General features: G+C 39.2%; 6 protein-coding genes and 1 pseudogene across 6 annotated transcripts; 4 read left to right on the top strand and 3 right to left on the bottom strand.

Annotated features, from left to right (window-relative positions):
- Positions 1-15041: 15041 nt before the first annotated feature.
- Positions 15042-15959, bottom strand: LOC120569398 (olfactory receptor 11A1-like). The gene has a single exon (XM_039817271.1). It carries the CDS (start codon positions 15957-15959, stop codon positions 15042-15044), a length of 918 nt encoding a protein of 305 aa, XP_039673205.1.
- A 4164-nt stretch (positions 15960-20123) lies between these two features.
- On the top strand, positions 20124-21047 carry LOC120570369 (olfactory receptor 6N2-like). The gene has a single exon (XM_039818680.1). The coding sequence runs from the start codon at positions 20124-20126 to the stop codon at positions 21045-21047; it is 924 nt and encodes a 307-aa protein (XP_039674614.1).
- A 12644-nt stretch (positions 21048-33691) lies between these two features.
- LOC120570370 (olfactory receptor 4E1-like) lies at positions 33692-34618 on the top strand. The gene has a single exon (XM_039818681.1). The coding sequence runs from the start codon at positions 33692-33694 to the stop codon at positions 34616-34618; it is 927 nt and encodes a 308-aa protein (XP_039674615.1).
- A 13140-nt stretch (positions 34619-47758) lies between these two features.
- On the bottom strand, positions 47759-48700 carry LOC120569396 (olfactory receptor 52A5-like). Its single transcript, XM_039817270.1, has one exon. It carries the CDS (start codon positions 48698-48700, stop codon positions 47759-47761), a length of 942 nt encoding a protein of 313 aa, XP_039673204.1.
- Positions 48701-52933: 4233 nt separating this feature from the next.
- Positions 52934-53854, top strand: LOC120569677 (olfactory receptor 6N2-like). The gene has a single exon (XM_039817681.1). The coding sequence runs from the start codon at positions 52934-52936 to the stop codon at positions 53852-53854; it is 921 nt and encodes a 306-aa protein (XP_039673615.1).
- Positions 53855-60018: 6164 nt separating this feature from the next.
- LOC120569395 lies at positions 60019-61575 on the bottom strand (annotated as a pseudogene).
- Positions 61576-63159: 1584 nt separating this feature from the next.
- On the top strand, positions 63160-64101 carry LOC120569394 (olfactory receptor 51E1-like). The gene has a single exon (XM_039817269.1). It carries the CDS (start codon positions 63160-63162, stop codon positions 64099-64101), a length of 942 nt encoding a protein of 313 aa, XP_039673203.1.
- The last annotated feature ends 7988 nt before the right edge of the window (positions 64102-72089 follow it).

The raw sequence follows: 72089 nt of genomic DNA, 5'->3' as shown, positions 1-72089 counted from the left end.
CTTTTCAAAGAAAGGTGAGCACTAACTACTACTTGACTGAATGATTTGAAGAGTTGCAGGTTGGAGCAAAAAAGAACCTTGGTAAATAGACTTATGCTCCTTTGTTTTTAGGTGCACTGAAGAGTAATGCAATCACTCAAAATGTGAACCGCAAAGAAGTGGAAATGGCGCTGGGGAAGTGGCTTACCGGCGCACGTGACCGTGGAGGGGAGAGGGCTGCAAGAGCCCAAAGAGAAAAAGGAGCGTCCACCACACAGACACCATGAGTGTATTTTGTATTAATGTAGTTTTTGGAGAGATGTTTTTTTTCAGAGATTTATTTTTTTAAATACATTTTTGATTTATTTACCGGTATGTAGTGACATTTAAATTGTTTTTTAAAGATTATGTTTGTTGTTCGATGTAACAATTTTGTATTAATGTATTTTTTGGAGAGATGTTTTTTTTCAGAGATTTTTTTAAAATATATTTTTGATTTGTTTACCGGTATGTTGTGACATTTAAATTGTTTTTTAAAGATCATTTTTGTTGTTCAATTTAACAATATATTTCTTGCTGTTCAAAGCGTCAAGTGTCTTGTATTTATCTTGGACTTCTATTCATGCTTCGTTTTTCTTAGATTGTTTCCTTAAACCATTTGGCATGGTTGGGCTTAGATAGGCCTTGCATGAATTGCCCAGTTAGGACCCACATAAGACCCTTACAGGTCCCACTTAAAGCCCATCTGGGCATCCACGGCTGAATCCTGGTGCAAGCCCACTTTAAACCCCTTTAGGCAGGTGGGGCCCAAATGAGTCTGACATGAATTACCCAGTTAGGACCGACATAAGACCCTTACATGTCCCACTTAAAACCCATCTGGGCATCCACGGCTGGCCCCCGTGTGCAAGCCCATTTTAAACACCCTTTAGGCAGGTGGGGCCCCAATGGGTCTGGCATGAATTGCCCAGTTAGGACCCACATAAGACTCTTACAGAGCCCATTTAAAGCCCATCTGGGTAGCCATGGTTGGATCCCGGGTGCAAGCCCACTTTAGACCCATTTGGGCAGGTGGGGCCCAAATTGGTCTGACATGAATTGCCCAATTAATACCCATGCAGTACCCTTACCGTTCCCATTTTTAGTATGTCTGGGCTTCCACGGCTTGCCCCAGTGTGGATCCCGGGTGCAAGCCCATAATGGGGCCCACATTTGCCGCCCATGAAGCCCTCATCTGGGCCCCACATGTCATTGCTGGCTGGGAAACTACTATTAACAAAGTAATCAAAACAGATATGGAATCAGTGTTATCAGTAGTGTGTGCGTTGTATGTGTGAGTGCAAGATATGTAAGCAAAGGACAACTGCAACAAAAGAAATAAACCAAACCCAAACCAGGAGATGTGGAGCCTAGGAGAAGGAGAATGAAGAGAGAGAACAATCAAACATGATAAATAGTCTTAGTTGAGGCCTACCCAGGTGTCCACCAATCAACTACCGAACCCTCCCCAACTGCCAGCTCAGCCAATAAAGCCAAAGAAGCCAACAGCAGGCAGAAAAGGGAGGGGTCGTAACACCCTCCCATCAACAGAATAAAAAGACATGACCCTCCCCTATTTTCCTCCAGTGGTCCATTCCATAAATACCAAATGGTCCCCTAGATGAGATAGGATCTTCATAAGAGAAACAACACATGGGATAAACTGTGGAAGCTGTAGCCATTTTGAATCTCCTTCTTGCTCAGAGCAGTTTACAACACACTACCATCCCCAGTCAACCTTCCAATGGAGTGTACGTTGTCCTGAGAGAGGAACCATGGCACAGATTTTGACAGTGTGCAAAACTGCTTTGGCCCAGGGGGAGGGGATGCACAGGGATCAGACCAGTGATCTAACTTTGTGGTGCCTTCTTGGTTTGCGACAGCAGTGCTAACCACTGAGCTACTGTTCATGTGTCACAGCTATGGAGTATGGCACATGAAATGAAACTGGCTTTGAAAGGGTTACAGCAGACGGTACTAGAATTGAAGGCATGATGTTTATTCAGGTGTTCATTGTGTGCACTAGGCCTTACACTGGAGTTCATACACTTGAGAAACCTAACCCTAACTTTGTAGAAACCTAACACCTGACCCTGTGGCTAGTGTACATGCAGGTCAATGATGAGGGTAGTGTTAATTTTTGTCACCTATTTTTAATCTTAGTCTTGTGGCTAAAATTTTTATTAGTCAAGTTTAAGTCGACCAAAAGTCTCGTAATTTTAGTCTAGTTTTAGTCAAAAGAGAACTCAAGGTATCTTAGTCAAGTTTTAGTCGACTAAGTCTCGCCATTTTAGTCAAGTTTTAGTCAAAACATTTTAGTCTTTTTTTTAAATAAGTTATTTCTGATAACCATTTCAGTCAAATAGTTATAAAAATAAATAAATGCTATAAAGTTGTATAAATATTGAGCCTCTTCCTTATTTCACTAGTAAACGACAAAAACAACCACTGCATGGGGAAAGGATATTTTACCAGAAAATAAATGCAGCACGAAACTGGCGAGGTGTATTTCAAGTGAACGCAACATGTGTTGTTTTTCAGATAACGGCAGCTGCACACTGTCGTACATCTCGTGTTGGAAATAGAGACAAACCTTTACGCTGTTTAGCTGTCAGCATTTTAACTGTGTTAAATCCAACTGCTAGCTAACGTATGCTAACGTTACCTGCTGCCAAGTGTAGTGTTAACTAGCTAACGGTATGCTAACGTTACCTGCTGCCAAGTGTAGTGTTAACTAGCGTCCCGTGCAGCGATGTTTCGGTTGACTCTAACGTCCGTTTGGGAGCATCAGAGAGAAGCGCAGGCTATTCGGTCCGGTAGATAACGGTCGTTAGGGCACCTGTCGGTGCCGCAGCACCGGGTCTCAGTAACAGCTGAATATTCTATCTCATGATGAAAAAGTAGAGACGATTGTAGACGAAAATGAAGAGAGATTTTATCTTTGTTTTTATTTTATGCAAAACATTTTAGTCTCGTCTTTTTTCGTCAACAATAATGCATGTTAATTTAGTCTTAGTCAGCGTTTTTGGACATAGGCGCCATCGTCTCGTCTTAGTCATGGAAAAAAAGGTCGTTGATGAACATATTTAGTCTCGTCTCGTCTGACAAAATTAACACAAGATGAGGGCCTTGTACCAACCCTGCAATTACTTTAAATGCAAAGTGGTAAAATAGTTAAAATTGTTAAAACCGTTTAAGCAGGTGCAAAAAAAAGGAGGAGGTTGGAGGTTGAAGAAATGTCATAAAAGATGTTGTCTTCACTGTTTACTTTCTGATTTCTGAAGATGAACACACATCAAGTGCAGATTAAGGTTAGGCATCTGTTAATGAATGAGACAATGAATACATGTTCTATATTAATGCAATTAGATTTCTTTCCTTAGGTTATTTACATATGTTTGTTATACAATCTGCCTGTCTTATTCATTGTTTTAATTTGTGACATTCTTTATGGATAATGAATTTACTGCAACATATATGACACTTGGTGGGTATGTTAAAATGGACAAATCCAGGTATTTATATCATAAGGGGTATGACGTGAAATGTAACTTGTGCTACTTTATCTGCGATTTTAGAGGGTTACAGCAGACAGCCCTAGAAATAAAGGAATGGTATTGTTTAGTTCAAAAACATCCAAAACACCGTACAAAAATGCAGTAATGATGGAATTAATTTACTTATTATTTATTTATAGTATCAAATCATAACAAGTTATCTTGAGACACTTTACAGATAGAGTAGGTCTAGACCACACTATAATTTACAAAGCCCAAACAATTACAACAATTACAGTTATTCCCTCAAGAGCAAGCAGTGCGACAGTTGCGAGGAAAAACTCCCTCTTGGGAAGAAACCTCGGACAGACCCAGGCTCTTGGTAGGCGGTGTCTGACGGTGCCGGTTGAGGATATGATGAACAGTGGCGATAATAGTCACATTGAAGTAGTAGTAGTAGTTCATGTCATAACAGTGCGCTGCAGGGTGTTACAGGATGTAGCGTGGCCCAGCAGAGCATGGATGGACGTAGTAGGAAGCAGCAGGGTTCAGCAGGACGCAGCATGACATTGCAGGGCACCAATGAGCTCAGCAGGGAGTGCAGCAGGACCACGGCGACAGCTGTAACCCAGGATCTTGGTGCCAACGTTCTCCAAGGAAATACGCTGGGTGAAAAAACATAAGGACTCCAGGGAGTAAACTCCCCAGAAGCTAGGATTAGTAACAAGCATTTCTGGGACGGGATGCACACAAATGGTAATAGAAAGGGAGAGAGAGCAGCTAAGTGTGTCAAAGGAAGGAAGTCCCCCGGCAGTCTAGAACTATAACAGCGTAACTAAGAGAGACAGGTCATAAGGAGAGGTAGCCTGTTCGGGCTTGGAACTCTCCCCTGCCGGATCGGGCTGTGCTGGCCTGCCTCCCTCTACTTTTTATATAATATTAATCTAACAATTATGAAGAGAAGCAGGTGGGCCAGTTAGGTGGAAACTCTGCATTTCCTCACTCCATAACTATAAGCTTTACCAAATAGGAGAGTTTTAAGTTCATTCTTGAATGAGGTGACAGTTTCTGCCCCCCGAACCCAGATTGGGAGCTGGTTCCATAGGACAGGAGCCTGATAACTAAAGGCTCTGGCTCCCATTCTACTTTTAGAGACTCTAGGTACCACAAGTAACTCTGCATTCTGGGAGCTCTAGTGGGACAATAAGGTATTAGGAGCTCTTCTAGATATGATGGTGCTTGACCATTTAGAGCTTTGTAGGTCAGGAGAAGGATTTTAAATTCCATCCTGGATTTTACAAGAAGCCAATGCAGAGAAGCTAATACAGGAGAAATATGATCTCTTTTCTTAGTTCTTGTGAGAACACGCGCTGCAGCATTCTGGATCAGCTGGAGAGTCTTAAGGGACCTATTTGAGCAACCTGACAGTAGGGAATTACAATAGTCCAGCCTGGAAGTAACGAATGCATGGACTAGTTTTTCAGCATCAGAGACAGGATATTCCTAATTTTGGCAATGTTAAGAAGATGAAAGAAGACTGTTCTTGAGGTTTGTTTTAGATGGGCGTTAAAGGATATATCCTGATCAAAAATAACTCCTAAGTTTCTGACAGTAGTGCTGGAGGCCAGGGCAATACCATCCAGAGTAGCTATGTCTTTAGATAATGAGGTTTGGAGGTGTTTAGGGCCCAGCACAATAACTTCAGTTTTGTTAGAGTTTAACATCAGAAAATTATAGGTCATCCATGATTTTATATCTTTATTGCATGCTTGAAGTTCAGCTAGCTGATTGGTTTCGTCTGGTTTGATTGACAAGTATAATTGGGTGTCATCCGCATAACAGTGAAAGTTAATGGAGTGTTTCCTAATAATATTACCAAGGGGAAGCATATATAAGGACAATAGAATAGGTCCAAGCACTGAGCCTTCTGGAACGCCATGGCTAACTTTAGCGTACTTGGAGGATTTATCATTAACATTAACAAATTGAGATCGATCAGAGAAATAGGACTTAAACCAGCTTAGAGCGATTGCTTTAATACCAACTAAGTGTTCCAATCTCTGTAACAGGATTGTATGGTCAATAGTGTCAAAAGCAGCACTAAAATCCAGTACAACAAGAATGGAGACAAGTCCTTTGTCTGCAGCAGTTAGAAGGTCGTTAGTAATTTTCACCAGTGCCGTCTCTGTGCTATGATGCTTTCTAAATCCTGATTGAAAGTCATCAAATAAACTATTGCTATGCAGAAAATCACATAACTGACTACCTTCTCAAGGATCTTGGATAAAAAGGGAAGGTTAGATATAGGTCTATAGTTTGCTTAGACCTCAGGATCGAGGGTGGGTTTTTTCAGAAGAGGTTTATCACAGGTACTTTAAATGACTGTGGTACATAACCTGTTAATAAAGGACATATTGATCATATCTAGTAATGAAGTGTTAACCATGGGTAACACTTCTTTGAGTAGCCTCGTTGGGATGGGGTCTAAGAGACAGGTAGATGGCTTAGCTGAGGATATCTTTAACATTGATTGTTGAAGGTCTATTGGATAAAAGCAATCTAAAAATATGTCGGGACTAGTCGTTCTTTCTAGCGGTCCTGTGTTTAAAGGTGAACCGTTAGAAGTTGAGGTCAAAAGTTGATGGATTTTATCTCTAATTGTTATAATTTTATCATAGGTTTTGAGACTTTCTTGCCAATCCAAACAAGATTCTTCCACTTTGGCGGAACGCCATTTACTTTCAAGGTTTCGTGAGATTTGTTTTAATTTGTGAGTTTCGGAGTTATACCAAGGTGCTAATTTCCTTTGCTTCATCATCATCTTCTTTTTGAGGGGAGCAACAGTCTAAAGTCGTCGGTAGGCAGGTCGTAGCACCGTCTACAAATGTATCAATTTGGGAGGGACTAAGGTTTACATAAAGGTCCTCTGTTATGTTAAGGCATGACATAGAGTCAAATGCTGTTGGAATATCTTCCTTAAATTTAGCTATAGCACTGTCAGATAGGCATCTAGTGTAGAAGTTTTTATCCAATTTAGTAAAGTCAGGTATTAAGAATTCGAAAGTAATTAAAGAATGATCTGATAATACCGAATTCTGCAGAAATATTATTAAATCCTCAATTTCAATACCATATGCCAGCACAAGGTCGAGGATGTGGTTAAAACAGTGCGTCGCCTTGTGCACATTCTGACTGAAACCGACTGAATCTAACAATGAGTTTGTAGCAGTTCCGCTGCTGTAAACCTCTGTTCACAGATAACCACAAACACATGGGGAGGAATATTTGCCACAGCTCTTTATTTGATGATCCCATCAGCAATGAAGAAACACAATCCGTCCGGAGCTCCCTCGCTCCCACTTGGCCCGAGGCTCTCGAGGGCAAAACTTTGCACTGTCCAGCTCACCACACAGCGTCCACGTCTCCTCTCCCACAGTCAGCCATCAAAAGCTTGCTCCGGCTCACTACTGCTTTAAAGGGAGAGCATGATTAGACAACTCACTGCAGCTGTAACAATCAGTCCCTCCCTGCCTGCTCACCTGAGCCACCACCTCCTCCCCACACCTCCACAGAGTTGAAAGCAGTACTAAGGCTATCATTGTCAACGTCCACATGGATATTAAAATCACCTACAATAAGTACTTTGTCAGATTTAAGGACTAAACATGATAAAAACTCTGAGAATTCAGATAAAAATTCAGAATACGGACCTGGAGCCCTGTTATTAACAACGAATATAATTGGCTGTAATGTTTTCCATTTTGGATGTTGAAGATTAAGAACAAGACTTAGTTATAATTTAGTTTTGGTTTAGGATTAATTAACAAGCTTGAATCAAAGATGGCTGCAACTCCCCCTCCTCGGCCTGAGCCTCTAGGAATTTGAGTATTAATATGACTGGGAGGAGTGGCTTCATTTAGACTAACATATTCTTCATTGCCCAGCCAGGTTTCAGTAAGACAAAATAAATCAGTTTTATTATCTGATATCAAGTCGTTTACCAATACTGCTTTAGAAGACAGAGATCTAATATTTAATAGTCCACATCTAATTTTCCTATTTCGTTCTATTGTTGCAGTCATTTTAATTCCAATTAGGTTTTTGAGTATAGCGCATCTTTTGTTTACCTTTGATTTAACCGATCTGAGTCGGGGGACAGACACCGTGCTTATTAGACTATGAGTGGGCGACTGCTCCAACAGAAGCACAAAGGGGCGCGTAGTACTGCTCCTCTGATTACTAATATCAAACTTGGGTTGTCATGGTTTATGACCGATAATAGACTTGGTCAGATTTTTTGATATGAGAGCGGCTCCGTCCCAGGTGGGATGAATGCTGTCTCTCTCAATTAGACCAGGCTTTCCCCAGAACGCCCCCCAGTTATTCACATAGCCCACATCATTAGCTGGGCACCACCCCTACAACCAGCAGTGGAAGGGTGAAGTACGGCTGTACATTTCATCGCTGGTCAGGTTTGGCAGGGGTCCGGAGAAAACTACAGACTCCGACATCGTCTTTGCGTATGCACAAAGGGACTCAACATTAATTTTAGTGATCTACGATTTACGACCATAACCACCTACGTTAAGTATGATCTTACTGTATTTACGGTTCTTTTTAGCCAGCAGCTTTAGATGGGATTTTATATTGCCCGCTCTTGCCCCAGGGACACATATGACAGTAGCTGCTGTAGCTGCTGGGGCAGCCGGCTTCACATATTGCAGTATAGAGCTCCCAATAACCAGAATTGGCTTATCAGACGTTGTATCACTGAGTAGGGAGAAACTGTTAGAGAGGTGAAGATGCTCTGGTTTAGAGCGACTGTCATCATGTGCACTCCCTGGTTGAGCTTCGCTTCCCTCGGACAGTCACCCACTCGCCCGGCTGCTCGGGGTCTGCCGGGGGACAGGAGGCAGAAGCTACGGAAGTTACAGTATGTTGGCCCGCATGAGCTACATGGCGCTGGCTAGCTACAGAAGGATCCGTAAAGGAGGCAGAGGAGTAGCTAAACATTTGACACACAGAGCAAGAGAGAGCAGGAGAGGGAGAGGAATTAGCCATTGCTAATGGCTAAGCTAAAGTAGCTAACAGCGTTTTAGCAACTGTAAGATCAGCGAGGCTGTCGCTGTAAGAGAAGCGAAGTATAAGTACTTTGGGTAAAACAATTGTAATTAAAATGCAATCCAGGCAAATAGCCGCTAATTTAAACAATAAAGCAGAGTTGAGTAAGTTTTTGCTGGAACAGCAAACTAGCGTTTGTAACACGGGAACACCGGAAGTGACACAACATGCTTACCGTACACGTCAACACGTCCTGTTTCCTTCAGCATCCTGCTGCACAGCTCCACAGATATTTAGATATAGGAAGTCTGCATTTAGTTTCCATGCTTATTCAATGTTTATGAGTAAATCTACGGAAATGGCCAACATGACAGAAGAGTGTGATGCATAAGATGAGAATGCAGAGGTTTAGTCACAAATGCAATGGCGGTAAAAAAACAATGGGCAAATGTACTTCTTTGCCAAGCGCAAACCAGTACAGAAGGCATTAATAAATAGTTTGGGAGGGTCATCCCTTTTTTCCCAATCATTTTGGAGGGTCATCCAAAATGTATTGCTGGTGACGGGAGGGTCAGGTCTGTTTTGACTGAAGATCCCAAAACTCCTCCCGAGTCCCCTGAAATAAATAACGAACAGTCCCTCGGTGTCTTGAGCTTCTTGTTCTATGTCTTTGGCTCTTCTTCCCTCATCCTCAAGACTTCAGTCTTCTTCCTGGATCATGGTTCTCTTCTCACTGGGTTGGATTTCAACCACTACTAAAAATTAAAGTACTTGCAGGTGTTTCCAATGATGTCTCTGGTTTAAAGAGATCATTCTGTTTTGCTGGCTGCAATGTTGGCAGCCTACTTCAGCCCAGATCTTGATTTTATGTATGCTTCACTAACGAGTGATTTTGGGAGTATGTGTATGTCAAGAAAAGTCTGCCTTTGGTGACTTTATATAGGGGGATAGGGGAAGTTGTTGCTGGCCCGATGTTATGTACAACCTGATGGATGTTAGGGCTGGGAATATACTGTATATATATATATATATATATATATATATATATATATATATATATATATATATATATATATATATATATATATATATATACATGCATACATACATACATACCTTTTTTCCAACTTCAAATATTTCCCATTTTCAAATTATGTCCCCAAAGGAAACTGTTTGATCTAAAAAGATAAATGTCACTGTTTGTTCATCTCACTTCAACTTTATTGCTGCAAAATGGGATTGTCGAGCAGACAAACTGACCAAAACATATATAATAATAGATCCATAGGCGTCTGTGTATCGATACAGTATTGCCATGGAAAATGTTGCGATACTATGCATTATTGATTTTTTCCCCCACCCCTTATGGATCTGAAGCTTGGAGGTATCCGTAGGCATCTGCAAAGGTTCTTGCTGACATTTCTCTCCACTGCACTTCCTTTACTGTTGTCATAGGCACTTTATACACAGTAAAGCACCTACACATGATCTACGGCAAAACTGTGAAACTTAAGGAGAGATATAAGATGATGACGGCGTCGGTTGTGCTACACCTTTTGTAATGGTGCGTTTTCAAACGCATTGAACATGCTAACATGCACATTTGGCGGCATCACCCAGACGTGCCGATCACCAGGGTGAGAAAAAAACAAACCGGGACCCAACTCTTTATCCTGCTGCTTTCAAGCAGCCTTTAGACGCAGACATGATGCAACTATCACTGAAGCAATTGCCATTTACATTGACATATTATATTACATTATATATTAACTTATCTAGCCAAGGTGGAATTAATTGTAACACGTCATCATGCAAACGTTTCATTTTGTATTATCCTATTTCTTTTGTATATTTAGTTGTATAGCATGCGAGCTCTTCATGCAACAAATACTTTATCTTATGTTATTAGAGTACAAACACTCCTTACAAAGCTATTATAAATTAAGCATGATTGTTGAGTATTAACAGCTATTACACAATTTAATGTAGATAAGGTTCCAAAGCTCTGTTGGCCTGACTTTAAATCTGTTTAAATTAAGACTTTCTTTTGGCCCCTCTCGTTTCACACTGTTTGGGGAAATCCAGCTCCCAGCATCAGGTCTGAACTGACAATTAGTCTGGAATAATGTGTCATTGTCTTCTTGCAATCACAATTATCAGTTTGTTATACATGTTCTACACAAATGGGAGAAACTTCAAGATATATCCAGATGGCTAGATGGCCCACGACTGACTAATGAGGTCTGGGGTTGAGATTAACAAAGACATATTTTTGCATCACGGCAGCATTAACTTGTAATTACATTGTTCAAACTGAAGATACTCTTTATTGTTTCCATGAAAAATAGTTCAAAGAATTTTTACAGCACAGATGCAAATCCTTACATTAAATACCTTCTCAAGATCCAAACATTTACATCTTTGCATTCATATTACAACAAAAGGAATGACTGAGGATTGGCATCACTAAAATTAATATTACTGTGACATCACTTTTAACACATTAATACATCACTATGGCTTGACAAAACTACCTCTTTATGTGTTTAGAAATTGCTTTCATTTGTAGTCCATATATAATTGGATAGAAAAGAGGATAATACAAAAGTGCTTGTAGAGTCATTATTAAATGTACCTCAGATCCCACATTGAGCTGAATGACACTGACATCATAAGCACACAAAAAGGAAAAGATTAGTAAAACTATCAGGTGGGGTAAACAAGTCTGTGCAGCTTTTTTCCTAACCGCTCTACCACTTCGATAGGTTATTATAAGTATCCTGGTATATGTAAAAAGTATGAAGAGGCTACCCAGTTCCAGCCCGCACCACAAGCTGACCTTCCTCCGTTCATATGCTTTAAAGAATGGACTACTACAGGAATGAATGGGTTTATTTATGGACTATTTATTTATGTTTATTTATACCCACCTTTATACACTAGCCTTCGTGTTAAGGGCTACACCTAGTCGTTGTCAATGAAAATTATGACGAAATATCGTCGTCAACAAAACTTTATCACGTGACGAAGACGAGACGCAGCGTACATTCTGTGCTTCGTCTTTGGGAGAAAAAGAAGAAACATTTGGAAAGAAAGAAATTGAGGTAAGATGATGTCTGGTGACGATTCAGAAATGATGTAGGGAGACCTCAGAGATGACGACCAGTCCGATGATTACAAATCAAGTGCAGCTTTATTCACACAGTAAACAAACTTTCATGACACTGGAACAACCATGAGCATACAGACACGTCTGCCCAAGGATGAACCACATGTACATCATAGTGAATACCTTTTAAACTCTTTTTGTGCTTACACAGCATGAGACATCTATTTCAGCACACAAGTTTTACTCTTAAACTACACCTTTTATGGCCGATGCTCCTAATAGATTCCGACATTCCTGGCTCCGATTCCTCTGTGTGAAAGTTGTACCCAAACTCATAATAGATTCACACATTCTTGTGTGTGAAGGTTGTCCCCAGACTAACCTTCTTGTATAGTACACTACATACAAGATATAGAATACACTTGAAACATGTAGGCTGAAATATCCAACCTATCAGTAAGACAAGACATTAATGTAATGTTACTTTCTATTTTAGAAAGCTCATGCTAACTCATGAGGCTGTGGTTAATGTGTTTCATTTTAACATTAAACATTATAAACATTATATTTAAACATATAAACGTGTCTATAACGTGTTGTTTGGGTGAGAGAGTGTAAAGTGGGTTTTTAGTTCCTACCTGACTGACTGACTGACGTGTACTAATCATCCCTTGTTGGCCAAATACTGTAGCTAGTTTTGTCATTCACATAGCAATCACATTGAATTGAATTTGGCATCAATAACATGACTTTGAATACTTTATTCTAGACCAATACATACATTTAAACAAATGGTATTGGCATTAACGTGCCTCCCGAGACTACTGCTTTGACTACTTCTGTTTTGATTATGTTGACTTTTTTTTCTTTTACGGACAGTCAAGTCACTCACTCAGAGGTTGATTTACTATGGTAAAAATTATAGCAAGCATTTATGCTACTTAATATTTAGCATATAACAGAGTTTCCAGAGGCTGCATCCGTCCTGACATTGTATCTATTCCTGTGCTAGATTCCACATGGCAACAGTGAAGCAAGTCCCACCCAAGAAGTTGGACAAGCCATCTAGTGCTCAGGATTTCTTTGCCACAAGGAGGTACAACTTGAATGTATTAATTTTTTTCTGGCATTGTCATGTGATGCTATTTTATATTATTTAAATGTATGTGTGTGTACCTCTAACATGTTTGGTTGGTAAAATAAATATGTTTTAAATTCAAATCAGAGTGTCTTCTGTGTCTGGAATGGATGTATTCTTGAGTCTATAAGGTAACAATAATATAATAAGACAACCTTGTTTGAAATGGGTTTGGCTAAAAGAAAATGTTGTCTTGTTTTGTCTGTACTACTAGGTACGTATACTATGTTGACTGGGTTAAATATAATTGCATTACTAAAAAGAGACTAAAATACAATTTTCATTGACTAAAACTAGACTAAATGTCATCAGTTTTCGTCATCTAAAACTAGACTAAAACGTCATCAGTTTTCGTCTACTAAAACTAGATGAATATAGTCATGGATAATTCTGAATAAAATAAGACTAAAATGCTCAGACTTTTATTCGACTGAAACTTGACTAGACTAAAAAGAGTATGAACATGACTAAAACTAATAAAAACTAAAATGACAGCTTGACAAAAACACTAGACTAAAACAGGCCGCCAAAAACAACAGTAGCTACACCCCCCTTTATGCTGTATTTTAAATCAAATTTGTATATATTTGTATGTTTATTCTTATTTATTTGTTCATATGTATTGCACATGTGTGTGTGAAGCACTTTGTAACTGTGTGTTTTTAAAAGTACTATATAAATGAAGTGTTACTTACTTACTATTTCTAACAGCTGAGATAAGGGCTGCTCAATTGTGGAAAATATAATCACAATTATTTTGGTCAATATCAAAATCCCTATTATTCAACACGATTACTCATTTACTTTTGGAAAGATGTTGCATTTATTGAACTTAAAATAACAGTGAAACAGTTAAACAAATCAACAGTGAAAACACCTTAATTTCCCTTCATGCTTTTCATCTGCTTAGTTTCTTTGCTGTGTGTCTTAGAGTCCCCGAAGATAAATGGGACTACTGTATGTAGAGTAAAGAGAAAGTCTCGACCCAATAGAGAATGGATGGTTACATGTGTAACCCAGACTCTCTGAGTGGAGAAACACGTTCCAATTAGGGTTAACAAGAGTTTAAACATTAGCCAACACCGTTAAGTCTTGACTTTTCAACATTTAAAATGTTTATCTTCCCTTTGAGGCCATTATGAACGTCATCAATACAACCAGAGATTATGTTCCTCATATTAATCATAATTATTAATTATAAAGTCATTACTACACTGTAAAAAAACATAACGGTAGAAAGACCAACATGTTCTCACTTCCATCGCAAAAAATACAGACGTTTGGTCAGGTGCCTTTGGCGTTGTTATTGACAGTAAAAGTCTCATAGCGTTAAACATAATTAAACATGCTTTATCTAAACGCACTGGGTCGGGACTACGGATTATCTCTTTTTAAGCAGTTAGGTTTAGGAAAAGGTCGTGGGCGGGCTTACGTTTCCATGACACGCGGGACGACGGTTAGGTTTAGGAAAAGAAGAAAGCGACGGTTGGGTTTAGGAATCCTGACACGCGGGACACGACCCCCGGTCTCCTGGGTGAAAGTCCTGTGTTGTTTGACCCATCCACCACCCCAACCAACCTCCTTAGGCGTTTTTTGGGCTTTCATACTACTTGCTACTTAGTGCTACATCATCTTCAAACGCTGTGTAGCTGCTGATCTCCCTGGTGCGTTCTACTAACACGCTGAAGGGCACTTTTTACGTCTTATCGGATGCTGACAGCCACTGCCCAAACGTCCGTATTTTACGAGTTCAGAGTGAGAACGGGTTGGAAAGACGGATAATGTCCTGGCAGAAAATGACTAAGTTTGACACTTCTGTTAATCCAAAAACATAAAATTCTGTAAAATCACAGCACAGCCTTGATTCTAATAATAAAATCTGTACCGTTCTATAGAGAGCGTTTCTTTAAAGTTTAAATGTAAAAGACATTGTCCTGTCAGATGTAGCCTCAGTTTTCTGATAAATATTGTATTTTTTTACACTCAAACAACATCACAAGACCAATATAATGTAGTACCAGGTTCTGTTTTGTTACAGCTAACTGAAGAAGAAATTATACATTAATAATGAAACTTATGATTACTTGATTGAATAAAATACATAACATTGGTGAAGCTGATGATGATCTTTACTGGGTTCAAAACAAATTCTTAAAATACTTTTCAAAGACCTGAAAAATCATTTCAACACATGTTGAAAATGTGTTTATACAACAGATCATTTTACTGACAATAACCTCTTCAGGTGTTTAAAGATTTCTTTCATTTTTAGTCCGTATATGATCGGATTAAAGAGAGGATGATACAAAATCAGCTGTAAAGTCATTATAAACCGTGCAATTTTTGGAAATTCAGATTCCAGTCTAAGTATCATAATATCATATGTACACAACAACGAAAAACTGATTAAAACCAACAGGTGGGGTAAACAGGTCTGTGCAGCTTTTGTCCGGACTTCTCTACTACTTCGATAGGTTATTATAAATATCCTGGTATATGTAAAAACTATGAAAAGCATAGGAAAAAACACAATATTGAGCAAAAGAATCACACCATACACAGACAGTCCTCTTGAAACCGCACAGTGAAGTTTCTGAACTGAATTGTTACAAAAGATTCCATTTAAAGTAAAGTTACAGAGTTTTTTGGTAGCACTCAATGCAGCTGACCCCGCGACCTGACAAGCAGGCAGAAGCCAAGCCAACACCAAGAAAATACTAATAGTCAATTTTCTCATGATAGTTGGATATTGAAAAGGTTTACATATAGACACATATCTGTCATAAGCCATGGCTGACAACAGTAAGAATTCTGAACCCCCTAAAGTGTAAAATAAGAAATATTGAAAGTGACACATTGAATGTGATATGATCTGTTTCTCAGATAAAAAGTCAATCAAAAGCTTTGGATAGATAGCAGTGCTGAAAAGAACAGAGTTGATTAACAAAGCTGCAATAAAAATGTACATAGGCTCATGGAGGTTTTGGTAATTTACGATGATGCACACAATAGTGGAATTACACAAGATTATTAGAATATATACTGCAAACATGATCCCAAAATAAAGGAATCTATATTTATGAACTTCCACATGCCCACCAAGTGTTATATATGTTAAATTTAACTCATCATCCATTAAGAAATTCAAATATTAAATATGTATTAATGAAACGGTCAGATAATATGACAAGAATATGTTGTTTTTTTTAAAATAAGGATTTTTCTTACATCTCACAAGATTGCAATAAAATATGTTTCCTGTATTGGATGCCCTTTTTGATTTCCAGTTACTTGAAATGTACTCAATATGTGCTCATCTCCAACATTCGGAAAGTGAACAGTTTGACCCTGTGAAATGTGTTTATCAGCCTGCGTCCCCCTCCATGGATCTAATTAAACTTTCCACCAAGAGTGACTAAGAAGTAAACAACTTTAACAACTCTGGGCTGCTGTCCACATGATAACTATAATGATGAGTTTGGAAAATCGTTCTAACTCAATTGACTGGCAGAGTCACACCACAACTATAATGATAACAACAGTGGCAAAATGATATTGTTAAGATCACTTTCAAAACGAAACACTGACAGTGAATCAAAATACATCCTTATATGCCACAGCAGACGACTGACCCCTAGATTCCACCACCAGCAATCGTGGCCACTCAAGACAACGTTTGTGAGTCCACCAGTCACGACGCAGCGTGTTGTAAAAGATTTCCAGAAGCGGGTCCCCCCCCTCCCTAAAAATATGCGGTGGCTCAACAGGTCGGACAGGAAGTAGAAGGGATAGAGCATCCAAATGACGAAAGAAAACCACGGCACAGCTGCAACACTGTGCATCTTTGCCTGGTGGAATTTCAGGTTGAGAGTCAATCTTGAGTTTTGAAAGTTAAATCATACGGTCAGGGATGTTTGGCTGCTCTAATCCTTGGCTTTCTGATGCTCTGAGTGTGGCGGTGTCAGCAGCACAGATGTCCCCAGTAAATACAACCTTATTTTTAGGTTCATAAAATGTACCCAAATTCACAATTACAAACGTATGTAGGATATTACTTCAGACACTCCAGCAACCTTACGTCACATCTGAATTTTTTGTGTATTATGTATTCTATAGTGTGCAGTGCATACTTGGTGACACCGTTTACAGAAAATTATTGTTTATCAGTGTGGATGCTCTAACCATTATCGTTATAGTCATCGTTCTTGCTGTGGATGGCCTTCTAGACCTCTTTTACTGGGGCTTGTGACCTGCTAGTGGGGTTCCCTAGCAGGCTCTATCCATAAAATGTGGGATGGAGCCGCATGGATCGGGGCACAAAAGGCAGACACTAGCTGGGTTGATGGCGAAGAGACACACGAAGGGGAAGCCCATTTCCTGGACCCTTAGAGGGTAGGGAGCATTGCAAGGTAGACAATCCTGTGGAAGAGCTGACAAGGGTGTTGTATGCATACTCAACTAAACATAGCTGATCAGACCAGAGAACGGGTCATGCATTTAATGGATTGGGTGACAGCATTGAAAATGGCATAACAAATGATACGCTTGTGGTTAGACATGAAAAAGTCATTAACGAAGAGCATTAAGGTTCAACCCCAAAGTAAAAACCAAGTCTAGGGTATGACCATGATTGTGGGTTGGCCCTGATACCTGTTGGATTAAATTCAATCACTGAGTTGTGCATTAAAATCTCAGCAGCAAATTTATCAGATGCCTCATCAACATGTATATTAAAATCACCAACAATCAAAAGAGTTTAACAACCACAGAAGCTTACAACTCTGCAAATTCGGTTAGAAAGCCTTTAGTTGGACAGGTGGCCAATAAATCAACACACAGTAAAAATGATTAACCAATCCAATTTTGAGCATATGTGCCTCAAAGATGTTAAACTCACCAATGAGCAGCAGATAAACTCTTTGGTAAAAACAGCAGCTAGGCCTCCTTCACCGGACATCCTTGGTACAATGACAAAGTTACAGTCAGTAGGACACAGTTTAATCAGGGTCACATTGTATTCTCTGTAATAAACTAAAAGTCCAGATCATGAGACACAAAGAAGTCCCTTAGGATAAAAGTCTTATTAGACACTGACTTTGCGTCGATTAATGCCATCTAAATCGGATTGGATTGCAATGGCTGATTATGGTTGCAGGTAATATGGAACAGATTGCTACCATTTAATCAATTGCCCCTCGGGGACAAATAAAGGTCTTGAACTTGAATTTACTGTGGATTTATGAGCGGGGGCACATTTCTCAACACATTTTCACCCCTAACTTGACAATTACTAATGCCTGGTCACGATCCCTTGGCGTACCTTGGCGCGAATTTCGGTCTTTAATACTACTCCCTATCGATGTTGCTCTTCAGTCAGCATCTTACAGCACCGCGGTTGAGTTGCTGCTCTGCCCGATGGGTCCTTTACAGACACTAAGGGCACTATTTTAACAATCTGAAATGCAAATATGAAATGCAAAACGCAAGTAGCTTTGTGGGCGGCTCTCGGGCGCTGTTGCTATTAGACCGGCGGGATAAATGAGTCTTGCGCCCGACGCAAATCTAAAATGGGTTGGTCTGAAGTAGCTAGGTGTGGTTTGGGCGTAACGTGAAAATAACCAATCAGAGCATCATCTCACATTCCCTTTAAGCGCAGGCGTGCTTGTTCCATGATCGATTGCTATTATGACGGCGGATTTGCCCGGCGCACGCCAGCGGGAGCTGTCCGGGATGCAGCAAAGTAATAAATGCCCGTCTTGGCCGGGTGGCGATGTTGCTGCGGCCTCTCAGGCGCATCTCTTCAATTCTGGAGAGGATTGCTACAGCCATGGAGCATGGGCCTCCAAACACACTACCTGCTCCAGTTGTGCCCCTTCCTCCTCCCCCCACTCCATCTCCGTCCACCCACTCCACCAGGAGCGCATCGCACATTGCCACTCCCAGACCAGATCCCGCCGAAGTGGCCAATCCCGCCTTAGTTCAACATCACATCTCCTTAAGTCCTCTTATATTTCCTCAACAAATCCATGATTCATGGAAATGTTGTGTAAAACACAACAAGCCACAAAAAAATGCTGCAGCTTTTTGAGGACTGTACTATAAAGTGCCTCCTGACCTATCCAACACCTGAAGCGCATTTTCGGTAATATTTTTCCTTGTAATTATGTGTGGTTTGCAAAAATGGGAACGGCTGCGTCCGTGTAGATGAGAGAAGCAAAGTATATGCATGTTGTACACACGTTACATTATGGCCAAACATTCACCCCTAAAATAACATCTGAATAACGCTCCACTGACTTTAGACTAGGAATTGTTTTCTGAAACTGCAAAATAGCATCAGGGAACATTTGCGCCTGAACACGCCTCCTCTTTTCGCTGAACTGCCCCCGGGAGCGCAAATACATTCCCTAATTTACCAACGTGCGTCTGTGGAGGGAAAAGCCTGCTGTGCGTCGGGTGTAAAATAGGAATGAGACATGCGTCGGTGTACAAAGTCAATTGCGCTGAGTGCAAGATAGTGCCCTAAAGGGTGCCTTTTGCGCCACGATCTGAAGTCCCTAGCAATGGCAGGAAATACGGCCAACAGGAGCGTTTTCCATCCTCATATCTAAATAGAATAGAATATCTTTATTGTCATTGTAACAGATACAACAAAATTAAGTGCAGTCCTTGTCAAGTGCCAAACATCTATGAGGTAAAATATGCCTAAATAAATACATAAATAAAGAATGCTACTACTGCATACATACAAAACACATATACACACCCATACAGGCATCAATGTTTAAAAAACTGCACATAGACCTATTGACATAGATCAGTGGTGAGAAATATACTTTAGCATTGTTCAATGCACTTATGGCTGTTGGATTAAAGCTGTTTTGTAGTCTGTTTGTTCTGTCTGTTGTAAATGTAACGGCTGCTGTTTTATTAGGTTTAGGCAGCAAAACTACTTGGTGCGGTTTAGGCCAAAAGGTCTATTTTAAAATCAGGGTTAAAATCTGTACATTTGTTACGTTACCTCACTTTGTTATGCATGTGTAAAGTAAAAAAAAAATATTATGATTATATTATTTTCCAACAAGACACAAACCCCGGTCTCCTGGGTGAAATTCTTGACAGGACTACAACAGCCAATATTTTGAATTGGAAAGATTACGTAATGGAGTACATGCTCAAGAAAAAGATGTCAAACAATTAGTAACTATTTTGGTGGAAAGGTTAATGAGATCCTTGGAGGGTGAAGCAATCTTATAAAAATGTACCACAGCGTCTGAACATTCAGTTTCAGACAACATTAATGGATGAGTTAAACGTAACATACATAACTCTGGGTGGGCATGTGGAAGTTGACAAATTCAGATATGTTTATTTTTTTATTATGTTCATAGCATATATTCTAATATTATGCAGTAATTCTATTATTGTGTACCTTATCTGGGTTCACCAAAACCTCCATGAGCCTATGTATATTTTCATTGCAGCTTTGTTAGTGAACTCTGTTCTTTACAGCACTGCTATCTATCCAAAACTTTTGTTTGACTTTTTATCTGAAAAACAGATCATATCTTATTCAGCCTGTCTCTTTCAATTTCAAATATTTTACTCTTTAGGCATTTCAGAATTCTTATTGTTGTCAGCCATGGCCTATGACAGATATGTGTCTATATGTAAACCTCTGCAATATCCAAATATCATGACAAAAACCACAGTGAGTATTTTCCTGTTTTTTGCTTGGCTTGTGCCTGCTTGTCATCTTGCAGTCCAAACAATATTGAGTTCTGAAGCGAAACTGTGTGACTTAACACTAAAAGGAATATTTTGTAACAATTCAATTTACAAACTTCAATGTGAAACATCAAGAGTAATTACTATATTTGGTATTGTTATTTTATTAGATCTCTCAATTTTGCCCATGCTTTTCATAATCTTTACATACACCAAGATATTTATAGTAACCTATCGAAGCTGCAGAAAAGTCAGGAAAAAAGCAGCAGATACCTGTTTACCCCACCTGATGGTTTTAATCAGTTTCTCCTTTTTATTTGCATATGATGTCATTATAGCTCGAGTGCAATCAAATTTTCTGAAAACTGCACGCTTAATAATGATGTTACAAATCATTTTGTATCACCCTTTGTTTAACCCACTCATATACGGGCTCAAAATGAAAGAAATTTCTAAACACCTCAAAAGATTGTTCTGTTCAACCAAAGGTATTTGATGTAATAACACTGATTACTAATGTACAGTCACTTCTTCTAAAATAATCATGCTGAGATGTGAATTGTTGAGGTACTTAATCTACGTACTTATTTCCATACCGTTTGTAAATACACAGTACTGTGTATTTATTGTTAAAGAGACTCTTTAATGTTTGTTATGGGAAAAGCAAGGTCTCTTGATTTTGAACAATGTAAGAACAATTATATTTGGTGTTCACCGCTGTTTTTTTGTCTTCAACTGTAAAACATTCTGACTGAGGGTGTCCGGTGGCCATCTAACCATTAACTTATTCACAGTGAAAATAAATAGATTCACACTGGGAATTTCTTTGTACTTGGAATCTAAAGAAGGTACCATAGTGTATTAAAAAAAAAAATCCGCCTTTAATGGAGAGGACAGGTGAGAAAGGGGAGATAGAGGGGGAAGACATGCAGGAAATCATCATCATCAGGTCAGTCGAACCCTGGACCTCTGTGTCGAGGCATGCACCTCTAAATATTTGTGCGCCTGCTCTACCCACAGATCCAACCCGGCCACAAAAAAAAAAAAAAAAGAAATAAAAGTCTCAAATTAGAGTTTGTTTATAAAAAAACATTTGAATGGGCAGGATTCCGCAACAGAGGTCCTGGCTAAGCCCCAAATGTCCTCAGGATGCTAATATCAGGCACCATCACGAGTCAAAACATGCTAGTGTCATTGCTATCCCTAACGCAAAAAAAGAGAATGTTACGACTTTGAAGTCGTCATATAATACCACATTACGATCCTGTCAGCTACAAAAAGTAAGCGAGGAGGTAAACTTTATTTATAAAACACATTTCAAATCAAAGGTGACAAGGTGCTGTACAGCAACATTGAACAAAAAATAGAAAGTAAAAATATATAACTTTATTTACAGACTCAAGGTCCAGATATAAAAATACACATAACATATTACAGACAAAAGGGCACACTCAAACATAAAAACATACAGACATACTGTCTATCACATAGTACATAGAGGGAACATACAAAACATACATACATACATACATACATACACACATACACACATACATACATGTACAGACACAAAGATAGTTATACACAATACTTAGAACATATGCAAATGTGTGTGCCAGTGTTTCCAGAGTTTGGAAGTAAATCTGGTATCACTAAGTGCAGGGTTAGTTAAGGCAGTTAAAATTGTATTCTTTGACTCTGTTAATCGTCACCTAAATTTGTACATAAAATTCCATAGCACAGCATGGAAGGTGGGAACATTACTCGTCACAAACAAATGACTAGCACTGGTCCATCTTGGATACTTCTAAATGCATCATTGTATGCCACCTTTACTTTTTTGCTTTACTATAGCTGCACCATAGGTGAGGTGTATAAAGTGGTGTACAGTATGCTCTAAAAAGAGACGTTTTATTTAAAAAATAGATGACACTGAAAAAACCAACAAACAAAACAATGATATGAAAAAAAAGGTCAGCACAGAAGTTAGTTCAAATTTTGTTATTAACATAAACCCCTTCAGATGTATCATCTCATTTTCAAGGAGTCCCAACATATAGCACAAAAAAAACAAAAAAAACATCAACACATACATTAGGTTGGTCAAAACATCACAACCACAGTATGAATAAATAAATAAACATTAGAGTGTGAGTGGATCACCAAATACAGCAGGGGCGGTTCTACATTGAATTACACCCAGGGCGAGACCCTCTTCGAGCGCCCCCCTCCCCCCCCCCAATTATATTATATATAAATTATATTTGTTAGCATTTGGAAAACACACTTAATTTAAAGGTCCCATATGGTGACACTTAAACTTATATTTGTACCGTTCATATGTGTCTATTAAACACTAATTTAATAGTGTTACCCCAAAAAAAGAGTTGGGTTGATTTTCCCAAAATTTTCTGCGAGCCCTTTTTCTCCCCTCCCACACACGCTTGGATTCCCTGCTGGATGGAATGTTCAGCCTACAACTAAAGAGCAGAACGCTCTGATTGGCTAAGCACAGGTAAATATAGAACACTCTGATTGGCTAAGCACAGATAAACATAGAATGCGGCATGGAATCAGAATCCTACTATGAACATGGCTGCAGGATCTGCAAGACCTTACCAGTTAGAGCCTGAATACTCAAGTTCAGAGGATTCAAGTGAAGAGGACCAATTCATTTCTTTTAGCATTTCTGGTCAGCAGGACGTTTCAGAGTGGTAAGTTGATTGTGTTTTTATTTTAGTATGTAACGCTTTAGACATAGTCAGCTAACGTTAGACAAGTGTGTCTTCAGTGATGCAGCTATTCGGGGCTAAGGCTAACGTCGTATGGTGGCTGTGTATTTTTGGCGTCTTTTGTGTTTTAAACATTTGAAAGTCACAGAAACCACTTAGAGTGAATGATGTGTTTTCATGTTATTATCATACTGTCGTGATGGGTCTGTGTTTATATTCCGGTGCACGGCACATAGCGTTACCTGACACACGCCCACCTGTTATCCCGGCTCTCTGTGCAGACCGGTTGCATACGAAACCTTTTTGTAGTTTCATAATATGTACCAGAATTTACGAATATGAAGGAAATTACTACAGATATTAATGTTCTTACCTCGGTCTTTGCAATGTCGTTCATATGTAATGTTCAAACATAATGTTCATATACATTCTCCAGTCAGTACTAAATATTTGAAAACACCCAGGTCAAGTATTAAAGTGATTTTTTTGTTGACAAATGCATTCAAATTGTTTTCATTGAATTAAACCAATTGACGTACTTTTCTTGTTTCATGCTTCAGTTGATGTTTAATCTTACTACAGGTGCACATGTGGACATTGTGAACGGATGCCGCCCGAAGTTGAATTCCTGTTTTACAACACCAAGACGTGTGAGGGCCACAGCAGAGAAACAATTGGCAACAGAAGCTTACAAATGTTCAATTCAATTTTATTTAAAGAGACCCAACAATTCCCCCAAGAGCAAGCATTTGGTGTGACAGTGGCGAGGAAAAACTTCCTTTTAACAGGCAGAAACCTGGGACAGAACCTACTGTTCAGTAGTGATATGAACTGTAGTAGAAATAGTCCGATAATAACAGTTGCAACAACCTGAGCTCTGACTGGCCCAGTGCTAAGATCCTCTGGAATGGTGATCTTCTGCAGCTCTTCAGTAAAAGGTGCTGGGTCAGGGACAACACATAGCCTGTGGAATGAAAGAATTATGTTTTAATTTATTTATTTATTAACATGTAATGTTTAATAGCAATTTACTAAATGTATGTGTCACCCGGTGTGTTGTACAAGACAGACAAATATTAGCCCCCGTTTTAATAATTGAACTGATTAGAACCCAAGGACTCAAAACATAAATAAACTATTTTATTACTTCTCTGTATCTCTGTCTGGTCACTAGGGCTTTGACTTTTGCCCAAAAATCATATTCGAAGTTCGTTTGTATATTAATATTAATATTCGAATATATTCAAATATTTATAAATAATATTTTGACCATTAAATGCCTTCAGTTTAAAAAAAGAAATTAAATCAGACCCTGGATTAAACACAAACAGTGTGCTTTCGACAGGAAGTTCGGAGCTTTCACCGTAGCCTACGTAAGTGGTCTGATGTTTATACTCGTGTGCTGGTGTGTGCATCGAGCCAGTGTGTGTGTGTGTGTGTGTGTGTGTGTGTGTGTGTGTGTGTGGGCGGTGTTGCCAACTTAGCGACTTTTTTTTCACAAAAGCGACTAGCGACAAATGTGGCAACTTTCTGTAGAAAAGACAGCGACTTTCTGTAAAATAAAAAAGAGTCGCCAGTATTGTCCATAGGGTTGGGTATCGTTTGGTTTTTTTTCGATTCCGGTGCTAAATCGATACTTTTAAAACGGTGCCGGTGCCTAAATGGTGCCTGAACCGGTACTTTTCAATAAAGTAAAAAAAAAGAAGAGTAGTAAACAACAGTCAGTGACTTGTTTATTGCTAAGGCCATGGTCAAAATTAAAGATTTAATAATAATGTAATAACTATAACAATAAAGTTTTTTCACCAGTATATTGCTGTTGAACCCCAGATGGGAAAAGGGTATTTTACAATTACTGTGAATGCACCACGAGGCTACCTGTTTTAAGTGAATGCACCGTCTGTGTTGTTTAATTCCAACAATGCCAGCTGCAAGTGAACGCACCGTCTGTGTTGTTTAATTCCGACGACGGCAGCTGCAAGTGAAAGCACCATCTGTGTTGTTTAATTCCGACAACGGCAGCTGCGAGTGAACGCACCGTCTGTGTTGTTTAATTCCGACAACGGCAGCTGCGAGTGAACGCACCGTCTGTGTTGTTTAATTCCGACAACGGCAGCTGCGAGTGAACGCACCGTCTGTGTTGTTTAATTCCGACAACGGCAGCTGCGAGTGAACGCACCGTCTGTGTTGTTTAATTCCGACGACGGCAGCTGCGAGTGAACGCACCGTCTGTGTTGTTTAATTCCGACCATATAAACATAGTACTAGTAGTACTACTAGTACTACTAGTACTACTACTGTATATCTATGAATTCCGACAACGGCTGCTGTTGCGCTGCAGTGCAGACTGTTACATCCCGCTGTTGAAGTCCTCCACAGTGAAATACAGTCACACTTTACACTGTTTAACGTTAGCTGTCAGCATTTTACCGGTGTTTGATCCAGCTGCTAGCTAAAGGTAGGCTAACTTTACATGCTGTCAGGTGTAGTGTGAAGTCAAGCACCGAAATGAGGCACCGAAACTTTCGTTCTTATTCGGTCTCGTTAGTACCGTTTACGTCGGCACCGGTTCCCTATTGGCACCGAGTTTCGGTACCCAACCCTAACTGTCCAGTAAGCACGCAATGTATTTCTCTCCTGTGGCCGCCGAAACAGTCCCCTCTCTCTTCTGCTGTGTGACTGAGGAGCAGCCCCGCCCCCCCTCTGTGCTCTCTCCTCATGTGCAGCAGCACTGAGCAGCAGGTAGGAAGGGGAGAAGGGACAGGGTGCGGAGCCGGTGTAGGTAGGAGAGACAGCGGCACGCGACGGGAGAAAGACGCCGCTGAGCTCAGGGTGCGAACTACGGGGGAGCTAGGGGGCTTCGGCTCCCGCTTTATAAGACGATGCCCCTGAAAACGTGATTTGTGAAATTTTGGGGGTCTCTAAAATATTGACAATGTGTCATTTTGACGTGCAATTTCAGTTTTGTGTAATATGATCATCGTGGATTATAATGTGTAAAACTTCAAAAATATAATCCATGCGTGATGGTGATTTAAACCCAATTCACTTCAATAAAGAAAACTATACATGCTATTCTTGTTATGAGCATCAAGGCGTGGCGGCGCTGCGGTGCAAATCCAACTCATGTTTAGTAGGCTACACTTAACTCAAAGATTCGTAGAAAAAATAAAGATTCGTAGAAAAAAATATAAACATTGGAGGCCATTAAACAGTGCGCAAAGTCCTTGAAATCCATTCGGCAGTAAGCATCATATAGCCATGGCAAAAAGAAAACAAGGCAGTTTAATTAATTTTGGTTTTACTAAGAAACTGTGTAGCGATGACGTTAATAGCACGACTAATTCACCTGCTGCAAGCCCTGTTAGCACACCTCCCACCGGGGTGACAACGCAAGAAGAAGCTGAAGAAATAATGTCCTCTCTGGCTGAAGATGATCCTAACCCTCTGGCCCCTCTCTCCCCGTTAAATTGGAACGCCGGCCGGTGGAGAGCCTGGAACAGCCGATATACATGGCTGTTTGTTAAGGATGGAAGCTTGGGGTGCGGTCACTGGGGTCTAATTCAACGGAGGAATTCTGGTTGGTAGCCTGAGTAACTTTCACCCGTTGTTCATGTGAAATCTCAAAAACAGCCTGATGCTTTGTTTATATATTTGTGGCTGGCTGTTTGCCCTATCTATTCCTGTCGATAAAATATGATAGGGTAAATCCTGTAGTGCATACACTTGTAGCTGTTATGTATCTTTGTAAGTCATTGTAAGTTGCAAGTGCCGACCCCGCGTGGAAAAAAAGTGGGCTCCCCCAAAGGCCACGGTATAGTCTGAACACTGGCTGAGCTGGTCTGGCCCTGGGCCAGCCTGCCTTCTTTGAGAATTAGGGGGGAATGCACCACTACCGAGCCACGGCCGAGAGACGTGCGTCGCCGCGACGTGTAGTTACATTTTGAAATGTGTGAAAAAGCCTCGGAATCTGAACTGGAAACAACGTTTACAAGCAAACGCAAATGTTACGCAAAATTTACAAAAAATAATGCCCATAACAGGTTTGAATATTAAGGGCTGGCTAATATTCGTTTGAATATCATTATTTTTTTTAATATTCGAATGATATTCGAATAACGAAGTTCGGAGTCAAAGCCCTACTGGTCACAGGGTCATTTGAGTACATGTGTTTGAAAGGGTGAGGTTGTTCCTGCTAAGCTCAGTATGTCAGCAGAGGGCGCTCTAGGCTTTACAATACACTGGGCATCAGTAGCTAATGCTGACAGTAGAAGTAATCGCCAGTACGTGATGAAGGAGTTTAAGTGTGTACGCTACAGAGAGTGATCCTGACCTGAACTGTATCTGTATTTTTACAGAAATAAATGTTTAATGTAAAATCATTTTAAGTGTAACATATGAATTAATTATTTTGCAGAGAGAAACTTTCATCAACAAGAAAGGAAGAGATAATAATATAAATATGACTAATAAAAACAATAGCAATACGACGCAAGATTTGGCATTAACGAGGTAACTTCAGGTTCAACCCAGGGTTTTGTGTATCACGACTGTGGATCACTTGTTATGAAAGATATAGATTTTCAGCGGAGGTAATTACGTACAGGGCTATTTGTCGGCTTCTTGAGCCGTGTGTTGCGGTTTGAATTATGTTGTTATATAATTTATTTGCTCTCACGATCTCTTACCACTGTTGGGGTTGCAACTAAAATAATAGTTTAAAGCAGTTTATTGAAAGCACAGTGTAATTCTGGTCAGATCTTGGTCCTGACTGAAGGAGAAGTTATATTAATAAGCGTTGTGATTTGCGTGTTTACAGCGTCTGCTTTTTTTTTTGCCAGCTGTCCTCCTGTTTTAGGAAGCAGCGACTGTATTGTGTTTTGCCTGTAAAACCGTGTCTGTGTTCTTCATATGTAGAATTATAGTTTGCTCTTCTGATGTAAAATATGCGGCTCTGGTAGATGTGGGATTGTACCTGCTCTACATGAAGTGCCCTGAGAAAACTTCTGTTATGATTTGACACTATCAATAAAATAAAATTGAATTAATGTTGCATGTTGTTGTGATAATTTACTTACAGAATGTCGGTTCAATTTTCCTTCATTTGAGGCTGAATCCCCCTTTCTTCGCTTTAGGGAAGGCCAGTTTAAAGTGATGGTTCGGAGTAGTTTCACCCTAGGGTCCTTTGCACCATGACCTCGAGCCAAACACCCCCCCAGAAGCTTTTTTCACCTGGGTCGAACATTGGGAGCGGTAGCGTAGCGTAGCGTTATCAGCTGAATAGCTTAGCGCAGGGGCTAATGGATCCGAAGTGTCTCTTAACATTACCCCACTAATAATGCCCGAAATGATACCAAACGTCTACAGTAGTACATATAGGTTATGCACAAAAATATTTATTAATTTAATGATTAAATAAGGTAATGTCTCCAAACTTACCTCAATTGTTACTTGTCTCCTGCTAGTTATACTACAGCACTTACTTTAAAAAATAAGTTAAATTAAAAAATATTTTTGTTGCATCTCTTTTCGGTGTTGTAATTTGTAGATGTCCCTAAGCACTCGTCTTACAGCAGCAACAACAACAGCAGAGAGCAGAAGCCAGCAGGCAAGTGTTATTTACATAACCTTCTGGTGTACTTACAAACTTTACAATCCATCGTTTTATGAGTGCATAACCTATATATGCTAGTGTAGACCTTTGGTATCATTTCGGGCAATATTAGTGGGGTAATGTTAAGAGAAAAACGTCGATCCATTAGCCTGGCGCCTAAGCTATTCAGCGGCTAACGCTCTACACGCTTCTCCCCCAATGTTCGACGCAAAAAAAGCTTCTGGGGGTGTTCTTCGAGGTCATGGTGCAAAGGACCCTAGGGTGAAATTACTCCGAACCATCACTTTAAGGTCAGGATCTCCCAGAGCACTTGTTGACTGTGGCCGGTTGGCATTCTCATTCAAGTGGAATACTGAGAGAGATAGTCTGCAACAACAACAATGCAAATTATGTAATGGGTGTGTATTTTATTACTCCAATACATTGTACAAAGAAAGAGAAGTCTACACACTGTGCTAAGCTACCTGAGGAAATGGCACAGATCAAAACTTATTTTTGTAGTTTTTTAAATAATCTGGTCAGATAATATGTAGACTGTGGCTCATTTTAAATAGCAGTAATAACAAACATAAAATACTATCATGACCCATAAATACATATAATGTAGTGCATAGGACAATATATATGTATACAGTCTCTAAGATCAATGTTATATGTCTGCCCACATTATGTACTATATCTCACTGATATGGTTCCCATATTTTTTTCCTCTTTTTTTTTCCTCTTTCAACTGCAATGGGAATATACTGTAAGGTCCATAGATATATAATTTGGGAATAACTATTACCAGTAATCATTCAAATGATTACTTTTGACTTATCAGCTTATAAATACAAATACAAATAAAATACAACAACAGGTAAACTAACATTTACAAAAATTCAATTTCACAAACCTCTGCTTCTGAAGCAAGTCTTAGTAGTGTCCTTGGATAGTTGGGTTCCAACAGATCTTTTAGGAAGGGGGTCAGTCAGGCAGAGGTACTGGCCTGGGAAACAGGTGTAATGGCTCCCTAAGAATAAATTCAGATATGTTAGGAAATGGGAAGGAGACAGTGTGATAGTATTGCAAGTCATAAGACATTTCATTTTTCATTGTAGGCATACAACAAAAAGTGTGGTAACTCAGAGACCAGCAGCAATAGAACACAAGAAAAAAAAGTATATATAATGAGGTAGAGTCCTCTATCTACTATAACATAACAATGACAAATAAAGGTACTTGGATGAGGCAAATAACATTAAACAGTGGCAGTGCAAACAGTGCAGTATAAGAAGGTATTTAACAAGTTAGATGCAATACAGATATATGTGAATATAATAAATAATAGGTAACTACCTAGGTTAATCACATGTAGAGCTTATAACATATTGCAATATATACTGTGTAACCTCATCTGTCTGTCAAGGAAGACAAAAGGAAGAGAAAGAGAGAAAGGAAAATCAAAAGGGTTGGCAAGCAGGGGACGCATTGCACAGAATCGGTTATGTATATCAATAAGGTAATCATTTATTTGTTATAGCGTTTATTAACATATTTTTTTTTTCCCTTCCCCGCCCAAGAAAATACTACTGTATATCCGGCAGACGCTGCAAAATGGCGAGCCGCGGAGCGTCCTGTCTCACAGCAGGGTGGAGCAAAAAAGCTGCTGGCGCCTCCAGGGGACTTGGGGGCTTTTGCCCCTAAAAAAAACGGACTTGAACCCGGCAAGAGCACCAACACCGATACGCTGAGGATACGCGCTCCGCCATCTTGCTAAAAGACGATGTGATACACTGACATAATCAGTCCCAGACTATCTCTAGTTTCCTCTTGGCCCGAGATTAACAATATTACAAACAAACTATAATAGTAAAAAACTTTAAAAAAACTTAGCTACAGTACTAACTTTAGTTATTACTAAATTAAATAAAATCCATCCACCTGTCAGCGACCTCTTTTTCTTTTGGAAGGCAGTGCAGTGATGTATTTCATACTACCACCCTGGAATGATGCATTTCTTATGGTCGGTTTTCTGGGAAGACATGACTCCCGCATCTTCTCAGATTCTTCTCAGCAGCGAGAAACGTTGCGAAAGGGGGCGGGTCTAAGGCGTTTTGGAACACAACACCCATTGGTTTACCCGGTTTCTACGGTAGCAAATACATCAAATTCTAACTGGCCCGTTTAGCTGGGAGGCGGTCTAGTTTTGTGGGGGGTGGAGAAATGGCGGCAGTGAGCGATTTCACATTTTCACAGCTTTTACTTTACACCCCCTGAGCCTATATGACACACAGAATCCCATTAAAACCCATTTTCACCATATGGGACCTTTAACTATTATTACAACTATTATTATTTAACTGTTGCAATTACAATAGAAAACACACTTTTTAAGGTGCATAATCTCTACCTCCAACATTGCCAAAAGACAATGAACACAATTCTGCACAAAATATGACAGTTATTTAGGTTATCAGAACTTAAAATAAATATACACTATATACATAAATGTGCCAAATATATACAATCATAAAAAAATTAACAAGAGCAGAGAGCAACAATGATATAAAATATTAAGAATAAAATACAAATAAAATATAGAAAGATTCTAAATAGCACAAATCCTTCATCACACAAATGTGAAGACACACTAAAGAGAATCTAATTATTATACTATAGCACCAGGAACAGAAAACCCAAACTAAAACTAAAACCTGACCTTTCTGGCCTTCCTTGATGCAAAATCATCAATAATGTCATCGTATGAAATCTGCTCCCCTATTGAGTGATTGATATTGATGACGCCAAGGCCAGTGATCCGTTCCTGGGACATAGTTGACCTCAGGTATGAATTGATCAACTTTAGTTTGGAAAAGCTCCTCTCTGCTTGAGCCACAGTGATTGACAGGGACAGACTGGGACCAAAAATCAGCCCTGGCATTTTGGCCCAGACCGGCCCAATACATAAGATCACAAATACCACCCGTCCTTGCTCTCCCCTGAATATGTATAGCAACTCCTACTCCTTAAAACTACTAACGCCATGTAATGAGTAAGCAAGGATCAGTGAGAGTTGAGATATTAAATACTTCAAAAAAGTGCCATTTATTAATACAATAAAACTGTATACTCCTCATGAATCATAAAACAAGCTATATATATATATACTGTATATATATATATATATGTATATATATACACTATATATATATAAAAATAAAAAAATAAAATATATATATATATATATATATATATATATATAAAAAATAAAATATATATATATAAAATAAAAAAAATAATATATATATATATATATATATTATTTTTGTATCATTTCAAGAGGCCCTGTGCTTTAATTTGAAGAGGTCTATCATGAGTTTTTGTCTGCCAATGCAGATAGAAAAGCTACAATTCTCGTTAAGAACGTTTGCATGATGTGCGACGTTTATCTAGGCTACTAATGCAATCATACAGTAAAGCATGCCTACTTTTTATTGTTGTAGTGTTATCATCAACAGTTTGTCCACCACTCATTTTTGGCTCAGTTTTATCAAGGGGCAAAGTGTTTTAAGGGGAGTTGTGCTTACCGCAGGTTCTACTCTCACTCCCTGATCTGTCTCTCTCCTCCGGAGTCTCCTCCTCACTGCCACCACAAGTTGAGTTCTCGTGCCGCCCTCCATGTGACATGAAAAAATGCCGCCCCGGGCGGCTGCCCGGTTCGCCCGTGCCTAAAACCGCCACTGGAATACAGTAAGGTATAAACATAAAAACAGTGACAGCTTCCTTAATAACAAAGTGCTTATGAAACAGATTTGAACAGCTTCTTAAAAACATCGACTGACTCTGCATTTTCATAATTAGGGGAAGATAGATCCAGAGGGTGGGAGCAGCCACTGCGAAGGTTAAGCCTAGATTTCACTGACCTTGTGTTGATTAATGCCTTTTTAATTGGGCTGGATTACAATGGCTGATGATGGTTGTAGGTAATCTGGACCAGGTTGCTACCATTTTTTGTGGATTTATGAACCAGAGCACATTTCTTAGGCCTGAAGTTTGTGATGACGCAACAACTTCTCCCTCCCAACTTGTGAAATTCTGACGTTTGGTCAGGACCCCTTGATGTCACTTTTTAACTTTCAGGGTACCTCTTTGGCGTCATTTAAACACACTTGCTCAGGACCCCTTGGGGTCATTTTTATCGTGCAGGGTAAAACCGCTTGGGGTTAGGGAAAGTCTGTAGGTGGGGCTAAAATCTTTACATTTATTACGTTACCTCACTTCTGTTTTATGCAACTGAGGCAGAATGTGACGTAGTTCATTTTGTTTGGTAAAGATAAAAATATGTCGCTGTTAACTTTTATTTTCAAACAAGACACATACCCCGGTCTCCTGGGTGAAGGTCTCGCCAGGACTACAACCGACAATATTTTAAGTTGGAAAGATTACGCAATGGAGCAAATGGTCAAGAAAAAGAGGCCAAACAATGCTGTGACTTCAGGCCTCCAGAGGTTAATGAAGTACTTTATATATTAGTAACTACTGGTGGAAAGTTTAATGAGCTCCTTGGAGGGCAACGCAATTTCATAAAAAACTTTCCACAGACTCAAACAGTTCACTTTCTTAATTTTGGAAATGAACACACACCAGGTAACATTCAAGGTCAGGTATCTATAAATGTGTAAGACACTACAGTATAACTTGGATGTTGGTGTTATCATGAAAGTGAGAGCTCTTTTTAGGAATAAAAGGCATGCTTGTTATAAAATTGCTTTTTTTATTACATCTAAAAACATTTAGTTGAAGGCAACATTAATGGATTATGAGGCAAATGTAACTTATATAACTCTGGATGGGCACGTGGAAGTTAACAAATACAGATATGTTTATTTTTTTATTATGTTCATAGTATATACTCTAATAATCTGCAGTAATTCTACTATTGTGTACCTTATCTGGGTTCACCAAAACCTCCATGAGCCTATGTACATTTTCATTGCTGCTTTGTTAATTAACTCTGTTGTTTACAGCACTAATATCTACCCAAAGCTTTTGTTTGACTTTTTATCCGAAAAACAGATAATTTCTTATTCAGCCTGTCTCTTTCAATTTTATATATTTTATACTTTTGCCAGTTCTGAATTCTTATTGTTGTCAGCCATGGCCTATGACAGATATGTGTCCATATGTAAACCTCTGCAATATCACACTATCATGAGGAAAACCACAGTGAGTATTTTCCTGTTGTTTGCTTGGCTTCTGCCTGCTTGTCATATTGCACTCCCAACAATATTGAGTTCTAAAGCGAAACTGTGTGACTTAACACTAAAAGGAATATTTTGTAACAATTCAATTTACAAACTTCAATGTGTGACATCAAGAGTAATAACAATATATGGTGTTGTTAGTTTAGCAGATCTCTCAATTCTGCCTATGCTTTTCATAATCTTTACATACATCAAGATATTTATAGTAACTTATCGAAGTTGTAGAGAAGTCAGGAAAAAAGCAGCAGATACCTGTTTACCCCACTTGTTGGTTTTAATCAGTTTCTCCATTTTATGTGCATATGATATCAGTATAGCTCGAGTAGAATCCAATTTTTCCAAAACTGCACGCTTAATAATGACGTTACAAACAATTTTGTATCATTCTTTGTTTAATCCACTCATATATGGGCTAAAAATGAAAGAAATTTCTAAACACCTCAAAAGGTTGTTGTGTCCAGCCAAAATTATTTGATGTAATAACACTGATTACTAATTTATTTAGTATTGATTACTAATGTACAGGCATTTCTTCTGAAGGAATCATGCAGGGATGTGAATAGTTGAAAGGTATTCATTGTGTGCACTTATTTCCATAACAGCAAAACGTCTCTTTACTGTTAAAGAGATTCACTGTTTGTTATGGGAACAACAAAGCTTGAACAATGTAATGGCTAATTTCTGTATTTATACAAAATAAACATTTTTATTTTACATTATCAATTTATCACAACTGGCATGTAGACTTCTCTCTGTATTTTACGTTACTGTCAACTCTTTATTAGCAAATCTGAACCCTGAACCCAAGTGATGACATTGATATTTGTATCATTGGCTCTCGTTACATTGATCATGTTAAATATTAAAATTCAGCAATATTGTATTTTTCATTGAGTATTTTATGAAAATGCAATATAATATAATACTAATGTATTATAAATGCAGTTGGCAGGTTTGTTGTACTTTGAATTAAAATAAGGTGCCGGAATGCATGAAAAGCATCAAAATAGACATTGTTTAACAAATGAAAAGTGTCAGGAAAGGATCATCCAGAGCTCCCGACAGAGGTACAGTTTAGTAAGTTTTGAATGTCCTCAAATCTGAAAGGTCCCGTGACATGGTTCTCTTTGGATGCTTTTATATAAACCTTAGTGGTCCCCTAATTCTGTATCTTAGGTCTCTTTCCTGAAATTCAGCCTTGGTGCAGAATTACAGTCACTAGAGCCAGTCCCACAATGAGCTTTCCTTAGTATGTGCCATTTCTGTCTGTAGCTATTGAGGAGGAGAGAGGGGGGGCAAGGTGGAGGGTGGGGGTGTGGCCTTGACTAACTGCCACTTTGCTTGTTTGAAAGCCTTGATGTCTCTCTGTCATGGCTGAGCCAAATTCTGTGGGCGGGCAAAGCAGAGAAAGGGGAGGTAACCTTGCTCCTTATGAGGTCATAAGGAGCAAGATTCCATATCGGCCCATCTGAACTTTCATTTTCTCAAAGGCAGAGCAGGATACTCAGGGCTCGTTTTACACTTATCGCCATTTCTAGCCACTAGGGGACCATAGACAGGCTAGGGGAACTCATATTAACGTTAAAAACCTCATAAGGTGACAATTTCATGCCATGGGACCTTTAAAAATGCCCCTGCTTACAAACAATCTATAGAGGGGACCACTTGGGAGTGGAGGTCTGCAACGAGGCATCGTCGGTTAGGATGACTGGTGGTAGGTGTTGGCTGGGAGGGCCGACTGGGGGTGTGGCAGGATGTCGGACTGTTAAGTCTCTGTGGTGCTTGACAGCTGAGTGGGCCATGTCCCTGCTTCTAGGCATCAGGGCGACTTATGACATTGTCCATAGATTGGCCATAGAATAAATGGGAGAGAGGCAGGCAGCTGGCTTGCTACATCAGGACAGGCTGGTGGCCAACTAGCAGGCCAGGGCAAAAGTTGGAGGCTATGGGCCGACTGGTTGCACTAACGCTAACCTTAACCCTTCACCACAAATATTACAGGATCATAAGATATTGGGGGTGGTTGTCAGTATAGTTAGTGGTGTAATTGTGCATGAGTGATGGATGTGTGAGTGTTAAGTGCAAAAAGATAAACTAAAGCAATATAACCAAACCTTACAAATAAATATAGCTACAAGTGGCCATTCACAGGTTCAAACCCTTTCTTGGCCAACAGAAGGTTGTAGTTCTAGTAGTTTCTAGTCTTAACGACTACTTTACATGCTTTTGCATATTAAAGGCACCTTTCACACACATTCATTCACTGTGGCCTAGGCTGCCAGGTAATGTGTCACCTCTTTATCACATAAACATAGACACATGTGCACCAATGGCGCATCTGGAGCAATTCAGGGCCCCAGGACATTTTGAAATTGGATTTCATGGCCGTTGTTCAAACCGGCAACCTTCCGATTGGTATGCGACAGCTTTACCATCAAAGCCACAGCCACCACGAGAAAGCAGCCCCATCACCAAAGTCAAAGCAAAAAGCATCATTAAACAGATGCCCAAACGCAAAAGTCTGAGCTGCAAGCAGCATAGAGAGGGGTTCTACCTTCACAAAGCTGAGCAAAACCACTTCAGATGGTTTAATGCCTTCTTCTGCTTTGCTGCTTACAGTGCGGACACTTTGCTGCTTGCTCCTTCCTCTGCTTGCATATTTCTGCTGATAATCTGCTCTTGGATACTTAGAAATCACTGGACTATACATTTTTTGTAGACATAGTAGGCTATTGCCATATTTCAACATTTTTCTGCGTGAGCGTGGCCCACCAATAGCTCAAGCTTGTCCTACAGTGACTGTAAACGTGGTACTTAGCTAAAGCTAATTAGCAGCAAGATGCCTCCCTTCTCCTTGGATGACTACTACAAACTCCTTTAGAAGATTGCAGTTGTGGAAACCAAAATTCACCAGTTAGAATTGAACGTGGAAGTGAAGGGACCATGTGGGAATGACACCACTATAACATGGACCCAAAACAACAATTTGTAGATAATTTCAATTGTAAAATTACAAATGTTATTGATGCCATTGCTCCCTATAAGGTCAAATCTGTCTCAACAGAATCATTCATTACGAGTCTTTGTACTCAGGTGAAGATGGCGCCGCTGTGTGTCTCACTGCTTACCTGTGCTGGAATTGTTATTGATTTGCCTGTTTTTACTAATGCTAACTGCTGGTGTATGACTGCCTGACTCTTTTAAAGTGATGGTTCGGAGTAATTTCACCCTAGGGTCCTTTGCACCATGACCTCGAGCCAAACACTCCCCCAGAAGCTTTTTCCACCTGGGTCGAACATTGGGAGAGTTAGCGTAGAGTAGCGTTATCAGCTGAATAGCTTAGCGCAGGGGCTAATGGATCCGAAGTGTCTTTTAACATTACCCCACTAATAATGCCCGAAATGATACCAAACGTCCACAGTAGTACAAATAGGTTATGCACTCATGTTGCTGCTGTAAGACGAGTGCTTAGGGCCGTCTACAAATTACAACACCGAAAAGAGATATTATTTTTTTATCATTTCAAGAGGCCCTGTGCTTTAATTTGAAGAGGTCTATCATGAGTTTTTGTCTGCCAATGCAGATAGAAAAGCTACAATGTATACATATATATATATGTATATATATATACACATATATATATACACATACACAGTACAGGCAAAAAGTTTGGACACACCTTCTTATTCAATGTGTTTCTTTATTTTCATGACTATTTACATTGTAGATTCTCACTGAAGGCATCAAAACTATGAATGAACACATATGGAATTATGTACTTAAACAAGTGTGAAATAACTGAAAACACGTCTTATATTTTAAATTTTTCAAAGTAGCCACCCTTTGCTTTTTTTGGTAACTCTGCAAACCCTTGGTGTTCTCTCAATGAGCTTCATGAGGTAGTCACCTGAAATGGTTTTACCTTCACAGGTGTGCTTTGTCAGGGTTAATTAGTGGAATTATTTCCCTTATTAATAAAAAAAGCAAAGGGTGGCTACTTTGATGAATCTAAAATATAAGACATGTTTTCAGTTATTTCACACTTTTTTGTTAAGTACATAATTCCATATCTGTTCATTCATAGTTTTGATGCCTTCAGTTAGAATCTACAATGTAAATAGTCATGAAAATAAAAAGGAAACGCATTGAATGAGGGGTGTCCAAACTTTTGGCCTGTACGATATATATATATATATATATATATATATATATATATATATATATATATATATATATATATATATATATATATAACCATTTTCCCAATATCACAATTTTACACCCTGTAGCTAGGGTTATCAAAGCATAACATAAAACCAGTTGGAATGTGGTAATAGAAAGGATATTTATTTTGGAATCAGGCAAATAATGACAAACAGTGCTCAACAAAGGATAAGTGGGCCGATGGGTGCAGCGGAAATCAAAAACAGAACAAAAGGAGATCTTCAAAAGGAAGACATTTCTAAATCTAAAAGGAAACAAAAGATTAAACAAAACACCTACTTAACTGAAGTACTTGGTAAAAACACAAAAATACAGGTCTCACAGCACCCCTGAACCTAATGGGACTAACACAAGCCCAAGTGACTAACTGCATGAAGGGTATCAGTTTTTAATGCTTACTCCTAGGCCCACGTCCTCACACTCAAAAAGTCTGATCTGGCAGCTCCGCTCAGCTGCAACAAATGGGCTCTTTAAGCAGGAGGCAGACACCTGTCTCCTCTTGATTGGCCAGCCAGTGGGGAGCACGCCGCACCAATCAGCAGCCTCGTCCTCCAGAAACTGGGCGGGTCCTTCCTGGTCCATCCAATCACCAGCGTTGGGGATGGCACAGCCCGCTTTACATACTCTACTTCAACAGACACAGGAGGGCGTTGACGACGGCCATAACACACAATTATTTCCACTCTAGGAGCTCATAGTTCATAGATCTGCTGGTAATGAGGAAGACGTTTCATGCACATTTCTAAATATTCAAACAAACTTTAACGTGTCTCTTTGTTTCACTGTTATCTCAAGTTGTGATCAGCAATGGAAGTTTACAGTCTATCTTGGGCTGGCTTTATATATAGACCACAATTAAATGTAGATAAGATTCCAAAGCGCTGTTGGCCTGACTTTAATCTGTTTAAATTAAGGCTTTCTTTTGGCCCCTTTCTTTTGACACTGTTTGGGAAACTTGAACCGGAATAATGTCTCAGTATCTTGCAATCCCAATTATCGGTTTATTTTACATTTTCCACACAGGACTTATAACTCACCCCGTAGACCTGACTATTTACCAGACCCTGCATTTTCAGTCAATTTGTACATCGGGGTCCTATATATAGAGTATACATATATTGTCCTGCCAAAACTACCAGATGATCGCAGTAAGTTTTACTGACACTTCCTAGTTTAATCTGTCCATAAATGAAAAGTTATAATATTTATGAGTACAACAGCAGCTTAATGGTCTGCCAGTTGAAGCAGGCAAATCTTGACGTCTCTGGTAGGGAAGAAATACACTGCCCATTACTTTATTTCTATTATTTATTTTCTATTAATGTGATTGTGCTTATTCCAGGCCCTGTACTCTTATTTCTTATTTTTGCTGATTGTTTGGTTTATCTTTACTTGCAGTGTGGATTGTCTACATTGGCCTCTGCAGTAAATGTAACTCTGTATATCCTTTTTACTTGGGAAAAAAATGGAAGAAACTTCAAGATATATCCAGATGGCTAGATTGCCCATGACTGACGAAGCTGGGGTTGAGATTAACAAAGACATATTATTGCATCACGGAAGCATTGACTTGTCATTACATTGTTCAAACTGAAGATACTCTTTATTGTTTCCATTAAAAAATAGTTTAAAGAATTTTTCCAGCATAGATGCAAATCCTTACATTAAATACCTTTCCAAGATCCAAACATTTACATCTTTGCATTCATATAACAGAAAGAATGACTGAGGATTAGCATCACAAACATTATTTCACTTTTAATACATTAGATTACTTTGGCTTGACAAAACAACCTCTTTAGGTGTTTAGAAATTTCTTTCATTTTTAGTCCATATATAATTGGATAGAAAAGAGGATAATACAAAAATGCTTGTAGAGTCATTATTAAATGTAACTCAGATCCCACATTGAGTTGAATGATGATGACATATGCACACAAAAAGGAAAAGATTAGTAAAACTATCAGGTGGGGTAAACAAGTCTGTGCAGCTTTTTTCCTAATAGTCTGGTGCCTATCAAACACTGCTAATTGGAATTTTAGCTGAAAGTCTAAGCAGGTGTCTCGTTTTAGACTAGTTAGTGAACATATATATGGTATTTATACAGAGAAAGCTCAGAAAGCCTTTTTTTGTATACAAACACCAAATAAGAATGAAACAATTATACACTGTACTGTTTGAGAGAAACAGGTAAAAGAGCAAAGATACCAATATGTCCAGGTAAGATGTCTGAGGTTATGTACACAGCTAAAAGTGAAAAACACTATATCTTTACAATAGTAAAACTGTGTTCTTACTGTTTTTCAGAAAATAATGGAGGTGAAAGCAATGGAAACACCACATTCATTAGTATTTAGAGATGATGCAGACTAAGGCGTGGATACCCGACCCGAGGACGACGGGTCCCGATGGTACCCGACGGGTCGGGCCGGGTTCGGACAGATATTTAGAAATTATGGTCGGGTCGGGCTCAGTCACATCAGCGCGATAAGGCATCTGTTGTAAAATGGTGCTAGGGCTCCTTTTTAAGAGAGCTCAGTGCGTGCGTGTGAGGTAAGTGGGCAGAAGAGAGATAACCTAGAGAAAGAGGAAGCAAACGTGTTGTAGATGTAACAGGAGCAGAGTTAGTGGTTATTCGTGTTATAACGTCGGCCCTGGAGGTAACGAGTCTCCCCTGGTTTTCTGATCACGGTCGGAAACGAAGCGATCAGGAAAGGTTAACCCATTGAACATTTTAACAGCTTATTAACGTGCGCTTGTTGCCCTGTGTGCGCTGATGCACTCATCTGTTGACATTTCCGAATGCCTTCCTACAGTTGCTTAATAAAGGCATTCCACAAATGTAGCCTACATGTGTCATTAGTATGAGGGAAAAAATTTAGATTTTACCTGTGTCGGGCTGGGGTCGGGCTCGGACACAAATTTCTTAATGCATGTCGGACTCGGGCCATGTTCGGACACGGCTCTGTAGGACACGGGCCGGCCTCGGACAGAAAAATTCGTCCCGATCCGGACTCTAATGCAGACATTCAATGTGATGAAGAAAACTTGCCACATGATGCTGGAGAGAGGCAGAATTAGTCACACTATTTGTTCTTACTGTTCCCCCTGTAATTCCATAAATTACTAGAGACAAAATACTATGTTGAAGAAAACTGCTGATTTTTATTTCTTCTTGTTTACCTTACGTAAAAAGTTGTATATTACACAATCTATATCTTTTCCTTAAATAAACTATTGAGTAGTGTCAAGTCACTCAAATTGTTCAAACTGTAAAGATGAAAAAGTTTGTAATTTCTGTATTGGTGTTTGACTCTAGTGTTTTTACTCAGTGTGTTCTGAGTGACAGTGTGTGTTATCTCACTGAGGCTTGTGCATAGAGTTTGGCTGCACTGAGCCTGTTTTGAGACGTGTGTTAAAGGGGTGATAGAATGATTATATAGGGTATTTCACACTGTTCCTTAAGGTCTCCTAATAGGGTATGTAACATTGGTTGGGCTGAAAATGGCCCATGTGATTTTCTGTGGGCCATTACAGTTTTTTTTGATTGCTAAACAACAGTGGGCACAACTGGAGTCACATGTGCAAAACTCTAACTACAGTCTGCACTACCAACAGTCACCTGAGCTAAACTGTTCACATCTCCTGCAAAACTCATTCAAAGCAACACAACTCTTCACACACGTCTCAAAACAGGCTCAGTGCAGCCAAACACTATGCACAGGCCTCACTGAGATAACTCACACTGTCACTCAGAACACACTGAGTAAAAACACTAGAGTCAAACACCAATACAGAAAATACAAACTTTTCATCTTTACAGTTTGAACAATTTCAGTGACTTCATACAAAGTAATATTTTCTTCAAAGAAAAGAGTGACATTCTTTCACATGATTTATTTAAAATTTTAGAACATAACAATTCTTTAAGGTAAATGAAAATTAGCAGTTTGCTTCAATAGTCTGTAGTAATTTACGGAATTACAGTAATGAGAAAAAAAAGGTAGAAACTAAAAGTACATACTGTAGCCTAATTCGAACAAATAATTGAGGGGCTAATCCTGCCTCTCTCTCACATCAGGCCACAGGTTTTCATCAACATCACATCTAATGTTCTCTCTTGCCATGTACCTGGGGAAGAACCTTCTGGAGTGCCTTATCCATCCCTGGCAGTCCTCTGGACTCGTGTCCTCACATCCAGCATGCATGGCTTCCAAAAGAGACATTTGGTCATGTGGGTAGTGACCAAACACTTTCCACCTCCAGGCAGAGAAAAACTCCTCTATTGGGTTGAGGAAGGGTGAATATGCAGGCAGGTACAAAACCATAAATCTGCGATGTGCTGCAAACCAATCTGTGACAGCTGCAGAGTGGTGAAAGGCAACATTATCGCAAACTATGACAAAAACTTGGGGGTTTCTTACTGGCTCCCCCTGTTCTGCTGGCACTAGCTGAGCATAGAGCTGTTCTAGGAAAGCTATACACCTTTCTGTGTTGTATGGTTAATGAGTGGCGTGTTGAGAAGCAAACCATCATTGGCCATTGCAGCACACATGGTGATATTTCCCCCCCTTTGGCCTGGAACCTCCACAGTGGCCCTTTGACCTATAACATTCCTTCCTCTGCGCCTTGTTTTGGCAAGGTTAAATCCAGCTTCATCGATAAATACAAATGAATGTGGTGTTTCCAGTGCTTCCACCTCCATTACTCTCTGAAAAACAGTAACTGCACAGTTTTACTGTAGTAATTTTTTACTGTAAATATTTTTTATAGTTGTATGTAACCTCAGACGTCTTACCTGGACATATTGGTATCTTTGCTCTTTTACCCGTTCACTGTTTCTCTCGAACGGTACAGTGTATAACTGTTTCATTGTAACTTGGTGTTTCTTTAGGACTTGAGCAATAGTTGTTGTGCTGACAGAATTAACATTTTCAAATATATCATTATCAGCCAGCACTCTATCTTGAATCTCCTGCAGTTTTATTGCATTGTTGACAACAACCATGTCAACAATAGCATTTTCCTGCGCATCTGAAAATATTTTTCCTCTTCCTCCTGTTGGGCGCAGCCTTTGGGTCCTGTTGTAAAAATATATTTTACAGTCAAACTTACTGTAATATATATCTGAGTAAATATTCTATAATTGCAATACAAAATAAATTCCTGTAATGTTTTCATTTACTGTAAGGATGTAACTCTCACCTGTTTGTATGATGGAAAATTTGCATTACAGATGCCACTGTGGATCTTTGCTGATTGGGTTGCACCCTCAACCCTGCCTCTCTCAATGAGAGACCATGGTTCACGACATGGTCTATAAGTGTAACCCTTATTTCATCTGAAATAACCGTTCTTTTTCTTCTTTGTCTTCCTCCACCCATCCCTGCCACCCTTCTCCCTCCACGAACCCGTCTTCCTTGTTCCATTTCCAAAATTAGTCTTTCTGAGCTCTACATATATATATATATATATATATATATATATGTATGTATGTATGTATGTATGTATGTATGTATGTATGTATGTATGTATGTATGTATGTATGTATGTATGTATGTGTGTGTGTGTGTGTGTGTGTGACAAGTCTAAAACAAGATACTTGCTTAGCCTTTCAGCTGAAATTGCAATCAGCAGTATTTGAAAGGCACAAGGCTGAAATCCATTCAGTTTTGAATGTGTGGTTCACAGTTTTGACAGCAGTGTGTTAGCATTTGAACAAAGTGCTGTAAATCTACAGTGTTGTGCAGGTTGTGGTTAAAGTCCTGGGATAAGTGTGTAGAGTTTTGAAAACTGTGTTCAAGCATTGAAAAACGAACTAGAGTTTGGTCCACATGTACTGCTGCTGTGCAGACTGTACTTAGAGTTTTGCACGTGACTCCAGTTGTGCCCACTGTCGTTTAGCAATCGAAAAAAATTGTAACTACCCTGTGAATGTGGCCCTATTTTGAACAAGAGCTTTTCTTCAAATATGGTATGCTCATGAAGATTTAGATGAGCTGCGCGCTGATTGGTTGAGCAACCCACATATGCATACATTGGAGTCTCATATTACACACACACACACACACACTGTCTGTTACATGCCCAGCCATGCCCGGGCGCAAGCCGGCTGCAGCAGCTGTAGCCAAGACAAAATGTTTCGACACTTTCATTATAACTAGTGTAGTTGTAACATTACCCTTGGGACATAAAAAACATCCACCAAAGAATCACAACTCACCTAATAGCTAGTAAGCGCGGGGAGCGGAGAGTGAACCCCTGCAATGTCCTCTGCCAGTGCCTCTGCGGTGCTGGGTTATATCAACAACTCCCGCTCCATTGTCCGATATACTCGTTCTAAACACTTTTCTCTGGGCCAGTAGGCTATGTGGAAGGAGAGAGGCCGACAGAGAAGGTAGCAAACCTGGCCGGCAGCCGCCGCCTGTACCGGCAGATTGTGGAGCTCGTGAAGTCTGATACTGTCCTACCAAATTTTCAATTAGCTAAAAAATGTTGTGAAACGGCCCATATTTGAGCTTTACATAGTTGATTTCTCGCATAAAAAAAGTCTCAGAAGTGAATTTAGTGGTAAAATAGCAGATGAACAATGTATACAATTTCAGAGATCTGCGTGACCTAGATTCAGGAGACTAGCTGACCTCAGGACAGTTGTAGTTGTGTAGCCTATGTAAATGTTGGGGTGTGACAGAGACTAGAGCCAAATGAGGAGGATTTGAGAAGTTGACGTAAACTTTTAGCTTTGTTGAGATTCACCCGTTTTCAGCAGCACTTTCAAATAATGAGATTTGCAGAGGAAAGAGGTGTCAATGGGATTTTGAGGTTCTATGTATGTCCTATTTACCCACCGAACTGTCGTTTTTCAACTATGACAGGGTAAAATCGGTTGTACATTCTATCACCACTTTAAGTTTACCAGGACACAAGGATCAATCTGAGATGAAGAGTTCAGTTAAGCAAAGTTTACTGAGTCCCGCATAAGAGGTACAACACAATTGTGGGTTCACAAAAACAGAGTCTCAGTTTCTCTAGCAACAGACATTAAGTCGAAGCTCAGTCCACCAAAGTCTCTGTCCAAATGAGCCTTGATCTGTTCTCTCCCTCAAGCTTTTATCCTATCCTCACAGTGGGGGTGTCTTCTATTATACTATTTTTATGACTTAAGCTTAACTTTCTGTGCATTTACATGTAATAGTACTTTTAACCACTTCCTCAATGACTAACACTGCAATTTTGTTTTAGCAACTTTTATTCTACAGTTAAGTAACGTATATAACAGATGGTGGTTTCTGTATTATGGTGATTTAATCTACTATTGTTAATTTACCATTTCTGGTCATGGCTAACCTTAACTATTTGCACCATCATTTACTGAGCGAAGACATACATAAGCTTGTATCAATTGTACCAATAATGCATAATTTATGGTATTATTAGTTGGTCTGGACTTGGACCTTGATGTCTTTCATTGCATCATGGTCAACGTGACCTCATTCCTTGAATCACCTTTTTTAAATAAAGCATAGCTATAAAGTTGTTTTTTTCAAAGATTTCCTATGTCTAATTTGTGCTATCACACGTTTACATTCATATTTTGTTAATTGTTTCTTCTTTGGGGGGTATATTCCTGGCTCGATCGTATCTGGTAAGTGGTGCATAGTCATCCTTTCTCATCATTGCAGCAGTTTAACGTCACTTCCTCATTACAGCATGTAACATGACCTCATTCATTGCATCTTGGACATGTATTTAATTTATGCTTCATATATATAATAGAACTATTTGTTCATCTGTTTTGCCATACATTTCCATGTCTAATTTTCTATTTACTATTCAGTTAGATCTGCTATTGTCCTGTATGATAAGGATTAACATGTGTGTATGCTTCCATGCATAACTACTTATTTCTCTTTTGTCACCACTTCCTTTTTGGGAGATATATTCCTATATATGCATGGCCTCTAGACCCCTTATAAATTAAACTTTTGCGATTGTGTGTGACGGCTCCTAGGCCTCAAGACCTATTAAGTCCCTTTGGTTGCTGGGATCTGGGGATTGGCTAAGGACTGGTAATTGACACCTGGATGAACTGATTGCTCACATGTCCATAAATAGGAGTGCCTGGCCAGTAACTCTTGATCTCTCCCTCCTCAAGGTTGCTTTGTTTGTTTGGACTTTGGGTTGAGTTACTTTTGCATTCTAACATTGCTACACCTACACACATCCATACACTACACACATTACTGATAAACTTATAGCACGTTTACCTTTGTTTATTTAAATACATTTGATTTAATTGAGCAAATGTGTGTTCTCCACATTTTGTCATACCTTTGAGCCAGGTCATGACGTGTCTAATCCCCAAAGACTTATATAACATTTTGTACACCATCTGTGTTGTTTATAAGGAACATTTGAATGCCCTTTTTGGCCAGTTGTGACAGCCTTATGTGTATTGGATTGATCAGCAAAAGACAAAGAGCCCTCTGAGAGACAGTTTAATAAGAAGAAAAGAAATCAGTAGTCATTGGTAAAACAAACGGAAAGCTAAACATTACAATGTGTGCAGATTTAAGAAGAATAGGTTACTGTTTAAGTGTCAAGTGCACAATAATGCAGCCTATAACAAGATGGAATTAACTTTTAGCAAGCTCTTCACAATGAAAAACAGAAGAATGGTATAGAGTTAGCACTATTGGAATATCAGCTGAACATACTATAGACTAACAAATCTCAGTTTAAACCTCTTCAATCTAACCACTGAGGAGACGGCAGAGGCCCCAAAGAAAAACACATCAACTGAATATTGAGAGGTTCAATAATGATTTCTGAACTGGAAAACTAATTCAACTTCCAAGTTCTAACAGTATTCTCATTTATCATACAACACTGTGTGGACATCCACTAAATTGATGTTGGAATCATGTCATTCTTTTTCTTCTGGGGCCAAAACTAATGAGTATGTTTGGTGTCTGAATTAAAACACTTTTTATAAGTGTTAAATAGTCATTGTTAAAGGAAATAGGAAAAACATGAATATAACATCTGACTAGAAAACCTCTTGAACAGTGATGTCTGAGTACAATATTAATGACATAGTGCTGCAGGCCTTTACTTTAATGTCACGATATTTAATTCACGTTTTAAGGAAATGTTACAGGTACGACGTAGTTTGCTGTCGTGACTTTTTCATGAAAATGATTGGCATGTCTGAAAGAATATTTGTTATCATGAAAACTGATTCCGTCAGATCGATGGTTTACTGTTGACAAGGGGGGGTTGAAAAGTGATCTTCAAGGTACAAAAACACACTTCCTCAATGCAAAAAGACAAAGTAAAGCTAAAGGAAGGAACCTCATCTCTACATTATTATTTCAGACGACAGAACAGATCATTTGTAGAAATGTTGGTGCAGTTTTCTTTGACAGAACAACTTCTTGATGTGTTTATGAATTTCTTTCAGTTTTAGTCCGTATATGATTGGATTAAAGAGAGGATGATACAAAATCACTTGTAAAGTCATTATTAAATGTATAGTTTTTGGAAGCTCCAATTCCAGTTTAACTATAACGACATCATAGGTAAACAAAAAAGAAAAGCTGATTAGAACCAACAGATGAGGTAAACAGGTCTGTGCAGCTTTCATTCTGACTTCTCTACGACTTTGGTACGTTACTATGAATATCTTTGTGTATGTAAAGATTATGAAAAGCACAGGGAGAATTGAAACATTGAAAAAGACAATCACACTGTACACAGTGAGTGCTTTTGAGCTCACACAGTGAAGTTTGTAAATTGAGTTGTTGCAAAATATTCCTTTCAAAGTAAAATTACAGAGTTTAGCAATTGCACCAAGAGCTACTGGAACTGCAACCTGACAAGCAGGCACAAACCAAGCTAAAGCCAGAAAGATACACACAGTTGTTTTCTTCATGATAGTTTGATATTGCAGAGGTTTACATATAGACACATATCTGTCATAAGCCATGGCTGCTAACAGTAAGAATTCTGAACTATTTAAAGAGTAATATAGGAAACACTGAAAGAGACAGGCTGAATAAGATATGAGCTGTTTTTCAGATAAAAAGTCATTCAAAAGCTTTGGATAAATAGCAGTGCTGATAAGAAGAGAATTCAGTAACAAAGCACCAATGAAAATGTACATAGGCTCATGAAGGTTTTGGTGAACCCAGATAAGGTACACAATAGTAGAATTACTGCAGATTATTAGAATATATACTGTGAACATCATCAAAAAATAAAGATATCTGTATTTGTCCACTTCAACATGCCCACCAAGAGTAATATATGTTATATTTAATTCACTATCCATTTAATATCAGACAACAATAAATCAATGTTAGCGTATAAACCAGGCACATTATCTTGCATGCATACATTAATTAAAAAACGATTGAATACAACATGTTAGATTGTTGAATTTACATTTACCTACACGTAGTGTCTGTTGACCTTCAGAATTCAGAAAGTGAACTGTTTGGCTCAGTGGACTGTTTTTATCAGATTTCTTGACCCTCCATGGATCTCATTAAAATGTTCTACCTAGAGTTGTTATCATGTAAACAACTACTAAAAAAACTACTCTGGAGGCCTGCACCCATAAATGTGTTAAACTTTCTTTACATGGGTGTTTGGTCTCTTTACATTTTACCTGATAATGTTTGTGGCCTTCTTCCTACACCGCTGGGGGGAGGGCTCCTCAATTGATGGCAGCTGCATCCTGCTTAAGTGCAGAGTAGTTTTTTGCTGTGTTTATTTCCAGGTCTTTGAGCTTGACAATGAGCATGGAGGGAAAATGGTGTTGAATATAGTCTATGAACAACATTTTCACGTGTTTCTCTGGTCCAGGGTGTGGGGTGGTGATGGCGCAGTGGATGTGATGGCGCAGTGGATGTGACACATGCCTTTGGTGAGGGGGACCTGGGTTTGATACTCACTGCAATACATCCACCAATGTGTCCCTGAGCAAGATACTTAACCCCTAGTTGCTCCAGAGGTGTGCGACCTCTGACATATGTTTCTTCCAGTATCGGATAGTCCTGGGGTCAATGTCGAAATGTCTCGCAGCTTTTTCACCCGAGTTTTCCTCCACGTATTTTAAAACTCTTTTCGTTTTGTTGTTGAAAAGTCCGTCAATAGTACCAGAGCCCGTCATTCTCTGCTAGCATTAAATGAGACCTGTATTACATCCAGTGAAGCTACTGCCATCTATTGGCACCTGTACGTTACTGCAAACTACACATACAGCCGCATTGACTAAAATACCGGTAGGACAATAATCCAGAAAAACAAAGTGTGGAAAAAAGCATGAATATATTATTGAACCTGTTAAATTAAATTGGTTGAAATGTACATTACAATGAACTTGAATTTTATTTTGACTTAATATTATTTGAAAGGCATTTAGGAGATTATCCACACTATTTTTTCCCCGGCCTTAATTTGAGACTAACTACCAATTAATTAATTAATTAATTAATTAATTAATTAATTAATTAATTAATTAACTAACTAACTAACTATCTATTAACTACCGGTTTTTATTTGAGGAAATACGGTATAGCAAGTCACTTTGGATAAAAGCGTCAGCTAAATGACATGTAATGTAGATCTATTTGGATTAACTGTAAGCATGTGGGGACTACAAACAGGAGCATTGATATATTGAAAATGTCTGTAAAAACATTTGCCAGTTGGGCTGCACACACTTTAAAGGACCTTTAAGGTGTGAGTAGAAATGGCAATAGGTGTAAACCGAGCCCTTGGTATCCTGCTCTGCCTTTGAGAAAATGAAAGCTCAGATGGACCAATCAGGAATCTTCTCCTTATGATTTCATAAGGAGCAAGGTTACCCCTTTCTCTGTTTTGCCCACCCAGAGAATGTGGCCCACCCATGAGAAAGAGAGACATCATGGCTTTCAAACAAGCAAAGGGGAAGTTGGTCAAGGCCACACTCCCATCCTCCACCTGGTCCCCCCTCTCTCCTCCTCAATAGCTATAGACACAGAAATGGCACATCCTAAGGAAAGCTCATTGTGGGACTGGCTCTACTGGCTCTAATTCTGCACCAAGGCTGAATTTTGGGAAAGAGACTTCAGATACTAGCCTAGAAATCTCGACGCACCCTAACAGCAGCAAAATAATTTTGCAGACACGGGGGATATAGGCACTCTCAGTTGATTTGCGAGCTGAAAAAAACAAACTCTGGTCAGGCCAATCACATCGTGTATAGAGTCGGTGGGCGGGCTTATGGCTGCTGCTGGGAACAGCGATCTTCTGGAAGACTTGGAGTTAAGCTTTTCTTTGAGAAAAGAACAAAGAACGGCACAGAAAATCATTCTTACAAAGGGAAGCTATGTTCAGAGTTTTGCCAACCGGATATGGCAAAAGTTTAATCTATGAACTAGCTTCTCTTCCTTCTTCGTTGCTCTGCCTGGTTGTAGTGCTATCCTATTGCATGCCCAGAGAATTTGAAAGACAACCGTTTATCCCACCCATCGGATTGAGCCCTGTCAATGGTGAGTTCCCAGACCCAACATCTTGCTCTTTCATGTTTTATGTAAAGCACTTTAAATTGCCCTGTTGCTGAAATGTGCTATATAAATAAAGCTGCCTTTCTTTGCCTTACCTTAACGTTAGTAGCTTAGTCTCAGAAAATGAGACGTTGTGACTGATAAAACCCAATCAGGCGGCTAAACATTGGCGTCAGTGTCGCTGTTGCCAAAGGTCATTGTTTGAAACTGCAACAGAACCCCACAGATTCCAAACCAAAATGGGGTCAGATATGGTTTTTAAATTTCTCCAGTTTAGGTTCTCTAAAACGCCAGAGCAGGTGGGATGCGAGCTGTAAACTTAGCCAAAGATATTAGTTTTTAAACCAAAATCTAGCAATGTAAATGTAGCATAAGTACCTTGGGGTCTTGTTCCTTAGTAAGGGGACAATGGAGAGGGAGATTGGCACGAGAATTGGAGCAGCAGGGGTGTTATTGCATTTGCTATACAGCACCAATGTTAGAAGGCTGAATGCTGAAGGCTGAAGGCAAAGCTCTTGATTCACCTGTCAATTTGTGTTCCTACCCTAACCAATGGTCATGTAGGCTGGGTCACGACCGACAGAAAAAGATAATGGTTACAAGCGGCCCCACGATCTGAAATTGTACCATTCACCCCAATCTGAAAATACGCTCCTCTACCATCCAGACCTACTTATCAGGAATCTGCTTTCTCATAAACTAGTTACTTGTAATATGACAATACCGTCTATTTAAATATCTGCATGTTAATTGAAGGCTTTCGGAAACAGGAACCGATTATCACAGCAAAATGCCACTCACTTTTTCTAAAATTTCTTTTTCTAAAAAAATGTTTCTAAAAAATTTCTAGTAGGTGAGTGAATGAACAATCTATTACGTCCCCCAGTGTTTTTTTTAAACAGTCGCTGTCCGTAGCTCTGAACAGTGATTGGTTCGGTCTGCTGCTATGCAGGCAAAAATGCATTACTTGAAGCCTTACAAGATGGACTTTTGTGTAATCTGTGACTCTGGCGTGATCTCATGATATCGTGAGTATCCAGCTGCCATGTAAGGTAAGACAATAGGGGCATCAGGTCAGTAAATGCTGTGTAGATTATGGACCAGCAACATTTAGATTTTTTTATTTGGTTGGTGGAGCGCAACCTACGCATTGCCCAAGTAATGTCATTTTATGGCCTAAGCTTTGTTATGTATAAAATGTGTACATTCAATGCAATTTAATTCATTTTGATGTGTATATTAATTAGTTTTTTTATTTGTTTCCTACCGCTTAAAGTCCAGTATACTCGCCGTTTCAACCTGTTGCGCGACAGTGTGACGTCTTGGGAGCGCAGTAAATATTTATACATGCATGTGCTGGTCACGACACTAGTTGCAGCCTTCTCCTGAACAGAAGTGGCGCAACTGAGGAAAGGCTACCAACTTTGCTATTTCTACGGACTAGAAGAAGAAAAAGGTAAATAATGGAGAAGAAGAGAAGCACTTTGAATACTTCAGAATGTCTGCATGATTCAGTGACCTACTTCGTCGGATCAAGCTTTTCATTCACCATAAAAGAATTCATCTTAACCCAGTAAGTTTATAAGAGAGACTTGCAGTCTCTCTGAGAGTCTTGGCATCTGGTTGCCCTCAAACTTGTCCATGCTTCCTGTAAAAGTAAAGTAGTAAAATTGTTGTGTAAAGAAAGTTTAACACCTATGGGTTCAGGCCTCCAGAGTTTGAAGAAGTTGTTTACATGATAACAACTCTTGGTGGAAAATTTAATGAGATCCATGGAGGTTGAAGAAATGTCATAAAAGATTTTGGCTGACTTCAACTGTTCACTTTCTGAAGATGAACACACATCAAGTGCAGTTTAGGGTCAGGTATCTGTTAATGAATGAGACAATCAAATACATGATACATGTTAATGCAATCTTCATAGTAAGTCTTATTTCCTCAGTTTATTAATTTAAGCTTGTTATACAATCTGTCTGTCTTATTCATTAATGGTTTAATTTGTGACATTCTTCATGGATGATGAATTTAATGTAACGTATATAACTCTTGGTGGGTATGCGGAAATGGGCAAATCAAGGTATTTCTATTTTGTTATTATGTTTACAGTGTATATTCTAGCAATCTTGTTTAGTGTCACCATTGTCTGCCTTATTTGCATTCACAGGAACCTCCATGAGCCTATGTACATTTTTATTGCAGCTTTGCTAATGAACTCTATTGTTTACAACACTGCTATGTACCCAAATTTGTTAGTTAACTTTTTTACTGAAAAACAGATCATATCATATTCAGCTTGTCTCCTTCAATTATTTTTATATTACTTCTTAAGTGCTTCAGATTTCTTGCTGTTGTCAGCCATGGCCTATGACAGGTATGTGTCCATTTGTAAACCCCTGCAATATCCAAATATCATGAGAAAAACTACAGTGAGTATTATATTGGGTGTAGCTTGGTTTGTGCCTGCTTTTCAGCTTGCTGTCTCAATAATTCTGAGCAGTAATATGAAACTTTGTCATTTTACTTTAAATGCAATTTTCTGTAACAATTCGGTTTACAGTCTCCAATGTGTTGTTTCAGAAGTACGGGCTATATTTGATATATTTGCTCTACTAAGCCTGGCACTTCTCCCTTTGCTCTTCATACTTTTTACATATACCAGGATACTTATAATAACCTATCGAAGTGGTAGAGAGGTTAGGAAAAAAGCTGCACAGACTTGTTTACCCCACCTGATAGTTTTGCTAATCTTTTCCATTTTGTGTGCATATGATGTCATTGTCATTCAGCTTGATGTGGGATCTGAGGTACATTTAATAATGACTCTACAAGCATTTTTGTATTATCCTCTTTTCTATCCAATTATATATGGACTACAAATGAAAGAAATTTCTAAACACCTAAAGAGGTTGTTTTGCCAAGCCAAAGTCATCTAATGTATTAAAAGTGATGTCACAGTAATAGTAATATTAGTGATGCCAATGGTTAGTCATTCCTTCTGTTATATGAATGCAAAGATGTAAATGTTTGGATCTTTGGAAGGTATGTAATGTATTTGCATCTATGCTGTAAAAATTCTTTTAACAATATTTCATGGAAATAATAAAGAGTATATTCATTTTGAACAACGTAATGACAAGTCAATGATGCCGTGATACAAAAATATGTCTTTGTTAATCTCAACCCCAGACCTCATTAGTCAGTCATGGGCAATCTAGCCATCTGGATTAGAGCGCGGATCGAGATGCATTTTTCTGTCCGAGCCCGACAGTTAAAATCTCATTTTTTTTTCATACTAATGACACACGCACGTTTGTTTGCGTGGAAAGATTTTATTAAGCAACTGTAGGAAGGCATTCGGAAATGTCAACAGATGAGGGCAAGAAGCGCACGTTAACACAGAGGCCCAATCATATAGCCAATTGAAATTAAATTAACATAGGCCTACCAAAAATGGCCCAAGCTAACAGAACGAACTCCATAATATTCACACAAGAATTTCTGTGGACCTAGGTCTCTTAATGAAATTTAGATCAACACGAGTGTCCCCAGCAAAACACAAAAGCAACTTATTGAAATGAAAATCACTCTTAGCATTGATGGATGTTAGGGTATTATTTAAAATTTATTTTAATCAAAAAAATGAACCTTTGCATCACGTGAAACAGGCCCATTGGATACCTATATAATAAGCTGTTTTAAATTTAAAATGTTCAATGCCTTATCGCGCTGATGTGACTGAGCCTGACCCGAACCCGAACATCATTTTCAAATATCTGTCCGAACCCGGCCCGTCGGGTCCCATCGGGTCCCGTCGGGCTTGGGTTGGGCAACCATCCTCTAATCTGGATATCTTTTGAAGTTTCTCCCATTTTTCTCCCAAGTAAAAAGGATATACAGAGTTACATTTACTGCAGAGGCCAATGTAGACAATCCACACTGCAAGTAAAGATAAACCAAACAATCAGCAATAATAGGAAATAAGAGTACAGGGCCTGGAATAAGCACATTAATAGATAATAAATAATAGAAATAAAGTAATGGACAGCGTATTTCTTCCCTACCAGAGACGTCAAGATTTGCCTGCTTCAACTGGCAAACCATTAAGCTGCTGTTGTACTCATAAATATTATAACTTTTCATTTATGGACAGATAAAACTAGGAAGTGTCAGTAAAACTGACTCTGATCATCTGGTAGTTTGGGCAGGACAATCTATGTATACTGTATATATAGGACTTGATGTACAAATTGACTGAAAGTGCAGGGTCTGGTAGATAGTCAGGCCTTTAAGAGAAATAGTCTACGGGGTGAGTTATAAGTCCTGTGTAGAAAATGTATAATAAACTTATAATTGGGATTGCAAGAAGACATTGATACATTATTCCAAACTAATTCAGTTCAGACCTGATTCTGGGAGCTGGATGTCATTTCCCAAAACTGTGTCAAAAGAAAGGGGCCAAAAGAAAGCCTTAATTTAAACAGATTAAAGTCAAGCCAACAGAGCTTTGGGACCTTATCTACACTAAATTGTGGTCTATACATAAAGACACAGCAGTATGCCAGCCCAGGATACACTGGAAACTTCCACTGCTGATCACAACTTGAGATAACAGTGAAACAAAGAGACACGTTAATGTTTGTTTGAATATTTGGAAAATGTGCATAAAACTGTCTTCCTCATTACCAGCAGATCTACAAACTATGAACTCCTAGAGTGGAAATAATAATAATGCTAATGTAAGCATAGATATTCAATTGAGTGTGCTTTAATAAATAAAGACCTCATTTAAGAAAGAAAATGAGTACTGATATGAAAAGGTTTGCAACAATACATTACTGTACGTTATCTGGCCAATAATAAAAATTAACATTCTTGGTAGATTACTTTGTAACAGTAACCAAGAATTTCTACAGTACTACCCAGCAATCATTGCAGCAAAATGTACAATAATTGCTACCATGATAACTTTCCAGAGTTGTAAAATCTTGTCTCATAGTAAAACCTTATTTAGTTTGAAAGCAAGGGTGACGCCATTGCGTTTGATTTAACTTCTAGCTGAGAAGGATCTATTCTAGCCAACCATAGACAATCAATGGAAGCTATGATGTCAAGATTATGTTCAGTTAGGGGGATGTCATAAAAACTGGATAAATATGAGAGAGCAATTTCAACAACATTGTGACCATGAAGGAGCACTTCAAGATTAATTCAAGACTTTTTAAGACCTTATTTATACCACCTAGGATGAAATTAAATGCCAACTTCATGGCCCTATAATGGAAAATCAGTGTGGATTTTAGGCCTGACAAAATAATTATTTACCATATAACATTACCTGAATTTAATAAAACATTTTATTATAATACTCAACAATCATAATTAATTTACAATAGCTTAGTAAGGAGTGCTTGTACTCTAATAACATAAGATGATAACGTGTTTGTTGCATAAAGAGCTCTTATGCTATGAAACTAAATATACAAAAGAAATAGGATAATAAAAAATAAAACATTTGCATAATGAGGTGATACAATTGATTCCACCTTGGCTAGATAAGATAATATATAATGCAATGTAATATAATATAATATGCCAATGTGAATGCTAATTGCTTCAGTCATAGTTGCATCATGTTCTGCGTCTAAAGGCTGCTTGAAAGCAGCAGGATAAAGAGTTGGGCTCCATTTTTTTTTTCTCACCCTGGTGATCGCCACATCTGGGTGATGCCATCAAATGTGCGTTAGCATGTTCGATGTGTTTGAAAACACACCATACAAAAGGTGTAGCACCACTGACGCCGTCGTCGTCTTATGTCTCTCCTTAAAGCAACACTATGTAACTTTTAGCTGCAGCTGTAGTTCCAATAAGACAACCTGTAGGGGGACCGAAGCGAAAAGTTACATAGTGTTGGTTTAAGTTTCACAGTTTTGCCATGGATCATGTGTAGGTGCTTTACTGTGTATAAAGTGCCTATGACAGTAAAGGAAGTGCAGTGGAGAGAAATGTCAGTAAGAACCTTTGCAGATGGCTTGGGATACCTCCAAGCTTCACACTATAACAATATTTTCTGTGGCAATACTGTATGGATACACAGACACCATGGATCTATTTTTTTTTTTTTTTGTCAGTTTGTCTGCTTGACAATCCCATTTTGCAGCAATAAAATTGAAAAGAGATGAACAAACAATGACATTTATCTTTTTAGAAGAAACAGGTGTTGACAAAGTTGCCTTTTGGGGACATAATTTGAAACTGAGAAAAATGTGAAGTTGGAAAAAAGGTAATACAATGCAATATATCGCAGAATAGTGCAATATGTTTAAAATCAGAATAATATCGTATTGTGACATAAGTATCATGATGATATCGTATTGTGAGGCTTCTGGTGATTCCCAGCCCTAACATCCATCAGGTTGTACATAACATCAGGCCAGCAACAACTTCCCCTATTCTCTGTAGTAGAGAAGTACAAAGTCACCAAATGCAGACTTTTCTTGACATACAGAGACTTCTGTACGAAGCTAACAGACAGAGAGACTTCCACAGGCCTTAAGCTTCCCCTGAGGCCAAAGAGCGGCCTGTCAGGTAATCACCAGCCCGGAACCCCATACTCCTAACAACAAGGAGAAACCTGTCAGACTGGTGGAAGGGCTAAGATCTGCAACACCGTGGCTTCACACGTTTTTGAGGGACTGAGGCTTCCAATTGGCTGCGGGTCCTTGAATGCACCACGGGGGAAAAAAAGCCTCCGGCGATCACCGCTCCCGGCTCTTCTAGGTAATCCGTTGCCGTAAGAAGACACGTCGTTCAGCTCTTTTCGAGAATCAACATCGTATCATTCGCTGGTCGAGTGAGACGTCAGTATCTTTTGTGATACAAAAGGATCCCAGTGAAATACTAAACACAATATTTCACCAAATCTGCAGAGAGGGTAAAGCAGCCCTGTTTCAAGGAAAGAAGGACAACGCACTTTGTTTTCCTGCAAGTCGACTGGACCGTGTTCCTGCTCCACTGCCCTGGACGGTACGGGTCATTAATCTCTGGCGAGAGGTTAACTCAGTTCTGTTCACCAGGGAAAATCCGCCGGGCAAACTAACAGACTGCACACCAAAAAGTAAGAGGCTTTCATAGTTCTGGGCAGACTTTAGAACTAGTGAGTTTCATTAATGAGTAAAAGTTATTGCTACTATTTGTTTTCCATTAATATGTGATTGGACCACTGTGTCCTATGTATTACTGTGAAGAATATCCCTGATCAAGATATCATTGAAAGTGTAAATGATAACTCCCGCCGAGGAGGGATCATTACTGCACAAACGAAGCCATAATCCTGCTTTTGTCACCCCACCACGGCGATATGATATAAAGACATTATATCATACACCTGTGGAAAGACAGAGCGTGGGATTATCGCCCTGTGGAGTCAGCTGCGTGCTCGCAGAAAGTAGCAGAGAATAAACACTTTAGGTTTAGATAAAAGAATGTTCCCTGGGATGAGAATTACAGAGAGATGGAGCTAGTATAGGTCCAATTTGTAAGTATGTAGGGTTCGAGCACCGACGTCGGTGAGGACCCTATTAAAACTGAAGGAGCTTTTCTTATTTAAACCTTATAATCAGAGATGCACCGATTACAACTTTCTAGGCCGATTCCGATTTTCTTTGAGTTAGGACAGCCGATACCAATTTTAGCCAATTCCGATTTCATTTTTCTAATCTAATGGAGAGATGTCAGAGTGAGGGAGCTGCCCATGGAAACATGCTCCGAGCAATTAGGGGTTCCGTGCCTTGCTCAAGGGCACCTTGGCTGTGCCCAGAAAGTGATGGGGACTTGAACCAGCGACACTCAGGTTCCCAACCCAACTCCCTACAGACTGAGCTACTCCCACCCTCCATTCAAACCTTCACAATCAAACTCGTTTTTAAGGGCCTAAACATGCTTAAAAAGTCACCAAAATTTGCACACACACTAAGCCTGGAGAATAATTTGATAGTTTAAGGGTTATGTATAAGGTGTGCAAAAATAGCTCCCCACTAGCACCCCACTTAAAGTTTTCAAAGTTGAAGCCCCTCCTTTAACTTTGATAAAGACCAACGGAAATTGGTAAGCGTATGTATCATGTCAAGACGTACAAAAAAGCCTCTTGGACCCACCCCTTAAAACCAACAGGAAGTCTGCCATTTTTAATTACGGTGTGAAATTAGTGCATTTTAATTTTGGGTGTTCGGCATTAGGGTTAGGGTGAGGTATCATTGCACACAGCAGAGAGTTTCTTTGTTTGCATCCTATGCTTTAGCAAGGCAGTCTTTCATAACTCATAGTCCACTTGACGTAAACGCTTGTGTGGGGTACCATTGAACTCAGCAGATACTTACTTACTTACTTACTTAGTTACTTACTTACTTAGTTACTTACTTACTTACTTACTTACTTACTTACTTACTTACTCCTCTTCATCCCCTATGAGACATAAGGCTTCAATGAGCACTCTCCATTGCATTTGGTCCCTGGCAGCATGTTGGGCCTCTCCCCATGACAGGTTCATCTGTTCCAGCTTTTGTGTCACAGCTCTGCGCCAGGTGGTTTTGGGTAACCCAGGTTTTCTTTTGCAAGGTTGTGTCCATCTTAAGGTGACTTTCGTGATGCGGTCCTGCTCCATCTTCAACACATGTCCTGGCCATCTCAGGCGTCTGTGCCTAATCTCCTTGGTGATGCTCCGACTTCCCGTTTTCTTGTACAGTTTATTGTTGGAGATCTTTTTAGGCCAAAAGCTCTGGCATGTTCATCAAATGCATCCATTATGGAACACTTCCATTCTCCTCATGACTGTTTTAACAACTCGCCAGCTCTCTGAACTGTAAAGCAGAACAGATTTACATTGCAGTTATATAGGAGCATCTTCGTTTTAAGGCTGCATTGTTTTGATCTCCAGATGGGACGGAGTTGGGAGAAGGCACCTTGACCCTTTCCCAGCCTTGCTTTAATGTCTTTAAATGCCCTGCTGTCCTTACTGATGAGACTGCCCAGAAATCTTCCACAAACTCAAGTGGTTCCTCATTAACAAGGATGGGTACTGTGGGGATGGCATTGACACACATCACTTGTGTTTGGAGGTGTTGATACTGAGCCCAAATAATCTGGCAAAGTTGTTAAGCCTATCAGTTTTAGCCTGCATATTGTACTGGTTGGTTGATAGGAGAGCAAGATTGTCAGCGAAGTCAAGATCTTCCAGCTGGGAGAACAGAGTCCACTGGATGCCTCTGGGTCTGCCTGCCATGGTGTTGGTTGTGACCCAGTCTATGGCGACCAGGAAGAGGATAGGGGACATGATGCACCCCTGTCTCATTCTGGACTGCACGGACAATCACTGAGAGAGGTCATTTCCCATGATGACACTACACTCAAAATGTTCATAGAATGTTTTTATGATTTAAATGATCTTTGATTGTATTCCATATGCGTGCAGTATCTTCCAGTGGGTTCTTCAGTGGACACTGTCAAAGGCCCTCCTGAAGTCCATGAAGTTGATGTAGAGGGATGCATTCCTTTCCAAGCACTGCTCTATGATGTATAAGTTCTGATCTATACATCCTCTTACCTCTGAAGTATATTATCATCCTATTTTATCTGACCATTCTATATAACTTGTGTTTAAGCTTTATCTGAAGATATTATGACTGGTACCTAAGATTCGACAGGAGAACTCAGATGAACCTTACCCTACTTTCAGAGGACACCTCTCTGGAAACATCTGGAAAGTGTTATCAGTGGGGCCCCCGAGATAGAGATGTCTTTGTTGAAAAGAAGGCCAGTTGGCTTGTAGCCATTGTTCAATTATTGATCCCACCCTAAGTTACAAGTATAGATATACCATGTGTTAACAGCAGAACCTCAGAGTGACCATTGGAGAATTGGGAAAACTGTCGCTCTCCGGGCTCTTCAGAGCTTGTAAATTGATGCTGAATTCTTTGATGTAAATAAAACTTTATAATCAAGAACGTCAGCGGATTCTTCTCCACACAGCATTACACCATCGATACTACATATACCACACCTCCCTGAAGCCTGCTTGCTCCTGTCTAATCCTGGTGTCAATTGCTGTCTCCATCTGGTTGAGAAGGACTCTGCAGAACACCTTGCTTTAAATAGACAGAAGGGTGATTCCACGCCTGTTAACTCAGCAGATAGTTCCTTTCTAATTGTGATGGTTTGCTCTGCCCCTTATGCTTTAGCCATGCCATCTTTCATAACTCTGAACTGTTAGAAATAAATGATTGAGCTGGAGTTTTGATCGAGCTACGTTGATATGGTCACATATCTTACAGATAGGGAGGGGGTCTCGCGGTCTCGAAGGTTTAGGGATTTTATTTTATTTTTTATGTTTTTACCAGCTTTCACATTTTTTCCAGTTAACATCAGGGGCTAAATGGGCCGATCAAACGAGCTGAATTCCTGGACTATTTAAGAAGGAAAAACCTAGATGTGGCACTTATACAAGAGTCACATTTACGTAAAAGAGATATAAATCGTCTACAGAATAAATACTTTAAGGTTGTGGCCTCACCTAGTGACAACACCAAAACCATGAGCTCCATTGTGTTGCTGTCGCGGAAGTGCACACTCACCGTAGACAAAAGTAGTAAAGACTTAGCATTGATTATATTTTGTGCTCCAGCGGGAAAGTGCAGCAGCACAAATATCAAACTTGGTGACCTCAGCACCACGAGAATTGGAGGAGAGTGATTGGGCAAAGCGTGATTTCTGTTTGTTTCTTTATTTTGTTTTCCTCGAGACCGCAGAGGGTGGGGGTGGGAGAGTGTTTTTGTTTTTGTTCGATTTGTGTCTGTTATATGCACTACCTGACATTGCCTGGCACGTATTGTGGAATGTATTCTGTATGCCTGTATGATGAATGTTGCTATAAAATCTTGTTGGTAACCCTGACGTGCGCAGAGGTGCGAGGGCCCATCCGACGCTGCTTGCAGCTTTAATTTATCATAGATTTAAAAGGGCAATAGGGGAATCAGTGCGAGCCATGGAAATAATGTTAGGACCTCCAATTTACCAGAACAAAATGGAATTGTGATGAATATGACAGTATATAGCAGAATATGGATATGAGCAAATGGCAGAACCAATGAATATGTTGTAATAAGCCAAATGCAACGAATATGAAACAATTGTCACAATGCAAAGAAGAAATAGCAATTAGTGGATGGAGATGAATATTGCAGCATATGATAACACGATTGACAGGAACCACTTTTCAGAATGCAATTTTATGAGAAATTGGCACATCTGATGAAAATTATGATCTGGATGACATGAATGACTTTGCAAGGTCAGCTATGACCAGAAATACAGGAAAAATAAAATAAGAAGGGGACAGTGGGCAGCTAGACAGCCGTGAAGCAAAAACACCACAACCAGTTATGCATGTATATCAGAGAATCTACTACATTCAACACTCCACGTCCATAACCACTTTCAAATCTCACCTAAAAACTCATCTTTTCAGACAGGCTTACTCTCTTTAATTCTTTTATTAATAATATTATCATGTTATTTTATTGCTTTTATTGCTTGTTTCTCTGATTGCTTGTTTAATATATTGAGTGTTTTATTGCTGATTTTGTAAGGTGACCTTGAGTGTTTAGAAAGGCGCCTATAAATAAAATGGATTATTATTATTAATTTTATTATTAATCTGTGCAGCAAGCACCTCCACATTTAAAAGCTTAAAACATGAATGTGACATGACTAACTATCCAGCTACTAGTTCTCTGCCATCTGCTTGGTGTGTCAGCACCTTTAGCTGGGACAAAAAGGTGAACAAAAAATATACCTGTGTAAGTTCGGCCTCCATGACAACAGAACATTTGTGGTCGCTGAAATCATATCACCAGCTTTGGGTCCCTAGAAACATAGAGTACCTATTGTGCCCCAGTTAGTAGTCTGGTTTACAGGCCTCCAGAGTTTGATGACGTTGTTTACATGTTCATTATCTTGGTGAAAAGTTTTAATGAGATCCATGGAGGGAAAAAGAACACTGATAAAAACAGTTAACTGAGCTGGACAGTTCACTTTCTGAATTCTGAAGGTCAACACACACTACGTGCAGGTAACTGTAAATTAAACAATCCTTAACAGGTTGTATAACATCTTTTTTTTAATTCATGTATGCATGTTACATAATCTGCCTGGTTCATAACATTGATTTATTTTTAAATGATTTGAAATGGATAGTGAATTAAATATAACATATATAACTCTTGGTGGGCATGTTGAAGTGGACAAATACAGATATCTTTATTTTTTGATGATGTTCACAATATATATTCTAATAATCTGCAGTAATTCTACTATTGTGTACCTTATCTGGCTTCACCAAAACCTCCATGAGCCTATGTACATTTTCATTGCTGCTTTGTTACTGAACTCTGTTCTTTTCAGCACTAATATCTACCCAAAGCTTTTGATTGACTTTTTATCTGAAAAACAGATCATATCTTATTCAGCCTGTCTCTTTCAGTGTTTCCTATATTACTCTTTAAATGGTTCAGAGTTCTTACTGTTGGCAGCCATGTCTTATGACAGATATGTGTCTATATGTAAACCTCTGCAATATCACACTATCATGAAGAAAACAACTGTCCGTATCTTTCTGGGTTTAGCTTGGTTTGTGCCTGCTTGTCAGGTTTCAGTTCCAGTATCATTTAGTGCAAATACAAAACTCTGTAACTTTACTTTGAAAGGAATCTTTTGCAACAACTCAATTTACAAACTTCACTGTGTGAGCTCAAGAGCAATCACTGTGTTTGGTGTGATTGTCTTTTTCAATGTTTCAATTCTCCCTGTGCTTTTCATAATCTTTACATACACAAAGATATTTCTTATGACGTACCAAAGTCGTAGAGAAGTCAGAATGAAAGCTGCACAGACCTGTTTACCTCATCTGTTGGTTCTAATCAGCTTTTCATGTTTGTTTACATATGATATCATTATAGATAAACTGGAATCGGAGTGTCCAAAAACTATACGTTTAATAATGACTTTACAAGTGATTTTGTATCATCCTCTCTTTAATCCAATCATATACGGACTAAAAATGAAAGAAATTTATAAACACATCAAGAAGTTGTTCTGTCAAAGAAAACTGCACCAACATATCTACAAATGATCTGTTCAGTCTTATGTAATAATAATGTAGAAATGAGGTTTCTTTGATTATTAGAAGTTGTTTAATCCAGAAGAAATAAAAAAATGTTCATAGTTGCTATACAATAAATGGTCATCAGCTTTACCATTGTAATGACATATCATTTTCTGCAGTAATTAAAAAGACAAAAAACTATTTCATTTTTAATTTAAAAACTATTTCATTCTTTATGATCAAGTTTAATTACAAAAAACATTAAGTTTGTTTTGAATACATGTTTGCGATGGTAGAATCCTATTTCTCTGTATGCCATTTATTTTTGCTTTACTTTGTCTTTTTGCATTGAGGAAGTGTGTTTTTGTGCCTTGAAGATCACTTTTCAACCCCCCCTGGCCAACCGTAAACCAGGGATCTGACGGAATCAGTGATCATAATAACAAATACTCTTTCAGACATGCCAATCACTTTTATGCAAAAGTCCCGACAACAAACTACGTCGGACGTGTAACATTTCCTTAACACGTATGAATTAAATGTCATGACATTAAAGTAAAGGCCTGCAGCACTATGTCATTAATATTGTACTCAGACATCACTGCTCAAGAGGTTTTCTAGTCAGATGTTATATTTGTTTTTCCTCTTTCCTTTAACAATGACTATTTAACACTTATAAAAACTTTATAATTCAGACACCAATGTGTTTTTTTACATTTACATTAGTTTTGGCCCCTGAAGAAAAAGAATGAAATGATTGAAACATCAATTTAGTGCATGTCCACACAGTTTTGCATTATGAATGAGAATACTGTTAGAACTTTAATTAGTTTTCCAGTTCAGAAAAGTGTCAGTGCCCCTTGATCATTATTGAACATCTCAATATTGAGTTGAAGTGTTTTTCTTTGGGGCCTCTGCAGTCTACTCAGTGGTTAGATTAAAGAAGTTTAAACTGATATTTGTTAGTCAATAGTATGTTCAGCTGATATTCCAGTAGTGCTGTTTTTCATTGTAAATAGGAGCTTGCTAAAAAAATTCCATCTTGTTATAGGCTGCATTATTGTGCACTTGACACTGAAACAGTAACCTGTTCCTCTTAAATATGAACACATTGTAATGTTAAGCTTTCAGTTTGTTTTACCCATGACTAATGATTTCTTTTCTTCTTATTAAACTGTCTCTCAGAGCGATCTTTGTCTTTTTCTGATCAATCCAATACACATAGGGCTGTCACTACTGGCCAAAAAGGCCATTCAAATGTTCCTTATGAACAAAACAGATGGTGCATAATATGTTATGAGTCTTTGGGGATTGGACACAATTGGAAGAGTTTAATTTATAAGGGGTCTAGAGGCCATGGATATATCGGAATATATCCCTGTAGAATAATGTTCTTACTAGATACATTTAAGAATGTAAAAGGTTTCCATAAGAGACCAAGTGTGTTTTGGTGTATGCTTATTGCATAGAGTTGTGTGCTGTCATAGAGACGGTGGTAAATTCTCCGGGCGAGACACATCTGCATTCCCCAAACAAAGGAAACTCTGACGCACAGAAGGTTTAGATAAAGCCATTGCTATAGAGTAGTTAAAGGTCATGAGTCTGGAGCAAAGTACATTGATAATAATAATAACAAGTTATTAATAACAAGTGAAACAGGGACAGAATGTACCACTACGCGTGACAGCAAATGAGGACGAGACATCAATTCAATTAAATTTTATTTATAGTATAAAATCATAACAGAGTTATCTCGAGACACTTTACAGATAGAGTAGGTCTGGACCACACTCTATGAATTCCAAAACCCCAACAATTACAGTAATTACCTCAAGAGCAAGCATTAGCAGTGGCTATTGCGACAGTGGCAAGGAAAAACTCCCTTTTAGGAAGAAACCTCGGCAGACCCAGACTCTTGGTAGGCGGTGTCTGACGGGTAATATGATCACATTAAAGATAATGGAACAGTGACTTCGAAGGTCATTGTGGAAGTTCATGTCATGTCGGATGCGGCCGGGAATTGCAGAGAATTGCAGAGCGTAGCTCTGCGAAGAAGAAACATAAGGATTCTGGGGAGTAAACTCCCCAGAACTAGGTTAGTAACAAGCATTTCTGGGACAGGATGCATAAAAAGGAAACAAGTAGAGATGAGAGAGCAGCTCAGTGTGTCACAGGAAGGAAGGAACTTCCCCGGCAGTCTAGAATTATAATAGCATAACTAAGAGAGGCAGGTTAAAGAGAGGTGCCTGGTCGGGCTAGAACTCTCCCCAACCGGATCCGGCTGTACTGGCCTGCCTCCCACTACTCTCTCTATATTATTGATTATATAATAAATAAAACTGATGACTACGAAGAGAAGCAGGTGGGCCAGTTAGGCGGACGCTGCCACTCCTCACTCCTTAACTTTAAGCTTTATCAAAGAGGAGGGTTTTCAGTTTACTCTTAAATGTGGTGGTGGTGTCTGCCCCTCGAACCCAAAGTGGGAGCTGGTTCCACAGGAGCGGAGCATAGTAGCTGAAGGCTCTGGCCCCCAGTCTACTTTTAGAGACTCTAGGAACCACAAGTAGCTCTGCATTCTGGGAGCTTAGTACTCTACTAGGACAATAAGGTACTAGGAGCTCTTCTAGATATGATGGTGCTTGACCATTTAGAGCTTTGTAGGTCAGGAGAAGGATTTTACATTCAATCCGGGATTTTACAGGAAGACAATGCCGAGAAAAGCTAGTACAGGAGAAATATGATCTCTTAGTTCTTGTCAGAACACACGCTGCAGCATTCTGGATCAGCTGGAGAGTCTTAAGGGACTTATTTGAGCAACCTGATAGTAAGGAATTGCAGTAGTCTAGTCTAGAAGTAACGAATGCATGGACTAGTTTTTCAGCATTGATTTGAGACAGGATATTCCTAATTTTGGCAATGTTACGAAGATGGAAAAAGGCTGTTCTTGAGGTTTGTTTTAAGTGGGCGTTGATGGATATATCCTGATCAAAAATAACTCCTACATTTCTGACAGTAGTGGTAGAGGCCAGGGCAATTCCATCCAGAGTAGCTATATCTTTAGATAATGAAGTTCGGAGCTGCGTTGGTCCCATCACAATAACTTCAGTTTTGTTTGAGTTTAACATCAGGAAATTGTGGGTCATCCAGGATTTTATATCTTTAATACACGCTTGAAGTTTAGCTAACTGCCCACTTTCGTCTGGCTTAATTGACAGATATAATTGGGTGTCGTCTGCATAACAGTGAAAGGTAGTTGAGTGTTTCCTAATAATATTTCCTAGAGGAAGCATATATAAGGAAAATAGAATTGGTCCAAGCACTGAGCCTTGAGGAAAGCCATGGCTAACTTTAGCGTGCTTGGAGGGTTTATTGTTAATGTTAACAAATTGGGATCGCTCAGAGAAATAGGACTTAAACCAGCTAAGTGCGATTCCTTTAATGCCAACTAAGTGTTCCAGTCTCTGTAAAAGGATGGTATGGTCAATAGTGTCAAACGCAGCACTAAGATCTAGTAAAACAAGTATGGAGACAAGTCCTTTGTCTGCAGCAGTTAGAAGGTCGTTAGTAATTTTCACAAGTGCCGTCTCTGTGCTACGATTCTTTCTAAATCCTGATTGAAAGTCTTCAAATAAACTGTTGCTATGTAGAAATTCACATAACTGATTAGCAACCACCTTCTCAAGGATCTTGGATAAAAAGGGAAGGTTAGATATAGGTCTATAGTTTGCTAAGACCTCAGGATCGAGGGTGGGTTTTTTCAGAAGAGCTTTTATCACAGCTACTTTAAATGACTGTGGTACAGAACCTGTTAATAAGGACATATTGATCATATCTAGCCATGGGTAACGCTTCTTTGAGTAGTCTCGTTGGGATTGGGTCTAAGAGACAGGTAGATGGCTTAGCTGAGGATAACTTTAACATTAATTATTGAAGGTCTATAGGATAAAAGCAGTCTAAGTATATGTCAGGTCTAGTCGTTCTTTCTAGCGGTCCTGCGTTTAAGGGTGAACTGTTCGAAGTTGAGGGCAAAAGGTGATAGATTTTATCTCTAATTGTTATAATTTTATCATTAAAGAAGCTCATGAAGTCATCACTACTCAGAGCTAGAGAAATAGATGGCTCAGTAGAGCTGTGGCTATCTGTCAGCCTGGCTACAGTGCTGAAAAGAAACCTTGGGTTGTTCTTATTTTCTTCTATTAGTGATGAGTAATAGTCTGATCATGCCTTTCTTAGGGCCTTCCTATAGGTTTTGAGACTTTCTTGCCAATCCAAACGAGATTCTTCCACTTTGGTAGAACGCCATTTACTTTCGATGTTTCGCGAGATTTGTTTTAATTTGCGAGTTTGGGAGTTATACCAAGGTGCTAGTTTCCTTTGCTTAATCATCTTCTTTTTGAGGGGAGCAACGGAGTCTAAAGTCGGCCGTAGGCAGGTCGTAGCACCGTCTACAGATGTATCAATTTGAGAGGGACTGAGGTTAACATAAAGGTCCTCTGTTCTGTTAAGGCATGACAAAAATGCTGTTGGAATCTCTTCCTTAAATGTAGCTATAGCACTGTCAGATAGGCATCTAGTGTAGAAGCTTTTATCTAATTTAATATAGTCAGGTAGTAATAATTCGAAAGTAATTAAAGAATGATCTGATAATACTGAATTCTGCGGAAATATTATTAAATCCTCAATTTCAATACCGTATGCCAGCACAAGGTCTAGAGTGTGGTTAAAACAGTGCGTCGCCTTGTGCAGGCTAACATTGTCAACGTCCACATGGATATTAAAATCACCTACAATAAGTACTTTGTCTGATTTAAGGACTAAACATGATAAAACTCAGAGAATTCAGATAAAAGTTCAGAATACAGACCTGGAGCCCTGTAAAAAAAACAACGAATATAATTGGCTGTAATGTTTTCCATTTTGGATGTTGAAGATTAAGAATGAGACTCTCAAACGAGTTATAATTTAGTTTAGGTTTAGGATTAATTAACAGGCTTGAATCAAAGATGGCTGCAACTCCCCCTCCTCGGCCTGAGCCTCAAGGAATTTGAGTATTAATATGACTGGGAGGAGTCGCTTCATTTAGACTGACATATTCTTCATGGCCCAGCCAGGTTTCAGTAAGAAAAAATAAATCAATTTTATTATCTGATATCAAATCATTTACCAATACTGCTTTAGAAGACAGAGATCTAATATTCAATAGTCCACATCTAATTTTCCTATTTTGTTCTATCGTTGCAGTCTTTTTAATTGTAATTAGGTTGTTAAGTATAGCGCATCTTTTGTTTACCTTTGATTTAACCGATCTGAGCCGGGGGACAGACACCGTGCTATTGCACTATGAGGTGGTACCGCTCAACGGTAGCGGCACAGAGGGGCGGTAACATTGCACCTCTGATTACTAATATCAAACTTGGGTTGTCATGGTTTATGACCGATAATAGACTCAGTCAGATTTTTAGATATGAGAGCGGCTCCGTCCAAGGTGGGATGAATGCCGTCTCTCCTAATGAGACCAGGCTTTCCCCGGAACGCCCTCCAGTTATTCACATAGCCCACATCATTAGCTGGGCACCACCCCGACAACCAGCGGTGGAAGGGTGAAGTACGGCTGTACATTTCATCGCTGGTCAGGTTTGGCAGGGGTCCAGAGAACAGTACAGAGTCCGACATTGTCTTTGCGTATGCACAAAGTGACTCAACATTAATTTGAGTGATCTCCGATTTACGACCATTACCCCCTACGTGAAGTATGATCTTACTGTATTTACGGTTCTTTTTAGCCAGCAGTTTTAGATGGGATTCTATCTCGCCCGCTCTAGCCCCAGGGACACATATGACCGCAGCCGCTGGGGCCGCCGGCTTCACATGTCGCAGTATAGAGCTCCCAATAACCAGAATTGGCTTCTCAGCGGGTGTATCACTGAGTAGGGAGAAACTGTTAGAGAGGCGTAGATGATCCGGTTTAGAGCGACCGTCATCATGTGCACTCCCTGGTTTAGATCTAACGCTACGCTTCCCTCGGACAGTCACCCACTCGCGCGTCTGCTCAGGGCCTACCGGGGGACAGCTAGCAGAAGCTACAGAAGCTACAGTATGTTGGCCTGCTTCAGCTATGTGGTGCTGGCTTGCTACGGAAGCCTATGATTCTGATTCCATTATGTGTAGCTGTGCCTCAAACTCACTAAGCCTTCCCTCCAGAGCAGCGAATATACATTTATTACATGTATCGTTATCACTAAAGGAGGCAGAGGAGTAGCTAAACATTTGACACACAGAGCAAGAGAGAGCAGGAGAGGGAGAGGAATTAGCCATTGCTAAATGGCTAGGCTAAAGTAGCTAACAGCGTTTTAACAACTGTAAGATCAGCGAGGTAGTCGTTGTAAGGAAAGCGAAGTATAAGTACTTGAGTAGAACAACTGTAATTCAAATGCAATCCAGGCAAATAGCCCCTAATTTAAACAATAAAGCAGAGTTGAGTAAGTTTTTGCAGGAGCAACAAACGCTTGGAACCGAACACGGGAACACCGGAAGTGACAATACGCTTACCGTACACATCAGCACGTCAGGTGAACATTACACAGTGGCCCGCTCCCTGGCATGTCTTGTGTGAAGATAACAGTCCCTGTGCTGGAGAAGAACAGGGGGGCCCAAGAAAGAAAGTTTAAGAGATGAGGGGAAGAATAGGTCGGGGCTCACAAGGTCTGACATTCTAGAGATACGTGGACCGGCTCTGGCTTTTTGTTTGTTGCTAGGGAAACTTAGTCTCTGTGTGCTTTGTGATCCCACAGATCTGCGTATTGTAACTCCGATGCTTGATTGATTAAACAAGTGTATTCAACTTCATCTTATTGTCTTATTTGGCTCTTGCTTAGTATCAATGTAATACCAATTTAACGAATGCACAGGGATATATAGGTATTTTATTGGAGTCAGACACATTGTCCCAAAATGGGGGACACAGAGGAGGAAATCCCCAACATCCCCCAAAAAGAAGTGGTGATAAAAGAGAAATAAGTAGCTACTCATGGAAGCATATCGACACGTTATTCCTTACCATACAGGACGATAGCAGATCTAAATGAATAGCAAATAGAAAAATTAGACATGGAAAATGCATGGCAAAAAAGATGAACAAATACGGCTAAAACATAGCCACGCCGTCTTTCATAACTCATGATCCACTTAACGTAAACGCTTGTGTGAAGAACCACTGAACTCAGCAGATGGTTCCTTTCTCATTGTGATGGTTTGCTCTGCCCCTTATGCTATGTCAGGTAACCCTGACGCGTGCAGAGGTGCAAAGGCTCGTCCAACACTGCTTGCAGCTTTAATTTAACATAGATTTAAAAGGGCAAGAGGGGAATCAGTTTGAGCCATGGAAATAAAGCAAGGACCTCTAATTTACCAAAACAAAATGAAAATGGCACCACTTATAGACTATGACAGTATTCAGCAGAATATGATGGATATAAGCAAAAGGCAGAATCAATGAATATGTTGTAATAAACCAAATGCAACGAATACGAGGCAATTGTCACAATGCAAAGAATAAATAGCAATTAGTGGATGAGGATGAATATTGCAGCATATGAGAATACGATTGATAGGAACCACTTATCAGAATGCAATTATATGAGAAATTGGCACAAAGCCAGACATATACTGAACAAAATTATAAACGCAACACTTTTGTTTTTGCCCCCATTTTTCATGAGCTGATCTCAAAGATCTAAGACTTTTTCTATGTACACAAAAGGCTTATTTCTCTCAAATATTGTTCACAAATCTGTCTAAATCTGTGTTAGTGAGCACTTCTCATTTGCCGAGCTAATTCATCCACCTCACAGGTGAAAACCTGTCAGTATCTGGTGTTAGGGATAGGGTTCATCCGTGAAGAGTACACTTCTCCAAAGTGCCAGACGCCATTGAATGTGAGCATTTGCTCACTCAGGTTGGTTACGACAACGAACTGCAGTCAAGTCGAGAGAGAGAGAGAGAGAGAGAGAGAGAGA

This window comes from Perca fluviatilis, chromosome 12, assembly GCF_010015445.1.
Source record: "Perca fluviatilis chromosome 12, GENO_Pfluv_1.0, whole genome shotgun sequence".
Classification (NCBI taxonomy): Eukaryota; Metazoa; Chordata; class Actinopteri; order Perciformes; family Percidae; genus Perca; species Perca fluviatilis.
This window is presented reverse-complemented; position numbering and strand designations above follow the sequence as displayed.

What these genes read in the sequence shown, in the direction of transcription:
- LOC120570369 (XM_039818680.1), top strand. Translation starts at nt 20,124, where the DNA reads ATGGATGAGTTAAACGTAACATACATAACTCTGGGTGGGCATGTGGAA.
- LOC120570370 (XM_039818681.1), top strand. Translation starts at nt 33,692, where the DNA reads ATGGATTATGAGGCAAATGTAACTTATATAACTCTGGATGGGCACGTG.
- LOC120569677 (XM_039817681.1), top strand. Translation starts at nt 52,934, where the DNA reads ATGGATGATGAATTTAATGTAACGTATATAACTCTTGGTGGGTATGCG.
- LOC120569396 (XM_039817270.1), bottom strand. Translation starts at nt 48,700, where the DNA reads ATGGATAGTGAATTAAATATAACATATATTACTCTTGGTGGGCATGTT.
- LOC120569394 (XM_039817269.1), top strand. Translation starts at nt 63,160, where the DNA reads ATGGATAGTGAATTAAATATAACATATATAACTCTTGGTGGGCATGTT.
- LOC120569398 (XM_039817271.1), bottom strand. Translation starts at nt 15,959, where the DNA reads ATGGATGATGAGTTAAATTTAACATATATAACACTTGGTGGGCATGTG.